This window comes from Pseudonaja textilis, chromosome Z (genome assembly GCF_049901715.1).
Source record: "Pseudonaja textilis isolate UNSWEBS1 chromosome Z, rPseTex1.2, whole genome shotgun sequence".
Taxonomy (NCBI): Eukaryota; Metazoa; Chordata; class Lepidosauria; order Squamata; family Elapidae; genus Pseudonaja; species Pseudonaja textilis.
In genome coordinates this window covers 108,897,751-108,969,839 of record NC_142008.1, presented here as the reverse complement: position 1 = coordinate 108,969,839, position 72,089 = coordinate 108,897,751, and the positions used below count along the sequence as shown (strand labels likewise).

Genomic DNA, 72,089 nt, shown 5'->3' with positions numbered 1-72,089 from the left:
AGTTCACAAAGAAAACCCTACAGAAAATGGAACAAGGTAACATCCACGATAAAGTCACTAGAATGCTGCTTCTTCAACACATCACACCTAACAGCATGACTAACAAGAGCCCAGCTGAACTCCTGATGGACAGGAAACTCAGATTGCCTCTAGACCACTTGCACCCTGCCTACACCCCGGAAAAGCCCCTGGGTTCCAGCAGCAAGCATCGCACCTTTAAGGTAGGAGACCTTGTATTTGCAAAAAATTTTTCTGGGGATCCCCTCTGGATTCCTGCTCAAATAACTCAAGTCACGGGTCCCCCCTCCTACCATCTACTGACCACTGATGGCAGAGCGTGGAAACACCATATTGACCAGCTACGCTCCAGACTGACCACAACTTCCATCCCTGACCCCAGCCTCAACACCGGGGGGGGGAGGGGAAGCTGTGAGCCCGGAAATAGAACCAACACCTGTTTATTCAGAACTAACCCCGAGATCACCACACCATAGCTTGCAATACTCACCAGCTATAGTTGAACCTGGGCAGATGAACACTTCACCAACAAGCAGCAGCCAAGCAGGTTCAGCGAGCCCGGGGAGCCATAGTGGTAGCAACGAAGCTGAGGACTCAATCACCTCGGGGGCATCAGAGGAGAGCCTCAACCATGGCACCGGTCACCATTCCTGCTAGATCCAGCAAACAGTCCATCTGAACCCGAATTTGAACATGGACAATTGGAATTGCGTAAGTCAGATAGACAGGTGCGAAGACCTGCCTACCTGCGAGACTATATAACTCCACCCCTTAAATGGAACCGAGAGGGGAGGGGTGTTCCGAACTAGCAGGCTCAAAAGCTCTGATTGGCCCAGGAATAGCAGATCCTGATTGGTCACCGCAGACTGATCCGATTGGCTAGTAAATGGGCTGCCGCGATTGGCCCTGCCAAGAGTGGCAAACTCAAATCACTTTCATTGGCTGCCTAGCCGCAGCCAGCCCTATATAAGGGGCTGCTGCGGCTGGGATTCTGTGCTCAGATCTGAAGTCACTAATAAAGAGCTGTTGTTGTTATCTGAGTCTTGCCTCCGTTTCTGAACCATCCTCCCAGATCTAACACACACCTTTGAAGTATGCTGTTAATAGCCTCTTTAAGTGGTCAATTGTGATCAATTAGCAGGACAATAGGAGAAGGGATAATGAAAGGTAAACAGTGCCGGAAGGACATTTGTCTTTTGCAGGAAAGATGTAAATCTAAGTTAGACAGTTTTACAATGCAGTTACTCTTCTTCTAAAGGATATTAAAGGTATAAGAAGACTTACTTTTATCTATATGCTTTGTAACCTTCCTCACATATCTATCTTGCATGTATGTGAGGATAGGTCTTACCCTAACCTTATTGATCAATTAGATTTTGTTCTTCAAAGCCTCTGCTTAAGTTTATTTTTGGCACATTGTGATCTTAAGTTTACTTTACATAACTTTCTTGATAATTGTACAATGTTGCATGCAGATACACTCACATGAATGGTCCTCAATTTATCCCAGACTTTCTTTGCAGTCTTTAAATCAGCTATATTGATAAATTGATCATCTTCTAAACTTAAGATGATATCAGCAAATGCTCTATCATGCAGCTTCTGATCTGCAGCATTCAATGGTGCCTGGGGTGGATTTTCAACAATATTCCAAAGCTCTTTACCTTTCAGTAATTCCATCTTTGCAGCACAAATAATATAGTTCTTCTGACCCAAACGGGGTAGAGAGCTTTCTTTATTTTTTCAGCCATCCTGCAAAGCCTCCTGCCTTGTTTCTTACTTTTAAAACAGGCAGCCTCTCAGATTTAATTACAATTCAGTCCTTTCTCTGGGCACATAATCTTTTCAAAGTTTTGCAGCATAAATTCAGCACCAGAAAAATAAACACAGATGGCTGATGCTTCATTTAATGTCTTTATAAACATATTAAATAAATTTTACAATACTAGTTGTAGATTTCTCCAACATGGAGCAAACTCAAACAGAAGGAAACATGTTACAAGTTCAGAGCAGAGCAGCAACTCAGGAGCTCAGAAACAGACATCAGTTTCATTTTAGTTCAGCAGGCAAGCAGAGGAGAGAAGCAGTTTCATTTTTAACAGAGAGACTCAGAGCTTAACATAACTTCAGAGCTGTAGAGCTTTATATAGAGCCACGCCTAGGCTACTTCTAGTTTCAGTTTCCAAACAGTCCTCATTATCTGACTTAGTTGCTAAATAAAAATTTAAAAAGTTTATTTAAAAGAAAAAGAAATTTAGCATGCAAAAAAACATTTAGGGAAGCTAAATAGACATTTTGGGTTCAATTCCTGGTATCTCTCCTCTCCTCTCTTCTCTCTCTGTCCCTCTTACCCCAATTTTTAAAATAAAGAATGTATAGATAACAATAAATATTTCTGTCAGAAATTTTAGACAATTATTTCCAATTAAGATAGACAACACTAGATGGCAAATAAGTTTATCTGGTTTAATTCCTATATGTAGACCATGAACACAAAATATTCTTCTTTCAGAACAGGCCTTTATTACAACCATGTCCTTATTTTCATCTGTGAATACTTGAAAAATAACTTCTGCCTTTTAATTTAAAAAATGCTTAAATACTTGGGAAATGGAAATCAGTAATAGAAGTTCAGGCCCTGGAAAAAGGCTAAAAACCAAGAGACCTGGATAGGTACCTATCCCTCCATCCCCCATCATCCAGGCACAGCTGATGAAACTTCTTGGATGAGAAGCAAAACATAATCTTCTTCTTCTTCCTCAAAAAAACAGTCCAGTTTCCTGACTTCCAGTTTCCAGGCTCGGCGGCGGCAGGGATTCGCAATTCTGCGCGGTTCCTGCTGCGCTCACTGCCTTGGTGCCTCCGATCCAGATGGATTTGGAGGATATAGCTGTCCCATAGAGGCAGCTGAAGACAGGGGGGATCTGGACAGGGGTTTGGGAGTGTCGCAGACCCCCTCTCCAGCTGGCAAAACCCCCTTTTCCCAAGGTGGTGGAGCGGCGGTCAGCAATGGCCGCCACAAAGAAGCCTACAGCTAGACAAGATCGTGCAGGAGGAAGAAAGGGAAAGCTTTTCTTTGACTGAACGGGGACAATGAGGAACCTTTAAAAACCTGGAAATTTGATTTTTTGATTGTTGCATTGTTTCCCAGAAAAGATTGCAAGCGGCGGAAGATGGTTTTGAAAGGGAAAGTTATTTTTTCTCACTCTCCTTCCCTACGGAAATAGCTGATGGAAGTCTGAAACCTGCTTGGGCATAGAAGGTACATAAACCTAAAAATTAAAACCAAGGGGATAAAAGATTTTGGAACATTGGAATTTAAAATTAAACTTTACTGCTATAAGTGGGAAGGAAGAGATAAAAAACTTATTCTAAGATTTCACTGAAGAAGACTGCTTGGAGTTTATAAGACTTAGAAATCTGTGCTAATAAGGCTTCCAAAAAATCATTCTGAAATTGTAACTTAACTTTACCCCAGGAAGAGAAATTAAACAAAAAAGAAGAAGAAGAAAGTGTTAAGGAGACAGTTTGTTCTGATTTGGATAGCTTTGTGACTTTGGGACTTTGGGACCTTTGGGCAACTATTTTTTGAAAGATTAAAAACATTTGGGTTGCTTTAAAAAAAGAAAAAGAAAATGACATTATCTGTGGAAGAATTACAAATGGATTTTCAAAAGTTAAAAGAAGTGGAGCAAGAAGGCAAGGGCTCTTCTGAATCTATTTTTCACTTTTTGGAAATGGCAATTTTTACTTACCAAGAAATAAAACAACAAAAGGACTGGGATGAAGAAGAAGCCATCTTTAATGGACAAAAAGTTATAGTTGAGGAAAAGAAAAAAGGGGGAGTGAAGATGGAGAATTCAGAACTTAAAAAAGCAACCAAGAAAGGGAAAAATAAGATGAAAAATCGATACAATGTCAGAAAGCAACAGAAAAGAGAAACACAACAGAGAGAGAAGATTAAGAGAGTGGAATTTGAGAGATGGTTGTGGGGGGGGGGCAAAAAGATTAGAATTGATAAGAAAGGAAGGGGAAAAGGAAAGAGAAGCCATAAAGGTTTAAAACAAGATGCTAAAAAACAGATTTTTTTGAAAAAGGGTAAGAGTTATTAAAAAAAAATGATTTTGCAAAAGTACATAAGATTGTATTGTAGATATTAGCATTTGAAATTGAGTTAGAAAATTGAATTATTGTATGAGCTGATAATGCATTAAAGGGAATGTATAAAATGTTTAAGAGTTAACAATAGAGTTTAATATTTTATTAAATATTGTTTCTATTATATTATAAACTCAATTTCTTTTTTATTTTTGTTTTATTATTTTAAAATGTATTACCTAGAATGTACTTAGCAAAATCAGTCTGGAAAGTATGTACTATTTCAAGTGTTCAATCTAGGGGAAAGATAGAAAGTTGTCACACTTCAACCAGTGATTACAGGAGAAATATTGTATTAGGAAGAAAAGATAAATAGATGATTGAAAGAGAACAGACAAAGGATACAAGTATAATTATTATTTAAATTGAGATAAAATAAACATAATAGAATTAAGAGAGTGAACAGAGGAGAGAAAATATATAGAAAATACAGAATGCTAAATAAGATATGAAATAGTATACTAAGTGAGCATGAACTTGATTTATGTCTGTACAAAAAGAGGTAACCTGGGGTAAGCCGCTTTCCAAAAAGGAGTTTTATGTATTTATGTTTTGTGTTTTGTTTGTCTACATCTGAATTAATCAAATTTTAGAAGAATGTAAGAAGAACATTGGAAGAGACTAATGAAATTGTAAATAAGACAGATGGATATAAAGATATATATAATCTAAGGCAAAAGAAATAGAATTGAATAGTAGAAGGAAAGGGAGAAATAAAGAGAAGTTGGGATAAGATATGAAGTTGAATAGATAAGATAAATATATATATTAAATTGTGTTTGTATAGAAATGTGATAATTTGGAATTATTCTGTCTTTAAATAAGATGTTTTATTGGTTTTTTCAGAAAAGATGCCTTATGTTATTACATTCTATGTTCAGTTTGTTTATGTGTTGTCTTTGTAAAAAATTAATAAAATTTGTTTTTCTTTTTAAAAAAACAGTCCAGTTTCCTTTTGAAGAAAAAAAATTAGCTTTGAGATAACTATGACCTGGATTACTTCATAGACAGTAGACTGGAAATTGTACTCCTGTCTTGGACGTGAAAGCTGACTGGATGACCTTGGGCCTATTACTCTTTCTTAGTCCAATCCACCTCACAGAATTGTTGTCATAGGAACATAGGAGAAACAGGAAGCATTATATATATTTGCCTCCTTGTGTTACTTACAAAGTAATAGAGATAGGATAATTAAAAAAAAAATCTGTTTTGTTATTCTGAGAGAAAATAACAACTGTGGAGGGGATGTTTGAATACCAAATGGAGAGGGGAATAAAAAAATTGAAGTATGGGAACAGTTGTCACTTACATAAACCCTCTGTTGATGGAGTTACTTCCAGAGGATATAGATATATGCAAATTCCTAACTAACTACCAAATACCGATGTGGAGGATACTTTGAAAGTGACCAATTCAGAATATTGGTATGAAAATGAACCTATGTGAAATGTTTCTTCCCTAAAACACACTAGCTCAGTGGTTCCCAAAGTGGGCGGTACCTCCCTCTGGGGGGCAGTGGGATGCCTTAGGGGGGTGCTGAGAGGTAAGGTGGCCAGCAGGGGGGTGCTAAGAGGTGGCAGGGGGGTGCTGGAAGTGAGCAGCAGGGCACAATTCAGGAGTGAGAAAAAAATCCCGCTGCCACCGCATTCAATGCAAGGCCCCGCAGGATCATCCCATTGACTTGCACACTCTGGTGCAAGGAGTTCCGCCCCTGAATGCAACGTTGGGAAAGGAGAGCAAAGCCAGAGTGGCTTTGCTCTCCTTTTCAAACATCTCACCACCATGTTTGGGGCGGCAGAGGCGTTGCCCCAAACTTAGCATTGGGAAAAGGCTCTCCTTGTCAAGCATCCCACCGTTGCCGTGTTTGGGGCAGTGGGGTGTTGCCCCGAACACAGCATTGAGAAAGGAGAGCAAAGCCAGAGTGGCTTTGATCTCTTTTTCAAACATCCCCCTGCCACCGCCGCCGCCACCATTGAGCCCCTTGCACCGGAGGCACCTGCCCAAGCAAGTCTGAATGGAGCTGTACACAAAGTCAATGGGGTAAGCCTGAGAGAGGGAAAGAGAGAAGGAAGAAGAGAAAGAAAAGGGAAAGAAAGAAAAAGGGACAAAGAAAGAGGGGGAATGGAAGCAAGGGACAGAAAGAAAAAGAAATAAAGGAGGGAAGGAGGGAGAAGAAAGATAATGAAGTATCTATGTCAGTCCGATCACCTGCTCCAGCAGTGTTAGAAGTGTGTGTGTGTGTGTGTGTGTGTGTGTGTGTGTGTGTGTTTGTGTTCTTGTAATTTACCAATAGATTTTGGTTTTGCCTTCTTCAAAATTGGCACTGTAATACTGTTGAAAGGCTATCAAAATGCCTTTCTTCTGAGGATTCAATTTTCCTGCTGGGAGAACTCCGGTGCAAGGATACAGACAACTGCTTGAAAGCTGGATCTTTTTATTTTTCAGGAAGGTGAGAGATAGCAAGAAGTCTGTGTTCCAGGGGCTAGCTAGCTTTGTACGATAAGCCCCTGATTTTTATACTTTTTTTTCTCCTTTTGTGTGTGAGTGCTTGTGTTTGTATTTCTTAATGTTTTAAATCCTGTCAGGGGTTGTCTTCATTTCCGCCAGAGGGTAAACTCCACGGGGTGGTTTGATTGGATTATCAGTTTTGTCCTAATGTTTTCTTATATTTGTTTTGTGGCAATCTCCTGTCTATCTCCTTTGCAATGTGTTTTGTGTCTTTTGTCTGTTTGTTTTGCTGATTTGATATGTTTTCTTTTCTTGTTTCCCTAGTTTTCTTAATTATTTGGACTTTTGTCTAAGGGGCTTCTTTAATACCTTTTATTAAATCTTTTCCTATGCAAGTTTGTTTTATGGCTGGCTTGATGTTCCCTTTGGGCTTTTCCTGCTTGGGTGACACCACTGTCCTTATGAAGTTTCCTTTCCACAATACATTGGAGAAAAGTAAATTTTTATGGGGGAGGTCTGGTCCAATGGAACCTGTTTAAAGCCTCAACAAAATGTGAGAGCTTTCTGATAGTTTTGGCCATGTTTTGTCTGCAAAACCTTTAATTAATAGAAGCCAAAGATGTTTCAATGTGCTGGCAAAGATGTTTCAATGTGGAAAAGAGCCTCTAAACTAGGCCTCATTTCAATCTGATGCTTCAGGTCTCTCTCTCCCTCTCTCCCTCTCCCCCTCCATGCCCCCCCCTTTTTTATCCCTTTTTCTTTCTTTCCCTTTTCCCTTTCTTTTCTTCCTTCTCTCTTTCTCTTTTCTCTCTCTCTCTTTCCCTTTCTCAGGCTCACCCCATTGATTTGGTGCACCCCTCTGCTCGGACTTGCTTGGGCAGGTCCCCTCAGTGCAGCGGGCTCAATGGGGTGGACCTGAGGGGCCGGCACCTAGAACTCGGCAGTGCTGGCACATTTGAAAAGTAGAGCAAAGCCAGAGGTCGATAATTTTTGCTGCAAAGAATCACAAATGCTTCTGGGTTGTGCACAAGAAGGAACACACATGTCAATGTAATTCAGCAACACAAAATAAAGAACTACAAATAAAACAAATCAATAAGAATTGGCAAAGCATCTCTGATTAGATTTTATTCACTACTAGAATCTAATCAGAGATCCTTTGCCGATTCTAGTCCAATGACCTGCTCCAGCAGGGTTGGAAGCAGTGGTGGGATTCAAAATTTTAACAACCAGTTATGTGGGCATGGCTTAGTTGGTGGGTGTGGCTTGGTGGTCATGTGACTGGTGGACATGGCTTGGTGGTCATGTTATTGGCTGTTGGCCAATCAGTATCACTCACATCAAGGCATGCATCTCCTTGCCTGGCCTCTCATGACTGTGGGGATCCTGCAAAAGTCGTAAGTGTCTAAAATGGTCATAAGTCACTTTTTTCAGTGCTATTGTAACTTTTAATGGTCATTCCAGACAAGCAAAGTACCAGCAAAGGAGGGAAAAATAACTCCAGAGACGTTCCTGAGACAGGAAGTTTAGTCCTGCCAAGAATGTAATAAGGGTTAATGGAGAGGCAGTTTCTGTAAGCAACACCAGAATATTTCCTTCCTGCCTTCCTTACAGGATTAGGCCAGTAATTTCTTCTAACAACCAGTTCTCCAAACTGTGTAGAATGTTAACAACCGCTTCTAGCGAATAGGTGCGAACTGGTAGAATCCTACCCCTGGCTGGAAGGGAGTATGTGTATATGTGTGTGTATGGCTGTCAAAACTCCCAAAACAGGTCAAGTAGTTCTGAGGAGGCCAGTCATAAATTAGAACACTTGCTAAGCAACCGGCCATTAAGTCAGGACCACATGTATTTGGTTTGCCAGTCACCAAACCATGCTCACCCAGTCATGTGACCAGCAAGCCACACCCACCCAATCATGTTACCAGCAAACCACACCCTCAAATTAGGCCATGCCCACAGAAATTTGAATTCCACCCCAGGTGGGGGGCATTGAGGATGAATTTGTAGCACCAAGGGGGCGGTGGACTGAAAAAGTTTTGGACCACTGCACTAGCTGGTTAATTCACTATGGATCCAGTCCTCACAATGTCTTTAGTTTTGCATATAAGTAGTCTTTGACTTATAACAGTTCATTTAATGAACATTCAAAGTTTAATGGCACTGAAAAAAGTGACTTATATACCATTTTTCACACTTGCGACCATTGCTGCACCCTCCCATAGTCATGTGATGAAAATTCAGATGCTTGGCAAGTGACTCATATTTATGACAGTTGTAGTGACATGGAATCATGTTATCACCTTTTGCAATCTTCTGACATGCAAAGCTAATGGGGAAGCCAGATTCACTTAACAGCTGTGTTACTAATGGAACAACTGCAGTGATTCACTTAATAATTGTGGCAAGAAAGGTTGTAAAATGGAGCAAAATTCACTTAAAAAAAGTATCATTCAACAACAAAATTTTGGGCTCAACTGAAGTCAAAGACTATATCAGAGGTGGTATTTAGCAGGTTCTGATCAGTTCTGGAGAACCGGTAGCATAAATTTTGAGAAGTTCAGAGAACTGGCAAATACTACATCTGACTGGAGATTTTACAGTATCCTTCCCCTACCATGCCCACAGAACCAGTAGTAAAATTTTTTGAATCCCATCATTGGACTGTATGCTACACTTTGGTATATTTTATTTGTTTATTTTATTTGGTTTGTCAATTGCTTACAAGATAATAAGCACTAAGTAAAAACATAGTTATGAATACATGGATACATATAAGAAAATACTAAAACACTATAAAAACACTAAGTAAAAACATAGTTATGAATACATGGATACATAAAAAAAATAAAAGAAACAATAGGACAGGAACGGTAGGCACGATTGGTGCACTTATGCACGCCCCCATAGACCTCTTCGGAAAGGGGTGAGGTCAATAGTAGACAGTCTAAGGTTAAAGTTTTTGGGGTTTCGGAAAGAAACCACAGAGTCAGGTAGAGTATTCCAGACATTGACCACTCTGTTGCTGAAGTCGTATTTCCTGCAATCAAGTTTGGTGCGATTAACCTTGAGTTTGTATCTATTGTTTGCTCTTGTGTTGTTATGGTTGAAGCTGAAGTATTCATTGATAGGTAGAACATTCCAATGTATGATTTTATATATTATACTTAGATCGGACCGAAGGCGGCGTAGTTCTAGGTTTTCTAGGTCTAGAATTTCGAGTCTGGTGGCATAAGGTATTCTGCAATGAGTAGAGGAGTGGAGAACTCTTCTTGTGAAATATTTCTGGACTTTCTCAACTGTGTTAATATCAGATATCTACAGGATAGTTTCAGGTGCTTTAGAGATGTGAGCAAAAGTATTTATGAGTTTCACTTTCAATTTCTAAGATGTTATCTCCTGATTCCTTTGTCCTAGCCTCTTTTCTATGGGCATTGGGAGTTCAGCGGATGGACAGGCTGCTGAGAGCAACATTTATTTATGGATTTGTTATTTATTTGCTGAAAATTCAACGCTGATCAATTTCTGGCAGCTTATCCCCCTTCCCAAAAATTGGGTAAAAAACAAACCAGCAAAAATGAAATCATATCCTAACTAAGATTTATTTATTTATTATTATTTTTTATTTGGTTTGTCAATTGCTTACAAGATAATAGGTATAAGTAAAAGCATAGTTATGAATACATGGATACATATAAGAAAAATAAAAGAAACAATAGGACAGGGACGGTAGACATGTTGGTGCACTTATGCACACTCCCTACAGACCTCTTCGGAAAGGGGTGAGGTCAATAGTAGAAACCTGAGCTTTCTAGCCTTTGGTTGTCTCTTTCTTATAATTGCTTTTGGAATATGCACCCACGCATTGCTTCCAAACACCCTTAAATGTGCTAGAGATGGTTTTCTCCCATATAGCACTGCACATAGAGTATCATTAATGGAAGAACTCTACAACCTGTTAACTAAATAGTTAGCAGTCAATAAGGCTTCACCCCAATATGACCTGCTTAGACCAGAATCCTCTAGCAGTGAGTCCTTCATGGTTTGCAGGACTCCATTCATCTCTCAGCAATACCATTCTCAGCTGCTGTGTAAGGATTTGTGCATCTGTGTTTTATTCCTAACTGTGCCAACCACTGTTGAAAACTTGTTGACATAAATTCTGAACCTCTGTCAGTTTGCAGCTGACATACCTGTTGTTTATATCTTCTTTCTACAAAGCTTACCCATTTAAATTTCTATAACATCTCTATTTTACTCTTTATTTGGGCAGAACCCAAATCTACTATAATCATCTAACATGACCAGCGCATACTTAGGTCCTCTCAAACTGGCTTGCATTGGGCCTACGAAATCTGCATGTACCAGCTCTAGAGCTCTTGTTGTCTGCCTTGCTTACTGGGAATGTCTTGGATTTTGATGTTTTGCATACTGCACAATCCAAATATGCCTTACATCTCTTTACATGCAATCCTTCTGCATACTGGTCCATCTTTTGAACAACTTTAAAGTTGGCATGACCAAGTTTTCTGTGCAAAAGATGAACACATGAATTATGTTTTGCAACATTGCCAAATGTTTGTGCACATTGAACTTTTTGTCTCTGTAACATATAAAAGTTATCATGCTTTATGCCCTTTGCACAGACAATCCAATTTTCCTTTATAAGAAAGTAAACAGGCAAGAATACTGATGCAAAGAATACTGAGCCCATTTACAAATGTGGTCTCAAATCCTTGCTTGTCTAAACTAGAGATACTCAGCAAATTATGTTCCATTTCTGGCACACATAAAACATTATTAAACCTTGCTTCCAAATATGGAATTTGCATATTTGCATTAATTGTGTTAATTCAGCACCAGAAAAATAAACTCAGGTGGCTGATGTTTCATTTAACATCTTTATAAACATAATAAGTAGATTTTATAAACCAGTTGTAGATTTCTCCAGACAGAAACATGTTGCAAGTAACTTCAGCACACAAGCAAGTTAATTTCATTATCAATAGACAGACTCGGAGCTCAATATAGCTTCAGAGCTGCAGAGCTTAATATAGAGTTATGCCTAGGCTACTTCTAGTTTCAGTTTACAAACTGTCCTCATTGGATGATTTTGTTGCTCTGCCTATTCATTGGCTGACCTTGTTGCCATGCTCTATTCCAATTCATGAATATATTCTGACATTGACAGACTCTATCTACCAAGGTAAATAGGTGAGTGTGGAATGTTTCAAGTACATCAGATAACTGAAGAACAAAAAAGGGCATTGGAAGAATATCTGAAGGACAATGAAGAAGATACAGTGAAGTTAATATGCCAGGAAGGCTTGCTGACTACCAAAGAGATCAAACTGGCCTACAAGAAAGATCAAATGAAGAACAGAATGGAGGCCTGTGAAGACAAAGCACATGGCCAGTACATTAAAAACAAATAGCAGGGAAAGCAGATAATAACAAGTCCTGACAATGACTAAGGGCAGGAAAGTTAAAGAAAGAGACCGAAGGATTAATTTTGGCTGCTCAAGACCAAGCCTTAAGGACAAATGTGTACAAAGCCAGAATTGAGAAGACTGGAACAGACAGTAAGTGCCGACTATGCAAAGAAGCTGAAGAAACAGTGGACTAACTGGTCAGTTGCTGCAAGAAGATTGCACAAACTGACTACAAGCAGCAACATGACAAAGTAGCAACAATGGTGCATGGAAGATCTGCAAGAAATATCATTTGCCTGTAAGCAAGAACTGGTGGGACCATAAAATAGAAAAAGTCATAGAAAATGAAAAAACTAAATTGCTCTGGGGCTTCAGAATCCAGACAGACAGGCACCTGCCACATAATACCCCAGACTTAACAGTTGTTGATATGAAAGACAAAAAAGTCTGGATAGTAGATGTGGCAGTGCCTGGAGACAGCAGAATAGAAGAGAAAGAACTGGAGAAGATAACAAAATACAAAGACCTACAAATAGGAATAGAACGACTATGGCAAAGGCAAGCAAGAGTAGTACCAATAGTAATAGGTGCCTTGGGTGCAGTCCCAAAACAACTGTAACACCACTTGAACACCATAGGCATTGACAAATTTGTCATTGATCAATTGCAGAAGGCAGCTTTACTTGGAACAGCTTTCACCCTGTGGTGATATCTGTAACTTCAGTACATGATTCAAATTTCATGCCAGGTTGAATATTGCCCAAATTAATAAGTGTCACATTGGATATGATGTCTTCTGGGCATTCAATGGAAAATGTGCTATAGGGCTCAGCTCCTTCTGTAAGCCAACCAGGACATGGAGTTGACATGGAGCATGGAGGCTACTGGAAGGCAATTGAAAGGATAAATTTGGTCAAAGGAAGAAAAATATTTAATTTTGGAATCCTTTCCACCAGTCAAACCACTGAAGTGAGGATTTTAAAATTAAACGTACCAGCTTTGGAAAGAAAGACATCTAGATTTAAAATTAATGGACAGAGAGTCCAAGGTTTGCAATTTTGAAATAAAGGTTCCATTGCTGAATTGAAGCAATTGGAAAACCAGATTAAGTTTATTTAGAATTGTCCTTAAAATTAGATTGCCACCATTTTCCTTGCTGAATCCAAGCAGCACATTTCTTACCTTCCTTCTCTGAAATCTTGCCCTCAGGGCAAGGGACACAATCATAGCAGCAAAAGGGTTCCCCTTCCTTCATCTTCTTGCTGGAACCAGGACGACAACTGTCACTGCATGCTGAAAGAGGCTGAGACTAATTTATAAATAAGAAAAAAGAATGGCAATCTTGAGTGTTTGGCTTTGATATAAATTTAAAACTGAAACAACTGTGGGGGCCTGACTCACAGACGGACACAATACAGAAGCCTGATGATGGCAGAGGTTGAGGACTTGGTAAATGAGGACAGGCTCAGACAGCAGCCAGACGCCTGAAGGAACTTCGCCAGGGGAAATGCCCCTTGCAGGAGTTCATTTCAGAGTTTCGACTGCTCTGTTTGGACCCTGTGTGGAATGATGCGGCTTTAATGGATGCTTTCCAAGATGTCCTGTTGGAGGACATACAGAACAAGTTGGTTCATGTGGAGCCGGCCCTGACCCTCAATGCTCTGTGGTGCAATGCTTACGCATTGACGCCTGACTTCAACGGTGTAAGACTTGACGTCCCATTCCAGAGCAGCCATCCACCCTAAGGCCACAGAATCCTGTACAACCAGCGCCCCAGATCTCCCACAGTGTTGTGGCCAGGGCCGAGGAGCTGATGGAGTTGGGTGCGATTCGACCTTATTTGACGGCCCAAGAATGCACACGGAGACTCCAGAGAGGCTTATGCCTATATTGTGGGGGGCCTGGACATTTTGCAAATTCCTGTTCTGTTAAACGATGGGGGGCACCCAAGCAAGTGCCCGAATCAAAACTTGATCAGTCAGGAAATAGGGTAGGCCCAGCCTTGGAAAAACCCTAGGTCAGGCACGTATGAACCAACTGCCCGAAGTAGCGGAGGTGGACTCTGGACCCCCTCGCCATTTACTTCTAGACACTCGGGTTTTCTTACCGTCCCGGTCGGAGGGGATTCCTGCAGTTGTGTTGGTGGACTCGGGGGCTACGACTAGTTTCATGGACCAGGCCTTTGCAACTCATTTTAACATCCCTTTGGTTGCAGTGGAGCCTCCAATCAAGGTGGAAACGATTGATGGATGGGAACTTCGTGGGAGGCCCATTCGTTTCGCTACCCAGCCATTGCGCCTGGTTATTGGGGACCATGAGGAGGCGATTAGTTTTTACATCACTGCGGACCTCCATCTCCCCTTGGTCCTCAGAATGGCCTGGTTACAGTTACATGATCCTCTGGTGGCATGGGCACAGAACACCATTTCATTCCCGAGTCTCCAGTGTGTGGATCATTTACGACACACCTGTGCTGGCCAGGACATTGTCACCCCCGCCGTCTCCGTACCTCCTGAACTCTCCGATTTCTCCGATGTATTTAGTGAGAAGGAGGCAGATCGGTTACCCCTGCACTGACCCTATGACTGTCCCATGGACCTTCTGCCCAATGCCCCACTACACAAGGGATGCCTGTATTCTATGTCTGAGCCCGAATTAGCTGACATTCATGATTTCTTGGAAAAGAATTTGGCCCGGGGGTTTATCCGGCCATCGTCGTCCCCTCTTTCTGCTCCCATTCTTTTTGTTAAAAAGAAGATGGGAGACTTGTGCTTGTGCTGTGATTACCACCGGTTGAATGCCATTATGGTGCGGAATAGATATCCCTGGCCGCTCATTCCAGAGTTGATGGAGTGGTTATGGGAGGCTACTATCTTTACCAAGCTCAATCTTCGAGGGGCCTACAACCTGGTGCGGATGCGAGAGGGGGACGAATGGAAGACGGCGTTTGGCACCTGATATGGCCATTTTGAATACACCGTGATGTGGTTTGGGTTGATCAACACCCCCATGGTCTTCCAGCACCTGATGAATGACGTGTTCCAGGACATGCTTGATCAGTTCATGGTGGTGTACCTGAATGACATTTTGATTTATTCCAGGTCCAGGAAAAACTATATTCAACAAGTTCATCAGGTATTGCAATGTATTTGGGAGCATCAACTCTATGCGAAGCTGGAGAAATGCCTCTTTTTCCAGACTTCCATAGAGTTCTTGGGGCACATCATCTCTCCCGAAGGCATTGCCATGGACCTGCATAAAGTAGAGGCTTTGTGGTGGAGACGGATGCGTCCAACGTGGCTATTGGGGCTGTGTTGTTGCAAGCCCCAGTGGATGGCGCCCCTCTTTTTCCCTGCACTTACTATTCTCAGAAACTCACTCCTTCCGAGCGCAACTATACTATCTGGGAAAAAGAGTTGCTGGCTGTCAAGGCTGTGTTTGAGACCTGGCGACATCACCTTGAGGGAGCCCGGCACAAGGTGGAGGTTTGGACAGATCATTGTAATTTGGAGCACTTGTCCACTATGAGGAAGTTGAACCAGCGACAGATTCGGTGGTCGCTGTACTTTGCCTGGTTCAACTTTTTTGTGACCTATATCCCCAGTGGTCAAAATCGGAGAGCAGATGCCCTGTCCTGTAAGCCTGAGTACCTTTGTCCCGTGGACCCTCTTCCTTCACATACGGTGCTGCCACTGGAATCTTTGGCCATTATCCAGGAACTGGTGGATTTGCAGACTCGAATACGAGAGGCGCAGCGCTTAGACGCTTGGTCCCAGCAGAGAATAGGGGAAATTGGACCTGACTCCCCATGGAGTTTGGAGGAGGGCTTATTACGACATCGGGGCCAGTTGTACATGCCCACGAGGACAGTTAGAGCCCTCATCATGACTCAATGTCATGACAACCCTGCTGCTGGCCATTTTGGATTTTTTAAGACCCTTCATCTGGTCACACAGACTTTTTGGTGGCCTTGAGTCTGGCATGATGTCTATGCCTATGTCGCATCCTGGGTACCATGCTGGCAAGCGAAAGCCATGATGGGTGCACCTCCTGGTCTCCTTCAACCACTGCCGACTCCGGACAGACCATGGGGGGCAATTTCAATGAACTTCTTAACACATTTGCCCTCTTCGTCGGGATATACGACGGTGCTCCTGGTGGTTGACATGTTAACCAAGATGGCCCACTTTATCCCCTGTCGGAAGTTACCATCGGCTTGTACTACTGCCCAGTTATTTTTGCAATATGTGTTCCGTCTACATGGTCTGCCGGACAGGATAGTTTCGGATCGTGGTGTCCAGTTTACTGCTCAATTCTGGAAGAGCCTAATGACCGCGTTACAGGTGCAGGTGTACTTGTCGTCGGCGCACCATCTGGAGACTGATGGTGGGATGGAGAAGGTGATTGGCATCCTTGCCCAATATTTACGATGTTTTGTTAACCACTGACAGAACGATTGGGTGACTTATCTCCCTCTGGCAGAGTTTGCCTTCAACAACTCCCAGCACACCTCCACTCACATGACACCTTTTTAGGCGAATGTGGGTTACCATCCGAGGTTTTTCCCATTGTCGATCTTGGATTCCCCGGTTCCCGAGATGCGGGACTTTTTGTTGGAACTGCATTCGGTTCACCAATTGATTTCACGGCAATTAGAATGGGCTAAGGAAGACTATAAAAGGTTTGCAGATCGTTCGTGCCGGGCGATGCCCCTGCTGGCCGTGGGAGACAGGGTGTCGTTATCCACAAAGCATCTATGGGTTGATCATCCAATTAAGAAGTTGGACCATTGTTTCATCGGTTCACTTCCCTATCGAGGTGGTCATCAATCCCGTTACTTATCGGCTCACCCTACAGTGCTCCATGAGCATTCATCCTGTCTTCCACCCATCCCTTCTGGCTCCTGATGCCCCATCAAGTGCTCTCTGTTCTCCCACTGCTACAGTTCCTCCATCTGTACCCGGCGATGATCCCGCTGCTGACGACACGGTGGTCAGCATTTGGGATTCTCGCTGGCTGAGAGGACAGTTTCAATACTTCGTCAAGAGGCTAGGAGATGGACTGGAGGTTCTTTCCTGGGTGGATGCTACCACGGTCCATGCCCCGGACCTTATCCGGAGATTTCATGAAGAGTTTCCATTGAAACCGCGTCCAGATCATCAGACTTGGGGGAAGGGCCCTGCTGTGAGGGATAGTGTTGTGGCTTGGAGGTTTGAGCCTGCTTTGTCAGAGGTCGAGGACTTGGTAAATGAGGAAGAGGAGGATTTGACTCTGAGGTTCGAGCCTGCTTTGCTAGAGGACCCAGACTTGGACGGTGAGGAAGGGGAGGATTTGGCTCTGGGGTTTGAGCCTGCTTTGCTGGAGGATTTGGAATTGCCTTCCTCCCCTGGACTGTCCTCCTCGGCAGGATCTTCCCCCCTGATTGTGCCTCAGATGTTGGCAGCTAATCAGGAGAACGTATCAGAGCCTCTGACTGAGGATCAAGCCGCGGAATGCTGGTTTGATGTGAGGCAAAGATGCAGGCAAAAGCGTGAAATGTATTGTAGAAAGAAAGGACAAATCAGAGACTGAGATGAGAGACTGACATGCCCCACAGGGAATAAAAGTGGGTGTGTTAGCTCTGAGTTCTTGTTCGGGACAATGTGTTAATTTGTGAGAGCAACTCCGTTGGATTCTGTGTGTGTGGCGATAGCCTGTGATTTATGTTTTTGCTTTATTATTGGACTTGGGAGACAGCTTGTGTGAGACTGCCAAGGACTTGCCTGGCCAAAGGAATTTAACCCTGTCATTACTGGTCTTGTCTGCTTGTGTATATTCCTTTGGAAACTTGGACATCTCACTTCGTTGGCACAGGTGAGACATAATCTCTCTGTGTGTGTGTGTGTGTGTGTGTGTGTGTGTGTGTGTGTGTGTGTGTGTATGGCATTCAGCTTTGTTCGGGTATTTTCCCACGTCATTTTAGTTGTGCTTTTAAAGTTGTATAGTGTTCATCTGTGAGTCAGGCTTTTATAGTGGTTTCAGATTTAAATTTGGGGCAGCCTATTGCTGTGCCAGAATGGTTTTTTTCTTCACCCTGATTGGTTGGGAGTCTTGGTCTGTGTTTATTGGTCTTGGAGTTTGCTGTGTTCTGCTTGATTGGTGTTTCTAATATCTTCTGTCTGTTTTTTGGCTCTTTTTGTATCTTGATTGGCTGGCAACATTGTGTTACTTTATTGGAGGCCTTTAGTGCAGCTTGGCTCTGGGAAAATGGATGGCTATCATTAGTTAGGAAGCCAGGTTTCATCTGGGTGCCTGGTTGGGGTGTGTTTGAACTGGAGGTATCATGGGGGATCTTTCTGTGCCCAGGTGTTTGCCTGGCTTGTGGTGTGGAGATTTTTTTTGTTTGTGAGTGCAGGCTTCCAAATGATTGACAGTCTGGTGGAATCATCTCTTCTATTCATGCTTTCTGGTCTTTTTTCAATCTCTATGGCTTCTCTGATGATTCTGTGGCTGGGGTTTGACGTGGGAAAATACCTGAACAAAGCTGAATGCCATACATGTAAGTACCCGTGAAAACTTAAGAAAACATACATACATACATACATACATACATACATACATAATATTTAACAGTCAAATTTATAGCAGACTTTGTCATCATCCAGAAAGAAAAATCATGAGGTAAATGAAATAGTACAGTGGAACCTCAGGTCACAAATGCTTCTGTTCATGACCAAATCAGGTGACAACCAAAAAATCCACTCAATTTTGGAATCTGGTCATGATTCAAAAACAGGGTGGTGAACAAAATCAGCACAGAAAGATTCCCTTTCTGTGCCTATTTCCCCTTCCGCGCCATATTTTGTGTGCCTGGGCATGTGCAATCAGTCGTGCTTCCAGTCACAACCAAATTGGGTTGTGACAGTAGTCCTTGAAGGGATTACAGTTGTGACCCAAGGTTCCACTGTATACAGAAAACATAGAAGAAAAAAAGGAGGGAAAAAAGGGAAACCCCCTCTTTATACTGACAGCAACCAATCATAGCATAGATTGCATCATGCATGAGTCAGCACTCTCTAACTCTGTGTTCTAGCCTATTCCACACTTTACTGTTCCAGCTACTAAATTCAATATCCTAGCAGACATATTTGCTACCTTGAACAGATATGTTTGTCACCTTTTCTAACAATTCATGTGGTGAACTGAGACTAGAACAATTCTGTAGCTGATGTATGAAAAAGTGTTGCTCTGGGCACAATAATTTTTAATTATGGTTTTAATTGTTTGGGGTTTTTGTTTGTTTGTTTGTTTTTAATATTTTGTGAAGCAGCCAGGGTTGTGGTTCATAATATTTTTTACAGCTGTCATGTATTATTAAGAACAGGGATTGAACTTAATTCTCCCATAAACCAGAAATGGGAGGAGCTTTAGGGCTGGTTTGGTTATACTTTCTCCCCAGTTGTTATGTCCTTTTGTTGAATCTCAACACAAACAACAGGGAACAACTAATGAAGAGAAAGAAATTATGTTAACAAATGACTTTCTTGTACATTGTGATGTGGCCATTGAGATCCTTCAGAAGGGTTCTTTTAACGTTTAGCATATATGAAAGTCATCTTTTCTATCATTAGGGTTATATAGTTGCTTTGGAAATCACCTGTACATTTTTTTCTGTTTGTGCATGATGAGGAGCTTCATTTTGCTTTGCAAAATACAGAGAAAAGTGAATGTTCTTGCACAAAGATAATGTGAAAGTCTTCAGAAGTTTCATAAACTCTCAGTAGTTTATGGATATAGATATTCTGAAACTGATAACAAGCTTTATCAAAACTACGTTAATGGGAATAATAATATTGTGTAAAAAACACTTACTATCTCTCTACCCAAATTTATTAGCAATGTTGAATTTGGTATTATCTGTTGATATCAAATTTTTATGGCTGGAATAATTACATATGTATCCATAGCCCAATATTAATCATATTTGCTTTGCGGCATTAAAGAAACTGAATTGTAGAAACCTGGATTCCAAAATTTGCCACAATTTAGTTAAGTGACAAGGTGAGCAAAAGTGAAATGCAAAAATGCAATCTGGAATTCCTTTCTCAATGGGATGTTATAATTAAAGTAAATGTTGAACAATAAGACTGAAATTCTATTTTTCCTAAATATACTATATGCTGTTAAAGTCTCAAAGGATGTTTCTGTCAATGAAAGTTGAGATATATTAATATACTTGAAGTAATTGTTAAAATATTGTTTTACTTCTTTCTTTGATTTGAGCTGAGCTTTTGGATCTTTTTGTATGTAATTTGTTTTATTTCTATTATATGTGTGTGTAAAAGTGTATATCTCAGCTCTCAGCAAAGCAGTCATAGCTATTTGTGTGATAAATTGGCCTATTTTTGTTTTCTAATTAACTAATTCTAATAATTTATATGGTATTGTCATCAGTCTACAATCCTGAAACAGCTGGCTCACGTGAGACAAAAAGTAGTTGAAAGTAGAGCCAAGATCACAAAACCCAATGATTCAAGAAAATATGCATCATCTCTTAAAATTACTTTAATGCCCATTCCAAGACTAACATGCTGGATTCTAAAAATGTTTTTTTAAAACTCTTCTGAGAGGATGATTGACAACTATCCAGAAGTGACTTTCTTGTCTCTTTCAGATGCTGTATCTTTAATTTTAATATTAAATAGTCCTACATTTTATCAATAATTTCATGTCTCACTTTTTAAATAAAACCCATATGTTTCTTATTGATATTACAATATGCCCAGAACTCTTAAGAATACATGACAGAAATCATTCATACTAATAAATATCAAACAATGCTCTGTGCAATTGCAAAGTTGGGCAGTATTAAAAGCAGCACAACATCGCATTTGAAGATTATTGTAGACCTGAATTTTGGGAAATAGGGACCTTAGGTCTATGTTTTAGAATCACATTCATGGTCATGCAGGACAGCAGTGTTACATAATATCATCCTAACACAATATGTTCAACAGAATAAAGAAATCCTGCATCCAACCTCTCTGGAGAGCACAAACTTGAGGGAGGAGTATTTTTTAAAAGTAATCTCATTCATTTTCTGTGTTTTCTTTTCAAACGAGATAGAAACATTTTTTTTATCAGTCAAAACATGTTTCCTTCAATTCTCTTTTTTGGGGGGGATAGTTTTAGTTGCTACCTCTTGCACAATGTTGTGAACTTCCAGACGCTCTGTCTATCAGATCTAATTCCTTAAATTTATTTGTCACCATGAATCAGGGATATGATTTAGTTCATACCTGACTGGCCTAGTGCTTTTCCCTACTCTCTTCAATTTAAGTCTAAATTTTGCAATGAGAAGCTCATAATTTGAGCCATAGTCAGCTCCTGATCTTGTTTTTATGACTGTATAGAGCTTCTTCTCCATTTTTGTCTGCAGAGCATATAGTCAATCTGATTTTTGTGTGGACTATTTGGTGATGTCCATATGTAGAGCCATCTCCTGGGTTATTGGAAAAGAGTGTTTGCTATGACCATTGTATTCTCTTGATAAAATTCTGTAAGCCTGTACCCTGCTTAATCCTACTTTACTATTCCAATCTCCCATGATGATAAAGACATCATTTTTTGGTGTTAATTCTGTAAGGTGCTGTAGGGTTTCATAGAACTGGTCAATTTAATCCTCTTCAGCACCAGTGGTTGGGGCATAGACTTGGACTGCTGTGATATTGAATGGTTTGTCTTGGATTTGAACTGAGATCATTTTGTCATTTTGGAGATTGTATCTCAGTATTGCTTTTCCTACTCTTTAGTTTTAGTTTACTTTATTGTCATTGCACCTTGTACAATGAAATCAAACACCATCTTCAGTGCACATCATGACCATGAAAATAAACACAAACACACATCCTTCACACTACCACAAGCTGAACCAAAAAACTCGACACTGCACCAACACTGCAGTATAAAGTAGAATTCAAAGGAGCTACTGCCCTGGGATAGAAGCTCTTTTTCAGCCTATTTGTGCTTGTTTTTTTATTATTCTGTACCATCTGTCAGATAGTAATAGTTCAAAAAAAGGGTGCCCAGGATGAGATGGATCTTTGAGAATGTTTTGAACTTTCTTAAGACAGTGGGAGCTATACAGTTCTTCCAAAGAGGGGAGAGGGCAACCGATGATCTTCTGGACAATGACATTAACTCTCTGGAGTGTTTTCCTATCTGCCACTGTGCAATTGGCAAACCATACAGAGGTGCAGTAAGTTAAGATACTCTCTATGGTGCAGCGGTAGAACACCAGCAATTTTTCATTCAGTTGTTGTTTCCTGTTTTCTTTTATTGACTATGAAGGCTACTCCATTTCTTCTTAGGGATTCTTGCCCACAGTAGTACACCTGATAGTCATCTGAATTAAGTTCACTCATTCCTGTCCATTTTAGTTTGCTGATTCCTAAGATGTTAATGTTCAGTCTTGTCATCTCTTGCTTGACCATGTCCAGCTTGACTTGATTCGTGGATCTTACATTCTAGATTCCTATGGAGTATAGATCTTTACCGCATCAGACTTTCCTTTCACCACCAGATGCATCTGCAGCTGAGCATCATTTCGGCTTTGGCCCAGTCACTTTACTCTTTCTGGCACTACTAGTATCCTCTGCTCTTCTCCAGTAGCATGTTGTACACCTTCTGACCTGAGGGACTCATCTTCCAGTGTAATATCTTTTTATCTTTTAGTACTGTTCATGGGGTTTTCATGGCAAAGATATTGGAGTGGGTTGCCATTTCCTTCTCCAGTGGATCACATTTTGTCAGAACTCTCTACTATGACCTGTCCCTCTTGGGTGGCTCTGCACAGCATAGCTCATAGCTTCATTAAGCTATGCGAGCCCCTTCGCCACGACAAGGCATTAACCCATGAAGGGGAAGATATCTATTAGCATTTAAATAAAAATTCAGGTGTTTTACATGTGAAAATTTAACATATATAAGAAGTACACCAGTACACTATACAGAAATCCTATGATGGCTGTCAAACATGGAAGCCACAAAACATCCAAATAGATTAGACCTATGGAAAATGTTAAGCTATGAAGAATTATTAGATAGTCAAGGGAAATTAAAATCAAACCAAGAACTGAAGGAAAATGGAATTATAATCGATTGGTGGCCATATTTGCAAATTCAAAATAAATATAAAAAAAGACTCAAAATTTTTTGGATTTGATAAAGGGCAGAACCAATTAGATAAAATATTAATGGGACCAGAACAAAAACTTATAACTAAAATATATAAATATTTATTAGATTTTAAAATGGAAGAAGAAATAGTCAAAAGTACAATGATTGCATGGGCACAGAACCTTGGATACACTATAGAATTAGAGGAATGGGAGAAAATATGGAACATAAATTATAAGTTAATGGTATCTGCAGCATAAAAAGAAAACATATATAAAATATTTCATAGATGGTATTTAGCTCCAACAAGATTGGCAAAAATCTACTCCAACATGAGTCTCAAATGTTGGAAGAGCAAAAAAGTTGATGGTACATTTTATCACATGTAGTGGATTTGCCCCGACGCCAGGACATACTGGATTCAAATTAAAAATTGGTTAAAAGAGATCACTGGCTATCTGACTGAGCTCAGACTGGAATCCTTCCTTTTAGGAATCATCAAAGAAAGATTACCAAAAGAAGTAAAATACTTAGTGTTACGTATTACAACAGCCACCAGAATAGCCTTTGTGCAGGTATGGAAAACACCAAATACCCACAATGAAAAACTAATAATACACAAAGTAACAGAAAGTGCTGAGATGAATATGCTAACAATGAAATTGAAAGAAAAAGATGACTCTGAATTCTTTACAATTTGGAACAATTGATATAAATGGCTAACAAACAGAACCAAGAAGTGAGACAAAAATGTTAATTGAAACAATCCTGAGGATGCTTTGCTGATTTCCAATTTAGCTGTTGTATTTGATACATAGTTGTATGTTTCTAAAGTTTTCCAGTGTTGCACAATTATTATTTTGGCTGCTAGAATTAAATAAATAATAATTTTGTTATTTTTAAGCTTGAAAAAGATAGTAAAAACTATAGTATTTGTAAGAATGTGCATACATAGCATTAATAAGCGTTATATGAATCCTGTAATGCACTTAAGCATCCACTGCTTTGAACAGAATCAAGACCATGCATAAAGAGTAAGGAAGGTCGCCAAGGATGAAACTGGCTTAATGAAGAGATTTGGCAGGAAAAAAAAAACACTGAAAGGAAGATAACGAAAGCAAAATAGAAAGAAGGTGATCTTGAAACCAGATTTCTCCAGCCTGGGTTCCCTGCAGAAATGGGTTCAATTCCTAGGGTCTCTCAGCTGGTTAGATATTTCAAAGAATTATGACAGTCAAAGGCTACACTTTGGAGAGAGTGGGTTCCTGAATTTGAGGAATACTTATTTAAAATTCTGAATATCTGCCATAATACATTCTTGCTCATGTGATCTTTCCTCAGCATTTTATTATCACCCAGGCAAACTATTGTATTGAGATGATATTGCTCATTTTGCTTAGACAGGTGACCAAAATGATTAAAAATTGAAGCAATTATCCAGTTTCTTACACAAACTCTCCTGGTAAAACTGGTGAAGGGGTTTCATTGAAAAGGACTTCTTTTGGTAGGATGCCAGTCTGAGAAGCAATGCCGCCAACAATGATATCTCCCAGTTGTTGGTATTTATGATATGAAGAGTATGGATGGGTGATGCTGCACCTACGAGACTTGCAGATTATGTGAGGAAAGAGCACTAGCAGAAAGACCAGTAAAATGATACCTATGCTCTGGGATAGCAAATAATTATTTTACTTCTATGGCCCATCTATTAGTATTTCTGTGATTAATAGTATCTGGTCTTGAATGGTGGTTGCTAAAATCTGAATCTTGGTCTTTGGAAATGATTTGGGAAAATAACACTCTCCATCAGTCTTTATTATAAGGTTTACTGAAATCCACAGGGATTTGGAAAATCAGCAGAATTAAAAACAGTCATTAAGATAGACGAACAGGAATCTAATTATTAAACTAAAGTTTGGTTCCTTAGGGAACTGGAAAAGCAGTGTTTTCTTGAATTGAAATTTTTTTTTTCTCTTACTCAGATAGAAAGTGACATTTGGGCTTAGATCTGTAATGATGAAACTTTTGATGAATGAAAGCCACATTCATAATTTGGGAGTAGCTTGATGGTGACAACTGATCATGCAAATGATGGTTGGGATTTTCATGGACTAGCCATTCTCAAAGCATTTAGGGGGTCAGATATGAACATAACATGAATAAAAGCTAAAACTCTCACTGATATGACATTAATTGATGAAAGATACCTCAAATGAGCTAACTTACAAAATGTGTCCAAATTCTGTGCCCATGACTTCCAAGGGAATGAAATTTGGGGATGCTGTGATTATTACATTGCTACTGATTGCTGTTGAGTTGTTGCTACTATTACATGATTTTTATTTTCTTTTTTTTTAAGAAAAAACTTTATTAATTTTACTTTAAAAAAAAACAACACAGCTACAAATTATGTACAACAAAAACAAACAGGTCTTGGCATAGGCCAAGAGGGAAAAAGAGGAAGGCTTGAGAGAGGAAAGAGGGAAAGGTAAGGGAAGGGCGGGGGGAAGAGTAGGGAAAACAATTATAATAAAACCATTTTTTTTGTGACTGTCTGTAAGGTCCTTTCTTCTTCAAAACTATCATCGGCGGTGCTTTCCTTTATCTCTGCTTCGGAGGCCCTCAGCCTTAATTTTCCTAGAGGTGATCTATCTTTGGTTTAGCCAATTATACAAAGGATTCCAATGGTTATAATAGGTTGAGGATTCTTTATTTTTTAATGCTTGGGTTAGTTTGTCCATTTCGGCGCATTGTAAAATTTTCTGAATAACCATAAGTTCAGTGGGGATAGAAGGTAGTTTCCAGCACTGGACAAATGCCAGTCTGGCTGTGGTTAAGATATGAATTGTAATATACTTCGATTTTTTTGATATTTGTTTATCAAAAATTCCTAGAAGGAAGGACTCTGGTTTGTACTCAATTTGTTCCTTGGTTATTTCCCCTAGCCAGCGCCTAATTTTTTGCCAGTACTTCTGGGTTTCCTTGCATGACCACCACATGTGGAAGAAGGTACCTTCTATGTTTTGACATTTCCAACATTTGGGGCTCGTGTTGGGGTGCATCTTCGCCAATCTCGAAGGGGGCAGGTGCCATCTATAAAACATTTTATATGAGTTTTCTTTATAAGCTGCTGATTTTGTGATCTTAATGTTCCTGTTCCAGATCCTTTCCCATTCTGCTAGGGTAATGCTCCGACCCATGTTTCTGCTCCATGCACTCATATTTCCTTTGACAATTTCTTGTTCTAGTTCTGTTTCTAATAAATGTTTGTAAAATTTAGATATATTTTTTTTTACTCGGTCCTAATAGAATTTTGTCTAAAGTCTGTAATTTATTGTAGATTCCAAATTCCTTAATGTCTTGTTTGTATCTACTATGAATTTGAAGGTACACCCACTGATCAATTATAAATACTCACTCTTGCAATTCTTGTCATGTTTTCAGCTTTCCTTGTGGGTCTAATAAATTTTCGTACTTAATCATTTTGGTTATGTCCAAATTATTAGGGTGTACTATCGCTTCCATTGGAGATAGCCAAATCGGTATTTTTAGATAGAGTTTTTTACATACTTTTTTCCAATTAGTTAATAGAGAGTCCCTGATAAGATGCCTATGGAAATATGATTGCCTGGGTTTCCCAGTTTCCCACAGAAAGGCATGCCATCCTTTCTGCATATCGTGGCCTTCTAATACTAGTGTTCTTTTGTTGGTTAGATTCACCCAATCCTTTATCCATAGTAGGGTGGCTGCTGTATGATATATTTCCCAGTTTGGCAGGGCTAACCCTCCTCTGCTTTTCGAATCTTGTAGGGCTTTTACGTTAATCCTAGCCTTTTCCCCCTGCCAAATAAATTTCAACGTTATCTTGTTTAATTCCATAAAAAAATTTTTAATTTAATTTGATTGGAATTGTCTGGAATAAATATAGAAATTTTGGCAGAATATTCATCTTAATCAAAGCAGTCCTGCCCAATAAGGAAAGTTGTAATTTACTCCAGGAATCTAAATCTTTCTTGGATTGTTGGAGAAGTTTGTCATAGTTGTTTTCTTTTAATGATTTGCTTTGTGGAGTTAGCCAAATTCCTAAGTATTTAATTTTTTTTGTCACCTGTATTCCCATAGTTGTCTCTAACTCTTTATTCTGGTCTCCTGTTAAATTTTTAGTCATTAATTTCGTTTTTCCCCTGTTAATTTTAAATCCTGCGACTTCTCTAAATCATTCTAGTTCTTCTAATAAGTTATGTCCTTTTTCTATGGGCTCCTCCAGAAAAAAAACCAAATCATTAGCGAAAGCTTGTACTTTATACTCTTCTGATTTGATCCTCAGTCCTCTAATTCTCGAATTTTGCCTAATGTACGTCAAAAGAGATTCTAGGGCGAATATGAAAAGCAGAGGGGAGAGAGGGCAACCCTGTCTTACCCCTTTTTCTATTTTTATCGGGCCAGTTTGTTCCCCATTTATTAGAATATTTGCCTGTTGGGTATGGTAAATTGTAGTGACGACGTTTTCAAATCTGGTGCCGAGGTTCATATTATATATTTTTTGAATTAAGAAATGCCAATTTAAATTGTTGAATGCTTTTTCAGCGTCCAAAAACATAAATGCAAATTGTTTTTCCGGATGGGCTTCATCGAATTCTGAAATGTCTATCACTGTTCTTAAATTATTCTTAATTTGTTGAAATGGGAGAAATCCATTTTAATCTTCATGGATATGTGTGTTTAAAACCTGTTTTAATCTATTGGCTATTATAGAAGAGAATAGTTTGTAATCTGCATTCAGGAGCGAAATTGGTCTATAATTATTAATAAGTCTGTAGTCTAGGTCCTCCTTTGGGATCAGTGAAATTAAGGCTCCCCTCCACGAGTCCGGCATCTTGGCTGCTAAGAGTACCTCATTAAATACTTCCAGCATCAGTGGTCCAATTTGTTCTATGATTGTTTTGTAAAGTTCTACCGGTATCCCGTCCGGTCCTGGCGCTTTATTGTTACTTTGCTTCTCTATTGCTGACTTCAGTTCGGACCATGTTATATTTTTGTTTAATAATTCTATCTCTTCCTCTCCAATTGCTTTATCATTCGCTTCCTCCAGGTATTTCATTATTTTATCCTCACAGACTTCTTCTTTTTTGTATAATTTCCCGAAGATTTAAAAGTGATCTCTTTTTTCTTCTCTATCTCCTCTTGCAAATTGCCCCCCTCGTCCATTAATTGGTGTATCAATCTTTTTTCTTTCATTTTCTTAAGTTTGTGCTAACCATCTCCCTGGCTTGTTTGCATGCTCAAAGTAGATTTGTTTAGTCATTTTCAGACTAATCTCCAATTTTTCTGGTTCCAGTAAATTTAGTTTGTGTTTAGTTGTTGTTAACTGGTTCTGTATTCTTTGGTTTTTGGGGTTCTTCTGTAGTTGGGTTTCTAAATCCTTAATTTCTTGTTGTAGGTTACTTTGTTGGGCATACTTTCTTTTATTTCTCATAGCATTGTAAGAGATTGTTATTCCTCTTATAAATGCCTTCAATGTGTCCCATATATTTTGTTTCGAAGTTAGATCATTATTATTTTCCTTTAAGAAGAAGTTCAGTTCTTCTTTCAGTTTGTTAGTATATTCTTCTTCTTTTATTAAATGAGTGTTAAGAGTCCATCTTTTCCTTGGTTTTCTTCTACCTCTCCAGGTTATTTGAATTGGGTTGTGGTCAGCCCAGTCATTTGGTAAGATTTCACTATCTTTGATTTCATTAATTAATTCACCGTTTATCCAAGCCATATCTATTCTTGTCCAAATTTTGTGTGGGTTAGAATAATAAGTAAACTGTTCTTTTTGGGGGTTTAATTTTCTCCAGATATCTACCAGATTCATTTCATTCATCATATCCTTACATGGCTTAGAGAATTCTCTTTTTCCTTTTTTGTTCTTACTCCTGTTACTATGATCCTTCCGGTAGTCAGCAATAGAGTTAAAATCACCAATCAGGAAAATATTGCCATTTTCAAAATCTATTATTTTTTGGTGGAGATGTTTGAAAAATTTACCTTGATCATCATTTGGGGCATAGATTACTACCAGTAAAAATGTAATGCCATTAATCGAGATTTTTACCACCAGAGTTCTTCCTTCAGGGTCCGCCCAGATTAACTCCGCTTTTAAGTCATCTCTCACATATATTGCAATACCTTTCTTTTTTGTGTTTATCTGCTGGTGCTGTGAATAATTTCCCCAGTTTTGGACAATCTAGGAATTTCTCCTCACTTTTCCTAATGTGCGTTTCTTGTATGCAAATTATATCAACGTTTTGTTTTATTAGTTTGGTTAGAATCCTTTTCCTTTTAGCTCTTGAATTTAGGCTGTTTATATTGATGGAAAGAATTTTCCTTCCTTCGTCCATTTACTTAAGTCTGCCTCGCTTTTTGTCTCGTAACTATACGGCTCTCTTCTTGTGGTTGATATGGGGTTGTTTCTTCTCTTTCTTGTTGTAAGTTGTCTTTCCCTTGAGTTTGGACAGATCTTTCTTCAATAAAGTGTTATCAGATACTATACAATACTATACAATAGATACTATACAATAGAATATTATCAGATATTATGTATTATGTATTATATATTATTCTCTATATTAAGTTCATATACCAGAGTTAATTGTATTTTATTCTAATAAATCATTACCATATCAAATCAAACTTGTTTAAAGCTAACAACCAACTCTAGAATTTCTCACTCTATATATACCTTTATCCTATAATGTTTATTAATATTTAAGGTTCCAATTAATCTGAGACAACCCTATTTAACAGACCTTAAAATTTTTGTATATCCAAGAGCCTCTAATCAGTAAATCCTAATAACTATAACAAGCAGTTTGCCTTTATACTTGTATTTATAACTATTATAGAAAGAAAGGAAAGACCGAGAGAAAGGGAGAGAGAGAAAGAGTGCAGGAGGAAAAGGGTCTTTTCAATTTCGGGGAATCACTAGACACGTATCTGTGGGATTAGTTCCATAGAAAAACAAGTCTGAGTTGGGGCTGGCGTTTTAGTCTTATAGTCTTTCCTCCTGGGTGCACCAAAGGAGCAGGGGGAGGAAGTGCTGACTAATTGCTGTCAGCGCTCAGTCTTTGCCAGGCTTCCGTCTGTCTCTTCCTTCTTCTTCCCTCTTCTTCCCTTCTGCCAGCAATTGTCAGTCCACAGTCACTTTGGGCGTCCGCCTCAGATCGATCACTTTAGAAATCAATTTTGTAGGCAATGATGCTAAAAGGTAAGGACCTTGCATATAAAAGTCAGTGCGTCGCTATCTCGCTCTCTACTGCTCGCTCTGCCCTCCTTTGCAGCTATAGTCCTCTCCTAGTCTTCTCAGGCGCTGATCCCAGATGGCAATCCACTCCCGAGCTTCTTAAATTTCCCACCGCCTTCTTCTCTCCTCGACAATCTTCTTCCAAATGCTCCAATCCACACTTTCACTTTAAGTGTCGAGCCATTCTATCCGCATTTATCCCCCTTTCACTTTTCAAACTGCTTTTCTAGCCGCTTGTCTCCAGCTTCCCCCACTGTTACTCACAATGCAACAGGGAGAGTCAGACCGATCTCTCTCATGGCTTTTGTAGTCCTTCTGCCCTTTTCTGCTCAGATCCTTCAGGCTGTCACTTTTTGCTTCATCAGTTCAGTGACAGACCGGACTTTGGAGCCGCCATTAGCTGGCAGCTGGCTCAATCGCGCTGGTCTCAGAGGCTCTTCCTTCGTTGCTGGGGAGTTGCCTTCCCCCAAACAGCAACCCGGGGGTCCTCTATTCTGACACGAAGCTCTACGGGTTTCGTGTATCCACTGGGGATCCCTCCAAACGCGAGAAGAGGTGTTCAAAAGCCACAACTGGGCTTCTCCACCTCTGGACATCCCTGTCCTGCCACCGGAAGTCCACATGATTTTTATTTTCAATGTTCCATGACAGTTTCTCAGCCACTCTTGCAATCTTTCACTCCCTCCTCTACCCAGCAACAGCCACTTACCTGTCTGCTGAGACAGAAGGAGGAAGGAAGGGTGGTGGAGGGGAGAAGGAAGGAAAGGAATAAAAGAAAAATCGGTGTGAAAGAAAGGAGGAGTGTGAAAGAAAGTGAAAAAGAATGAAGGAAAGAAAAAAGGAAAGAAAAAACAAAGGGGGGAAGGAAGGAAGGGAAAGTGAGAAGGAGGGAGGAAGATTTGTGATACTCCCTGACAGCTTCCCACAAGGAGGAAAGCTGGCAGGTAGTCCAAAGCCAACTGGTTAGGGTCATCCAATAGGCCTGGTTTGTCTGTTTATTTATAAAATTGAAGAATAAATCCAGGGACAGGATCCGACCAGTATAACTACTGGTTCTGTTGCTCTGTGTTGCGTGTGCATGCATGAGTCGCAGGAGTTGCGTGACTGCAATTTACGACCTGCTGAGCTGCCCGGACAGCTAAGCAGCACTGCGTGCAAGTGCGCAATGGTTTGGAAAAGCCTTTTTTCCTGCTTTTTCAACCGCAGCTGTGTCACACAAAGCAGCTGCAGTTGAAAAAGCATGAAATAAAGGTCAGGTAAGAGCCCGGGCTAGTGGAATGGGACAAAACAGCAGCAGACATAGAACTAGTTCTATGTATGCTCTATGTCTGCTGCTCTTCAGACCTACCGGTTCTACAGAGGTGGACAGAACTGATAGAATCCCATCCCTGAATAAATCTATCCGTGTTTTAGAATGGTAGATTTCCAGTGTGTGCTGTTTTTAACATGTGGATTGACCAGTAGAAAAAAGATGGGGATTTATGAATACTTTGGTCAAATGATTTGATGCTATTTTATTTATGATACAATTGTCTAAGTGCTTTAATATTTTAATATCATTGTTCACTTCATTCAATAATACATACTGTAGAAACATTTCTCTATGAACTAGTTTGATCTAAAAAAAAATCAAGATAAGAATTAAGGGAATGAAGTCGCACACAATTCAATTAGAATCACTGCTTAGAGCAAGGGTGTCAAACTCATGGCCCCTGGGCCAGATGCATCATGCATTGGCCACACCCACCCTGGGTTTAGCGAAAGGGAAAAAGTCACAATACAACATGTGATGCTGCCATGATGACATGAGTTTGACACCCCTGGCTTAGAGTTTGACTAAAAATGCACTCACACATGGATGCATCCATGTTCCACAAGACTCATTTTGTACTGAGCGTTCATTTTCACTCTCCATTAGAAATTAATTTTTTCCCCTACATTGGCACTGCTTTCTCTCTCTCTCTCTTTTTTTTAAAAGAAGTTTTTATTTTTTAATGATATAGACAAACACAAATATAAACACAAAACCATCTTTCCATTGTACAGTGTTTCAGTTGGTACATATTTCTTGTGCACAATATTAACAGTCTTTCCTTCCTAATCTTAACTTGAAATTCATATTATATAGATCAATATCACTATCACTATCATATTATATTATTATCACACCATTATTAGACTTTGATTATAAATTCATATCATTCTTTTCTAGCAAATTTCAGCTTTTACAATGTCTAGTTCACAATATCATTCATTTCACCATCATCAATATACAGCATATTATATAATATATTATTGCAATGTATCATCTTTACTATTATATCAATATTATAAGGTATTTTGTTTCTCTATTTTCTTATTTAGCCAAAGATAATATAAATCCCAATTTTTATAGTATTCTTTTTCTTCTTGCTCTCTAATAGCAAATGTCAATCTGCTCATTTCTATACTTTCCTTTTTTTATCACCTCTTCTTCTATTGGGGTTTTTTCATTTTTCCAATTTTGAGCAAATAGTTTCTCAAGTCCAGATTCTACAAACCCAAGCAAGAGGATTTGTAAATCATAACAAGGCCACTGTCTGCAGTAACCCAAGTGCACACAAACCAACTCCAGAAACAAAGCATGGAGAGAGGAAGAGGGCAGAGAATAGCTTATTCACCTGTCGATAGAGGAATGGAAAGGGTTTGTACCAGGGGTGGGCTGCTGCCAGTTTGTACCAGTTCAGGCAAACAAGTTGTTAATTTTATTGCCAGTTCAGCAAACCAGCAAATCCCACCCTGGGTAGACTCGCACAGCACTGCCCAACTTGGTCCTCCTCTGCCCCAATCCCGTCCCGTTCCACTCAACCCTGTCCCACCCTGCCTCATAGATCTACCCACTCCTTGCCTCATCTCCTTTGGCCACTGATGTCTCTCCCTCACTCACTTGCCAGGCTTTGCCAGCCCAGTCCTGCACAGCCCAGCTTCAGTTCCTTTGCTACTTTCCAGATTCCTTGCTCCCTAGTTTTAGGTAAGTTGTCATGGCCCGCAGAGTGGGGGAGGTGAAGAGGCTCCGACGGCTGCATTTCGGCCTTTACAGGCCAGGCCCAACTCTCAGGTTCTGTGTGTACCTGCTTCATGAGGCCCTAGGCCCAGGGAATCAGTTGCCTTTCGGCCTTTTGGGCTAAGCCCAACTCTTGGGTTCTGTGCATGTCTGCTGCACCAGGGCCAAGGCCTGGGGGATTGGCCATCTTTCAGCCTTAATGGACCAGGCATAACTCTTGGGTTCTGTGCTCGCCTGCCACCAAGGCCTGAGGCCTAGGGAAAGTTTCCACAACTTCTGTAGGCAAGCTATTCCATTGGTTGAATGTTCTCACTCAGAAACAATAATAAACATTTTGGTGTGTGTGTGTGTGTGTGTGTGTATGTGTGTGTATGTGTGTGTGTGTGTACACTGTTAGGAATCTGTCCACCAATTAGTTGGGTTGGCAATGTATAAACCAAAAATGTATGTTTGTAGCTTTAAGACAAAATCACTGTATTGATTTATACTATATTCCGATTGGTTGATTATATTGCAAATTACCATAAGAGGGAGCTAGAGATCCTAGATTGCTCTCTCTGACATTCTGTCTCTCTGACATTCTGTTGCTATCTAAGGTTCTCTGCTGTGCTTATACTTTGATACCTTTGTTTACTGTAAATGACAAAGGCAACCGGTAAGAAGATTTTGAAATTGGATATTCTTTGGACTGTTAAACGTATATGACCTGGACCATTTATTGGACTGTGCTATTTCTTAAAGTAAACTTTAACTCAATTTAGTGTATCTGTGTGTGGCTGGATAATTATTCATAACTATTCTCATAAACGTTTCCATGTGCATATCCTTGTTACACAAGGGTTATTCTGTACATATCATAACATTGGTTATGGGCCCAGAGAGATATTGAGAATCAGTGTGAATATACAGTTTCATAATCAGACAGCTGATTGCGGTTTATTGTTAAATTACCAATGGCACAAGAACAGTCAACCAGTATATCCCAGTTGGATGGAACAAACTATGTTTCCTGGTCTGTGAAGTGCAGCCTACTTCTGCATGAAGATGGATTATGGACTGTAGTTAATAGTCCACCAGATGTAACAGCTTGGGACCCACTGATGATTAAGATAAAAAGAAAATAGCTGACTTTAAGTGGGATAATGAAAAGGCTCTTAGTATAATTGGACTGACACTGAGTGATCAGCAGTTAGTCCATATTCTTGGTGAAGAATCTGCTGCTAGGTGTTGGAACATTTTGAAGAGGATTTATGTTCAAGATTGTGTGTGCACACATACACCTTACACGTAAACTGTTTAGAGCCTGTCTTATGAAAGGTGGTGATATGTTAGCTCATTTGGAGTTTAAGAAAAGGACTTTACAAGAGTTACAAGAAAAGGAGCTGATTTTCTCAGAGTTGCATCAAATTTACATCATTCTTTCTTCTTTGGATGAAACTTATGATGATTATGTGTCTTCACTGGAAGTTTTAAACAGAGATGAACTTACGTTGACTGACATAACTGGAGAAGACTCTCAGAATGCCTCCATGAATACCAACTAGCACTCAGAAGACATGATGAAAACTTTTTAATTTCACAACAAATAGACAGATCTAACTATAGTTTAAATTGAAAAAATGCGACCATTCTAGACCAAGCCAAGTCCAAAAATTCTAAGGAATTTTTAGAAGCCTGTTACTCTGACAAATTATCCAAAGACTCAACCACCTCTTCACCAACAATCAGCACACAGTTCAGCATAGATTAACCCCAAGATTAACATCAGACCAACAATCAAGTAAGCAGTATCCCAATAGAGAAACTTCCAAAGAAGCCAATAGTAAACAGCCCAACCAACAAATCTCTAAGACCATTCCCACAAACACTGACAGGGAAAGCCATTAAAATATAAACTGACAGCAAACTGTACACCTAACTTGCATTGATGAAGTTACCTTGTTTGAGTGATGAAAGGTTTGCAAGAAAACAAGCAGCTCAGAGAACACCAAGGACCCCTCACAAATACTTATCAGGGAGGTACTAATTCCTATACAAAAAGACAAGCTGTTCTGTAGGAGAGTAATACCATGAGAAGGCCTTACTAAAATAATAATCTGCAAAAACAATTATCTGCAAGTATTTAATCTAATTAATTTAATCTTTTAATTAATTTAATCTTTTAATCTAATAAAGATATTTTATTAGGGCATATTTAATGTTGATATAATATTAGACATTTCAATTTTTGTATACTGAAAGTATAGTATTTGCCATATTACTATACCATTTCCACAAATCTGGGTAAAGATTTTGATGGTTAAAAAAAGAGTAAGATATTGTCTGTGTATGGAAACAATCTATGTTCAATTTTGCAGCACAAACAACCTAAAGCAACCTAAAAAGCAAAGCAGATGATTACATACTTATTTTAAGAGAGACACAGGTAGTCCTTGACTTACAGTTGAGCCCAAAATATCTGTTGCTAAGTGAGACAGTGAAGTTAAGTGAAATTTGTCCCATTTTATGACCTTTCTTGCCATAGTTGATAAGTGAATTGCTGTAGTTGTTAAATTAGTAACATGGTTATTTAGTGAATTTGGCTTCCCCTTGACTTTGCTTGTCTGAAGGTTGCAAAGATGATCACATGACCCTGGGACACTGTAACTGTCTTAAATATGAGCCTAGAAGCTGTGGTGGAGCATGGTTAGAATGCAGTACACAGCATTACAGGCTAACTGTGCCCACTGCCAGGAGTTCAATCCTGATTGGCTTTAAGATTGACTCAGTCTTCCATCCTTGCAAGATCAGTAAAATGAAGATTCAGATTGTTGAGCACAATATGATGACTCTGTAAACCACCTAGAGAGTACTATAAAGCACTATAAAGCAATATATAAATCTAAGTGCCATTGCTATTGCTATGAGTCAGTTGCCAAGCATCTAAATTTGATCAAGAAACCATGAGGATGCTACAACAGTCATAAGTCACTTTTTCAGTGCTTGAACAATCACTAAATGAACTGTTGTAAGTCGAGAATTACCTGTAATATAATTGATAGTTCTGCGGGCAGAGGATTCATTTTTTTTAAAAAAAAATCAATTTTTCTTCATAACTTATTGTAAAAACTTAATCTATACCATATCAAAGGCTTGCATCTAATGAAATCACAATGATTGTTTCATTTTTAGAGTATCATGCTGTTATATCTACATATGCAATTATGAAGGCCTAACATCCTTTTATGAAACCAGATTGTTCTGGATTTATGGCAATAATACATGATAGAGTAGCCGTTCAACTCTTAACATCAAAATTTATTAAGAATATTGAGCAATTACACAACTTTTTTTTTATTTTCAAGATAATGATTACACAAGACTTATAGTGTTCTGCAGATAATAAAATGATAGTCAGATCCAATGGAATTACGACCATGTATGATATATGGTGGTTAATAAAAAAAAACTTACTCCTACTTTTTTAACTATCACAAAACGTCCACTAAAATAAATTCCTGCATATTTGAATGAAGAATACTCCAAGTCTAGGAATTTTTAAAAATACCTTATAATAATTTTAATTTAATTTCAATAACCAAATTAAAGTCCCTAGCTAAAATAATCCAGCTCTCCTATCAACCAAAAGGTTTGTAAAACAATTCTCTAAGATTTATTTTTATTTGGATGATAATATTTTATTTAAGTTATTTGACCTTCTTAATTGTAAGTGATCCAAATTTTATAATATGCTTTAGTATCCAAAATGTCATGTTCAGTTATGAAATTAGATTTCTTAATTTTGAATATCTGCTTTTGTAACCACCACATTCTGCCCAAAATATATCAACAAGTACAATATAAAGGCTGTTTCACAATGAAATAATTTTACAACTGAAAGCTACAGAATTCAACACCTCCAGCTTATTTTTTAAAATCCCCTAATTATACTTTTCATACCCAGATAAACATATTTTTATTAAAATGCATACTTTCCTGGAGTAGAGACTGAATTTAATTTAAAACACACATGTGTGCACACATACCCACAGCTGGGTCAGGTGCTTTTGATCAGTCCAATAATCAATTTAACAAATCCCCACCTCATTTTGTTTCATCCTGGAAACCACTTTGTGCTCAAAACTGAAAAGAATGAAACTTTGATTTTTGGTTGATTATGAGAATGTAATTGTTGTTATAGAAATGGCTTGAAACACTTAGAAATTTAAAGCAGAAGGTTGAGGCTTGCACTACTGCACTGAAAGAAGTCAAAATTCACCACTATTTTCTTTCTTGCACTTCTTTCTTTAATTTTTATTTCTGTTTGTTTTTTTATTTTATAGTTACTTTTAATTTAAAAACCTACCCCAAATAAAATGCATTAAAATAATATAATATTACTACTGCACTGAAAAAGTCAGAATTTACCACTTTTTCTTTCTTCTTGTACTTCGTTTTTGAATTTTGTTTGTTTTTATTTTAACTTATAATAAATTTTAATTAAAAAACCCATTCCATACTTCATAAATAAAATGCATTAAAAGAATATAAAATGTATATGAGAAAATAATCTCCCAAACTTGTATTAAAATGCACTATTTTGAGACCTGCAATACCTTGAAACTTTTTTATCTATGTGAAGTCAACAACCTCTTACTCAATTGTGCTGTTAAAGTTTGTTTCTATAATAGAATGTCCATGGATTTGATACTAGTTTGTCCTTGTTTCTGAGTCTTGATTTTTATGCCCATTCATTCTTTTGTGCAGAGTTTGGCCTGACCATCTTCATAGCATTTAGAGAGGCATATCTGGCAAATGATGGCATATATCACATTAGGGGAAACAATGTAAAGATGCATCTAATCTTTTATATGTACTTTTGGATTCTGTAATGATGCTGCTGGTGGAGACATAGGGCAAAGTAATCTGTGTGATTCTTACTTCCTTGATCTTGCCTGCCTGAACATTTGAGACCAAAGTAACCACATCACCTTTGCTTCATGTTGTTATTTTCTAGAGAAGTGTGTGCTCTTCTAAACATAGTATAAGACAGCAAACCTGTGTTGCTGCAAGCCCCTTTATTACATTGACTAGGGAACCAGAGAGTGGTGAGTTCTCACTCTTGGCACAAAGTTGAGCTATCTTGGATAAAATATTTCTCTCAGCTACAGAAAGAAGGAATTGGCAAGCCACTTTCTGAAAATGCTTCTAAGAATTTTTTATTTTATTTATTTATTTGTCAAGCATGTATTAGACAACAGATATAAGAATAAACATGATTATTAATACATGAAATGGACACAAATAAAAAGGAAACATTAGGACAGGGATGGTAGGCATGTTGGTGCACTTATGCACACTCCTTACAGACCTCTTAGGATATGGGTGAGGTCAATAGTAGACAATCTAAGGTTAAAGTTTTGGGGGTTTGGGGAAGAAATCACAGAGTCAGGTAGAGTATTCCAGACATTGACCACTCTGTTGCTGAAATTGTATTTGTATTGAGTTAGTTACATTGAGTTTGCATCTATTATGTGCTCTTGTATTGTTGTGGTTGAAGCTGAAGTAGTCATTGATGGGTAGGACATTGCAAAAGACAATTTTATGTACTACACTTAGGTTGGACCAAAGGTGGTGTAGTACAGAATACTGTAGGGGACTACCATCAAATGTCAAAATGGATTTAAAAGAGGTTTTTAAAGAGGTTTTTCTTCTGTTGTTGTGTTGCACCACTGACTACTAGTGAAGGGTTCACAGGCTGCTGTGATTTAACTCCACACCCATTGGTAGCCTTCTTATTTTTCCCATCCCCACCAGTTTGCACTCTAGTGTCTTTTTCTCTTATTTCAAAGATATGCCCTATGATCTACATCTGATGCTTGTTCACAATGATTGCTGAGAGTTTGTTTTTATTAGCTATAACTAGCAAGAAATAAATTTAAATAACAATGTGCTTTAAGAAAAGGGGGCTAGATAAAAATAAAATTGAACAAGCATAGTTTGCAAGATCATTATCTGTGACTTAAAATTTGATTCAGTTTTTTAAATAAAAAATGAAAGGTTTTGGAGAATAGAGGAAATTTATATAAATCAGAAGCTAAAAGAGACATTTTGTAAATAATTTACAGTGTCTACAAAGAAATCTAGAGACAAAGAAATGTTGAGAAAGGAGATAGATACTTATTTTTTATCAGTCTTTTCTTCTTATTAGTTGTTCCCTCTTATTCAGTTCAGCCCTGAACACAATGATATAACATTTTTGGGAAAAGATGCAGCCTAGAAGCCCAGCACCAGATGCTAAAATGGAGAAGATCTCCACAGATACTATGTATTTCCCCTTGGAACTCAGGTATGCTGGGATAAAGGACAACCAAACACTGCAAAAGACCAACATGCTGAAGGTGATGAACTTGGCTTCATTGAAACTGTCTGGTAACTTCCTAGCAAGGAATGCTGTTGTGAAGCTGATAAGAGCCAGGAAACCCATATAGCCAAGAACACAATAAAACATGGCCACAGAGCCTTCATTACATTGCAGTACAATTTCTTCAGTCACTGAGACCATATCAATATCAGGGAATGGGGGAGCAATTGCCAGCCACAAAATACAGATGGTTGCTTGGATGAGAGAGCAGGAAACAACAATGGAATTAGTTAACTTTTTTCCCACCCATTTTCTCATGCTAGATCCTGGCTTGGTAGCCATGAAAGCAAGAACCACTGTGATGGTTTTGGCTAAAATAGAAGAAACAGCCACTGAGAAAACCATTCCAAAAGTTGTTTGTCGGAGAAGACAAGTCACCTTTCCAGGCTGGCCAATGAATAGTAGCAATGAAAGGAAGCAAAGCAGGAGGGAGATGAGGAGAGTGTAGGTCAAGTCCCGGTTATTAGCTCTGACTATGGGAGTGTTGTGATTTTTTATAAATACACTTAGCACAAGAACTGTGGTCAAAGAAAAGGAAAGGGCAAAAGAGGCCAAACTGATCCCTAAAGGTTCTTCATAAGACAAGAAACTAATTATTTTGGGTATACAGAAGTCCCTTTTATTGTTGGGATAGGTTTTCTCATTGCATTTGGAACATTTAATTCTGTCTGAAAGAAAAAGATAGGAATGTTAATTTAATATGCAAATCATAAATTCATCAATATGCTATTATCTAATGGAATATGCTCATGATGGTGAACCTATGGCACATGTGCTGGAAGTGGCATGCAGAGCTATCTTTGCCAGCATATGAGCTGTCGCCCCAGCTCAGTTCCACTGCACATGTGCCTCCCACCAGCCAGCTGATCGTTGGGTATCTACTGTGCATGCACAGGGGGCAGGGAGACACATGTGCATGTGCAGGGGCACAGGGCATGTGTGGGGGCTCACGTATGCATGCGCAGGGTTGTGGGGGGTCACGTGTGCATTGCATGGGTGCAGGCATGTATGCGCATGCACATACAAGCACGCACATGCTTTTGGCATGCAACAATGAAAAGATTAGCCGTCACTGGAATATGCTATTATCTAATGGAAGCTTAGATTTTTAAGATTTTGAAATGGAAAACCTCAGAAATTACATGAGTCACCTTCATTTAGCTGATATCAAAATGTCCATTTTTAAAATATTTTATTAAGAATTAATAAATAGTAGATTTTATGTAAGTAAATAAACAAGAGATAGAGCATATGAAACCAAAGGCATTCTAAATCTATAATAATATTGTAATTATAATAGTAATTATTCCTATTATGTCCCTTTGCTTTATTAAAGTTGAAATATTTAGTTTTAACCTATATATTATTAACTTGTATATTCTAACTATTAAAATTGATAGTTCTTATTTTTTCTTTTTGGTTGCCTCAGTAAACAATGCTGTCTTATTCCTTGATGTTTCCAATATGAACCTCCTTTATTCCTCTTCATTTGGATGCATGTAATTGTGGAATGAGTTAGTTTAAGGTATATGGTGAATAAATCTATTTGTTTACCTCATAAAATTTGTAATTTCTCTATATCATATTTAGATAGCACTAGCAAAAGCACTTAGATTTCACAGTTCTGTAAAGCACTCTCTTAGCAATTTATAGAGTCAGCATACTACCCCCAACAATCTGGATCCTCATTTTACCTGACCTTGGAAGGGTGGAATGCTGAGTTAACCTTGAGTCAGTCAGGATCAAAGGAATTGAACTTCTGGCAATGTGAGCAGAATTAGTAGCCTGAAGTACTGCATTCTAACCACTGAGCCACCAAGGCTCATATGAACCATGGCTCAGATGAAAGTAGATTTATGTAAATTTAGGTTATAATAATGAAGAATTTAGATTACCAATCTCAGTTGAAATTCTCCCTTCTGGACAAGGGATGCAGTCATAGCAGCAAAATGGCTTCCCTTCCTTCCCTTTTTTGCTAAAACCAGGAAAACAACTCTGACTGCATGCAGAAATAGGTTGCACCTAAAAATAGAAAAAGGAAAAGAATGTTCTAGAGTAGGGATTTTGAAAGTGCTTGTCCAATGGACCCATTAGAAATTTTGAAAACAAATTGTAGGCATTTTCAGAGCAAGTATAGAATGTTTAAAATTATGTAGTCAATTAAACATCTGATGATAAAGTAGTAAACGCAGATCAGGATAGCTTACTTGACATGCTAAAAGCTTACAGATAGTCAAATTAATTTATTTCTCAATCATATTATTATAACATGTGTTGCATCATAAACTCATAGTGTCCTCTTTCAGTCCTTAAAAGAGCCCGGAGAATATTATTGCATTTCACATAATGGATTTGGTTGAGATTATTGAAATAGCAACAAATTTCAATGAGTTTTGTTGCAGTATTTCCTTTGTTATGTGGTAATAATGCTCAGTTTGGCATTTAATTTATTCCCCTTTAAGTCCTACTTTATGTAATGCATCAGATAGATAGATAGATAGATAGATAGATAGATAGATAGATAGATAGATAGATAGATAGATAGATAGAATTCTTTATTGGCCAAGTGTGATTGGCCACACAAGGAATTTGTCTTGGTAGGCCAATAAAAGTGAGCTCTTATATTTGGATACCGTAATCATTTTGCTGGTTTAAAAATATAGATCTGACTTCTCAAAAAGATGGAAAAGTTTAGTTAAGAGATTTCTATTTATCAATCCACATCCCATTCTTAGAACTTATTTACCTTTGCCTATTCCATTAAAACAATGAACTGACCATAGTAATGTAGTTACTTCTGCAATCAGCATTTACTTCTAGATGGAAAATTATCCAACTGTACAGAAATTTCTAAGAGAATACATTGTCTGTGATTGGTCTACAGGGAGAAAATAAATGAGGACTTCATTTCAAACACCTAAAGAAATAATGAATTAAAGGAAAGCATCTGGATAATGGAAAACTTATATTGGATAGGATTGATGAGATGCTCAGAAAGAGGGAGATGAGAAAACTGAAGAAGAAAAAACAGTATATGAATTGGTCTATGTATGTAGTAGAAACAGATGCAAAAAGCAAAAAGAAAGAAATAGAAAAATAAAGTGAATGGTATAGGTGAGAACCATATTTAGATACTCAGAATTTTGTTTCCTCTTAAGTTATGCTTTTAATTTCTTTTGTTTATTGATTGTTAACTCTTTTGATGTGCTATTACCTGAAAGAAATAATCTGGTAGAATCTATAGAATTGTTTGCAAATTAAGGCCTAGTGATGCAAAAGTGTAACCTTGTCTGGGTTTTCTATTGATTGAGATTTATGTAGCTACAAGATCCAATCTAGGACAATTCATTTTAATCTGGAATTATTAATTAAAAGGCAGCCAACTGAAAGTTACAAGAAAAGTTCACATACCCAGCTTGCTTAACTTTCCTAATATTTACCAAATACATAGTCAAATTTTTGAATAGTGAAAAATATAATTCATACTATGAATTCAAATAAGTAAATAAATATTGATAATATTTTTACTTGACATCAATGAAGTCATTAAATCATTCAACTAATAAATAAAATTCAGTTTTACCTGATTAAACCATCTGTGCCAGGTAATGTTTTCATTATTGATGGTTAACATTTCCTCTGGAGGACTTAAGTGATCTATATTTCCAATTTTTGCTCGAATAAATGACTGGTTTGGGAAAACAATCCAGTTGATAACATCAAATCCACCACTTACTACCCCATTCTGATCAAATGAAACAAGTTTTCCAGCACTGTTGTTAAAAGATACAGTTCTCAGAAAGCTATGGAGCTAAAACAAAAGAAAAATGCAAGAGTATTAGAAGGGTTAAATTATTCCTCTCCATGATGGTAATTTTCAGAAGAGAAAATTGGATATATAGTTGCATTCTATGTATATTACTTTTCTTTTTACTAGAAGTAAAAGAAGAAGAATTGAGAGTATAAGGATTATTGGAAGAAAATTAGAAAAATGTATGATAGGAGAGATAATGGATTTCACAAACCTCTTTGTTTTGCTAACCACTCTTTTAATCATTTGAATGCTACAATATAAAATCAACAAGATCCAATAAATTAAAATCTGTATGCTCTTCAGAGTCAAACAGTTATACATAAAAATACAGATACATGTGAGATTTGCGAGAGACAGAAATTAAGGAAATGGAGACCAGCCTTGCCATATACAAGCACTGTTGCTCCTCAACCAAATAAGGACATTGCTTCCATTACCTGCCAGAAGTCTTTTTTATGGATCTTCCCTCCTATTCTGTCTGTCAGACCTCTTCTTTTATGTTTTGAGGAGGACATGGCATGTAAAGCATGAGCTAAAGAATGAATAGCATTATAGATGCTGTAGCTGTGACCAGTCATTTTCATTTCAAAAAGAGGTCCAGCAAGAGTCTCTAGATTCTCTTCCCCATTACAAATTTTCTCAGGCACATCACTCGGAACTGCATCAGGCAAAATACAGGCAAAAACATCTTGCCAGAACAGATTGATGAATCCATCTTCCTTGGTGATGAAGGGATTTTTCTTCTTAAGAAATGATTTAAACTTTGGCAGATCAACAGATTGCATTGTGAAAGAAAGAGCACCATGGATTATTTCTGTATCCCAATCGCATTGAAATGCTGATGAAGCAAATTCAATCTGAGCATTCAGTATCCATGCAACTCCTTTAGGTTTACTTGTCACATCTGAGGACTTTGATAGATATGTGAACCATCTCAAAGTCCCCATGGTGGTAGATTCTCCAAAAACAACTATCACATTAGCTTTATTGTCCATGATAAGATCATATAATTTTATTCCCTGTTCATACATACCAGCCAATCCACCCATATCACTATATTTTGGGAGTTTTTCAATATAAGAAGAACATATTCCTTTTTTGGAAAAAAGTGGAACCACATTTCGAATAATTTCTTCTCCATGTTCACTATCTGTTGCCAGGAGCCCAACCCAGGTCCAGTTAAAATGCAGGAGCAGTGAGACCATCCCTGCATGTTGAAGAGCTTCTGGTGGAACCAATTGGTAAAAAGAAAGCCCTGGAGTTTTATCATTCATTAATGGAGTGGAGCCAAAAATGAGCTGATGAGACATGGAAGAAAAAACAGCATTTTCAGATTGTCATAACAAGCTACATAATGTAGATGATAATAACAGTTACATTAGTCATACAAAGCAATCTTCAACATTGCTAATACAAATACTGTTTGAAGATCCTCTACATTTCCATATTACTATTTCTATGTGAAATCAGGGGGAGTGCTTTAGATTTAATAATTGCTTAAAATTAAATACTGGGCATTCAGTCAAAATTGGGCATAGCTAGTCTAGTGAAGAGAAGGATCAGGTGTGACTTGATAGCAATATTCCAAAATTTGAGGGTCTGTCATGGAGCGAAAGGGAACAACCTATTTTCCAAAGCACCTGAAGGCCAGACAAGGAACAATAGATGGAAACTGATCGAGGAGAAATTCAATCTAGAAAATAAGGAGAAATTTTCTGACTGTGAGAACAATCAATTAATGGAACAACTTGCTTCAGAAGTTGTGGGTACTTCATCACTGGAGGCTTTCAAGAAGAGACTGGACAATCACTTGTCAGAAATTGTATAGAGTCTCCTGCCTGAGCAGAGGATTGGACTAGATGACCTTCAAGGTCCATTCCAACTCTGCTATTCTGTTATCTGAATATTTGGGTAATTCAAGATGATACATTGAATCAAGTGCCATGAAATGATTATGATTTGAACCTTCAGGGGTTTCCAGATTCCTACTGGCTCAAGCATTATTTCCAATGTCATTCCATACAGTATATTAAAATATAAGGGAAATACTTTGTGGTGCCACTTATTTTTATAGGATTTGTTTAAGAAAAATCAATTGAAGGAAAAGAAAAACATTTATCCTGCAACATACCCCCACTCCAAATAATATATGTGCTGTCAAAACAGGCACCTTTCTAAATAAATAATATTGATATTTTCTCAATCTATTGTTTGGTCTTTAGCTTGTCCTGTTGACTCTGTCCAATCTATAGACTCATTACATCTCACATTCACTTTCTGTGATCCCCTCTCAAAGGAAAAAAAAATGTTTTCTTTCTTTTTTTTGTCTATTTCTGTTTTGTCTTATTATGGCCCAAGTAACCCTTCATCATTCTGTGTGTAGATTTGAACTTATGGGCTTGCTATAATTGCATATAACCCAGGCTGTTTCTTTACATGGGGCACACCATTCCCAAATATGGTAAATAATAATAATAATTAAATAATAATAATAATAATAATAATAATAATAATAATAATAATAATAATAATAATAATAATAATAATAATTAGTTTCAGGACATTACAGGAGAAGAGCTTCTATTTCTTAATTGTATCAAAATACAGCATACATACACATATGTATGTGAAGGATGGAACTTATGTGGTGATGTTTGATCCCTATTTCATTACTTGCCAGCTTTATACCTTCAGCAGATGCCTATATGCAACAGTGATTGGGGTGAGCTTCCAAACTGTTTTTTAGTTGATACACAAGCAGCAGATAAAGAATTATTTCAGAACAGCCTTTCTATACTGATGCCAGGAAGTGATTAGAAGATTGTTCAATCTTTAATAAAATTTTACTTTTTCAAATGCTTATTTATTCACTTTCTGAAAATATTTTCTGCTATGCTGTCCTTTCCTAATTTATACTATTTCTGTCTTAAAAGGGTAAATAGTTCCAAAAATATTTTGCCATGTAATAATTGATGCTTGATTAAAAATTGCAGGTTTATTGTTTTATAAAAGATCTAGTATCTTTGTCATTTTTCCACATTCTGCTTGAAAATAAAACAAATGTAGCTGTGTCTACACCAATTTTTTTTTAACTGAATCTCAATTTGCACCTCTGCTTATCAATTTAGAGGTAAATATCATGAAAAAGTACATAAAACAACCTACTTTAATATCAATATTATATAAACAAGATATACTGTGTACATATGTTATTTATATATACAGTGTATGCCTATAGTATATTGTGTACGGGATTTTAAGGATTTTTCTTAAATTATAAACTTGATTCATAGAGGAAAAATATTTTCATTTGGGTCAGATGAATTTATTGATTGAGAATAACCTTGTAATCTGCATACTATTAGACTGGTCTAGATTCATTTCCAATTTATTCTACCACATCCAGACCACAATCCAATCCAAATAGGACCAAAACATAGAGTTTAATATTCCCGATGATCTGGTTAGAAGGACAGGGGGCAATATGAAAGCAATGTTCCAAAATCTAAGTGGCTACCACAAAGAAGAGGGGGGTCAACTCCAAAGCACTTGAAGGCAGGACAAGAAGCAATGGATGGAAACTAATCAAGGAGAGAACCAACTTAGAACTAAAGAGTAATTTCCTGACAGAACAATTAATGAGTGGAGTGGCTTGCCTCTCGAAATTGTGAGTGCTCCAACAGTGGAGGTTTTTCAGAAGAGATTGGACAAACTATTTGTCTGAAATGGTATAGAGTTTCCTGCTTCAGCAGAGGGTTGGACTAGAAGCCCTGCAAGGTCCCTTTCAATTTTGTTATCCTGGAACCTACATTAAGATACTTCCACCATAGCACCTGATGATCATACCTAGTGGCTTAATAAATAGTATAGAGAGCAAGATTGATTCTTACAGCCCTCTATATCTAATCATATGAAATAGAACAAAATCTCCCAATAATGTTTTCTGAAACACATCCTTGAGGTAGGATATCATAAAAGTATTATGCAGTCTATCTTGCATTCTCAAAGGCATTCCAAAAAGAAACTCTACTTGGTGGTACTAATCACCATTGAGATATCTACAAGCCTGAGTAGGACAAGTTGCCCATCTTTTGCTTCCTTCAAATGTTACTTTCAATGTACCAAGCTGTCTCTCTCTGCTATAGTCCAGAACAAATATAAGTTTAATATATTTAAACAACTACCTTCTGAAGCACTTGAAGTTATGTGTAAAAATAGCGCTATATGTAGGTTTATTTGGAAGTTTGTTTACTCTTGCCTCAATTTCTTATGGATCTTATTGAAAGTAAAAGACTGAGTTAACACAATTAAGCAATAGTTAGTTTGGTAAAATTGCTGTGCTCATGCAACATGCTTTATCCAAAGAAATAAACCATATTATTATTTAATGTAATAACTTGGCCAACACAGTATGCTTAGCTGACATTTGGCTTTCCCATTATACATTGAACTATGAAACTACCCATCTGGTTTTAGTTTAATCTGGCAAGTTCTGTGAAAATAGCTACCTAGTTTGTATCCAGTGCATAAAATATAGCCATTGAGCCTGAAATTCAGAAAGAGTAGGAATCAGAATCAGAATAATTCTTATTAAATAATTCTGTTCATTGACTTACAATAAACAGAGCAGGGTTGTTGTATAGAAATTAAATGCAACAAAAGCAATTAATGTCATGCAGTAATTAAAAGTCTAGTTCTAGTTCTCTTTACAGGTAGATATGCCATGTACTCAGTGTGCATAACTGCAAATAAATATATGAAAGATTTCAATTCAAATGGACTACTTATGATACTATGACTGATGGAAATACAGAAATACTCAACTATATTTTGGAGTGCAATACAACATTCAGAATAATCAAGGAACTGGAAACTTCGTTAAATTAGCATAGAGATAAAAGTATCTTACCTGTGGAATCTTATAGATATCCAAGATAGTGGCCACATGAAGGGAGATATGGGCATCTAGTCCCCCAACAACAGCTATTGCGCTGTTCTGAATGTTACATACGTAGTTGGGGATCAACTTTTCCATAGATGATAGAAGAAGCATGGTGGCATGATAGGTTCTCTGACCATTGTCATAGCTGTCATAGATGTGGAAGCCCAAGGTAAGATTGGGTAAGATCTGTGGGTTTTCATTGATCTCCTTCACAGCAAATTCTAAAGCCAGGATGTGCTGGTAGTTCTTAGGAATTAAGCTACAATGAGATTTGTGCTCCATATGAGAGTGCTATTCCATATTGAACTACTTCTGGTTTCTAGACAGGAATTATTGAGGTAAAAAAAATTGAGCAGGCTAGTTGTACTATTTGTCTGATATCATAAACTAGTAGCCACAGGCATATACTGTTAAGATGCAGTGAAGTGACTTTCATATCAGTGTAAACTTTGTAGCATTTTGACTCTGAAGTCCAAATATGTACAGTATGAAATGACAGAGCCTCTCTAAATTAGTAAAGGACAAATATTAATTTGGGGTTTTCTGAGATTTTCATGTGTAAGGTTTGGTCACCCATTATCGTATTACTAAGTTGTTTTATTTATTTTTTTTAAAAAACGCATACACACATTCTTTGAATGTTTGTAAAAATGCACATTTAAAATATATTTGTCAAAAGTTGTCATTTTGCAATGTGTTTGTAATGTTGGCCAGTGCACATAATTTTGTAGAGAATTTGTAATTCACTTTTGCATTTATATTCACATTTCAGTTATACAGATATCCATTATTTAAATGTCTATACTATATAGATTCTTTTTTTAAAATCTAACATGTCACTAACATTGATAGATATGGAGTTATGCCTAATAAATGTACTTACTTTAAAAAGTTGAGTATTGCTAAACAAAATAATTATTCACATTCATGATACAGAATTCCCCATTTCTGGTAATAGGTCTTTTTGAAATATGGCAACTCAAAATTAACACCCTGATCCAGCATAGTTCAACATATGTGAACACACATAGATGTGCACTCAAGCATGTAACACTGAGAACCTTCATGAAACTTGGTTACCAAATATTTATATTTCAGTATTGTAATATTAAAAAAGGCACAGTTAGGAGAACAAACATCAACTTTTTTAAAAAAAATATCAAAAATATAAGCAATGAATGTGGTCATATAGAAAGTATTTTTTCAAAATATTTTAAATCAGAAGAAACTGGACAACACTGAGAGTACTGTAAGAAGTTTCTGAAGGAAAAAATGAGACAGAGAGAGACAGAGAAGTCCGAAAAGAATTCAAAATTCAACAATAGTGGCATTTTCAGGGATAGATACTCATATGTGAGTGATTTTATTATGAAAGAGGATTAAATTCTAAATTATCACCTAATATTTTCCAAAAGGAAAACTGTGAAGAAGAACAATATTTAGAAAATAATTCTAATTAATAATAAAAATTCTAGTTCAACCTTTCCCAGACAGGCACTAAAGTGATGAATTTCAGCTCTGGGTTTTGACTCACCAAATAACAGAGAGTTGCAGGAAAGAAATGGTAGAAGTTAACGTATACATAAGAGTGTATTCCATTAGAAAAGGGCTACTATAAATTCAGTTCCTGGAAATACCCATGTCATTATAATAAAAACTTACAATGATCTAAGTGGGGGGTGTCCTCTGATTGATAAAGGAATGTCCCTATCTGGCTGGATCTTAGGAACATTTGTGTCAATTTTACACACCAAGGCAAGTTTAAAGAGTGTTACATCAAAGTAATAACATTTACAATCTTTTATTAAGAGTTATGCAGGATCTGATAAATGGATTTATTTATCCTATAAGTGAAATTTCAATTTCATTTTTTTTTAAATTAGAAATGAGGAAAATTATATGGATAATTGTAACTAGAAGACATAGGTGAGTAGACAAAGTCCAAAGCATGAAGATGAGAGAAACTGTCATGATGAGAGAATTGGTAGGAGAAAGCATTGAAAGAGGAACATAGAAGAGTAAAAGAACTTTAAACTAGTCCTCAATCTGGGAATTTTCAAGCTGCATAAACTGTATTTCCTAGCATTCCCAATCAGAATGGGCTTTGTTGATAATTCTGGAAATGACACTTTGGGTGGCCTTTAGTTTGGGGAATGCTGCTTTCAATATTGGAATATATATTATCCTATTGTTTTTCTTTTTTCTTTGTATTCAGAAAGACAGCTTTCCTAAGCCTCTCCATAACGATGCTCAAGTTAGACAGGGATTATTCTATATAATCAGTGCTATATTTGATTATTCTAGAGATCAAAAGCAAGCAATATTAGCAAGCAGTGATTTAATTCCTTACACAAAGTTGCCAGACCATGCTGGTGGGGGCAATTCAGTGAAAGTGATTGGCTCGGTGTAGATGCTAGCTTGAAAAACAATGCCACCAATCATAAGGTCTCCTAGCTGATGGTACTTGTGATTTGGCAAGTGTGGATTACTGATGCTGCATCTGTCAGTCTTGCACACCATATGAGGAAGCAATGCTAGTAGTAGGACCAATAAAATTGCCATTCTCAGGATAATGCATTAGTCAAGAATCCTGTGTTTTTTCCTCTCTCCTAAGGCATAGCTTTTAACATTCTTGTGATTTACACTGCTTCACTTGAAAGACTCTCATCTGCTAGACACATCTGAACCTTAGACTATCTTTATAGATATAGTTGAACTTACCTGACTGTACTCCCACCCTCTCCCTCCTCTAAATGATATTGTTATTTATATATATACATATATATCTCGATATATTTCAAAGGTGAAGAAGCAATTATCTCACAATTAGTTTTGTAATTGGGCAGTGAAATCCACAGGGATTTGAAAAAAGTTAATTAAATGTAGTCATTTAGACTCCCGAATAGGAAGGTAAGTATATTATAACTTGGCTTGATTCCCTAAAGAATTGCTAGAGGAGCTGTATTTCTTATAGTTTAGCAAGTATTATCTTTTCTAGTCAGATAGGAAAGGCTATTTTGGCCTAATTCAAAATGGCATTTTTATGCCAGTTGAAGGACCACAAATAAGCATATTTGAGAAGGTTGAGGGCCACATCATGAAAGTTGGTAGATAGATGGTTGGGATTTGGAGTTTGTCTTGATGTGTTTCCCTTCATTTGGAGAAGGTGTTTAGGTATGGTTACATCAAAGTGCCAGCAGATCTTGTTTTGGGTTGTTTTAAAATTGTTTTGTTTTCTTATGATTGGCTTTGTCTTTGCTGTCTTGTGAAGATATGTATAACAAGAGGAGAATCATTTAAATGTAAAAACCAAACAAATAAATCTGAAATATATTGTTCTTGGCCATAATAGGAACATAGAGCATAGAATTATAGAGTTGGAAGGGACCTTGGAGGTCAGTCCAATCTAAGGAGAGTGGGTTATCATTTTCTTCCACAACTATTTCTTTAAAATCCCAATGTTCTATCAGCTGTGATCTTCCTTAGAGTTCCTCTTTTAAATATGAACAAAATTTGAACATGCATAATTAAAAGACATAGGCAAATATGAGAAAGTGCTGCTACTACACAGACTTTCTTATATGAGCATTTTTGATAAAGGATAAATATTTATTTACATGAATCTATTCTTCTTTATTCATGTTATATCATAATGCATAATTTAGGTAGAAGAGCAGCCAACTATCCCTGACCTTGACGTTGAGATGGACAAAATATCAATCATGTATTTTCCACTTGCTCTTCTAATAGGTTAGAACAAAGCATAAGTTAGCTTTGCAAAGTATCCAAATATTGCCTTCATTGAAAGTGTCAGATAGTTTTCTGACAGAAAAAGGTAGAGTATTGCACTGACATTTGGGATCGAAAGAAAAATGGACAAACATGCAGTAGAATTACTTGAGGAAACAGGAAAGAACAATATAAATTGTCAATTTTTTCCATTATCTACTGCCTCACTATAGATCCTGGTTTGATGGCTATGAATGCTAGGATCACCACGATAATTTTTGCCACAAAATAAATAGGAAAAGAAGATGATGCAAAGGAAATCTTTCAGATGACATAATTTTCAGAAGAAACAGAGAGGAAGAAAAACAAGAATTCAAGGAGGGTTTTGGTTATTAAATAAAATGCTAAGAGTATTGTATTGTACCCAGAACTAAAGCAGCGATCAAACAATAGGAACAAGAAAAGAAAGTCAAACCATTCACTAAAAGTGGAAACAAAATCTTATCACTTTGGCAATATAGAAATCGTACTTGGATTTCTACTTGGTTAGTTTCTACTAGAACATTTATGAGAGTTATTTTATGTGTCATTTATTGGATTTTTTTGAAATTCAGAATTTGGTAGTGATTATTATACTAAGGTACTACATTTTTCAATTGAAGATTGCAGTGTGCTGTTGTCCTTAACTGTTGGCTCCTGAAGGGCTTTTTCTAACCTACCATTAGCCATTATATCTTCTGCAGTTAAGTTGGTAGAAAAGTAGAACAAAAGTGTGGAGATCTTAAAGTTGATAAGTTTAAGTACAACTTAGGGTCTATGGGGACACTTTACTGATATATTTCATTAGCCAAACATACAATAGTTTTTTCATGCACAAGGAAAAATGCATTTGTGTTATTACAAATAAGTTGTAATTCTGTTGCACATCTTGCTTGCCATTACTTCCTACCAGTAATTCTCGTTTCTTTTGGACTTTGTATTCATCATTTCTGGTGTTGCCAATACAGTAGATGGTGAGTTAACCATCCCAATACCAACCAGGAGTGACTGCCTCTTTTGTTTTTCTTTCTGTTAGACAGTGTTAGAACTACAAAATACATTTAAGACCAATACTTTTTTTTAATTATCTAAGTTTATTGCATATTAATTGGGGGTTTTCAGAACAATACATAAGACCAAAAAGGAGGAGACCATGTTAATACTACAATAGGGACCAGGAAATGCATTACAATTTAACAGATATTAGAACACCTATCAGAATTTTCTCTCTAATCTTGGTCCATTCCTAGATCATTTTAGAGAACTGGTCCACAACTTAAGTTTAATAATTTAGACACAGAAATCAAAATTTCAGTGAATGAATAGGGATAGAGTTGGCAAAATATATAGAGAGAAGTAGTTAAAAGTACTCATTTTCCAAAATCTTCTACTATGAATACAGAAACAGAATTCTATTCCTAGAAGATTGATCAAAAATATAACAAATGATTTTTATCATTCTTTTCTTCTAATTAATTGTTCCCTGTTATTCAATTCTGGTCGCAACACAATGACATAGCATTTTGGCAAAAAGATGCAACTGAGAAGCCCAGCACCGGAGGCTAAGATGGAAAAGATCTCAACAGCCACCGTGTATTTTCCCTTGGAGCTTAAATATGCTGGGACAAAGGACAACCAAACACTGCAGAAGACCAACATGCTGAATGTGATGAACTTAGCTTCATTGAAACTGTCCGGTAATTTCCTAGCAAGGAAAGCTGTAGTGAAGCTGATAAGAGCCAGGAAACCCATATAGCCAAGGACACAATAAAACATGACCACAGAGCCTTCATTACATTGTAGTACAATTTTTTCAGGCACTGAGACCATATCAACATCTGGGAAAGGGGGAGCCATTGATAACCACAAAATACAGATGCTTGCTTGGATCAGGGAGCAGGAAACAACAATGGAATTGGTTAATTTCTTCCCCACCCATTTCCTCATCCTGGAACCTGGTTTGGTAGCCATAAATGCTATAATCACTGTGATGGTTTTTGCCAAGATAGAAGAAATGGCCACTGAGAAAACCATTCCAAAAGTTGTTTGTCGGAGAAGACAGGTCACCTTTCCAGGCTGGCCAATGAATAGTAGCAATGAAAGGAAGCAGAGCAGGAGGGAGATGAGGAGAATATAGCTCAGATCCCGGTTGTTGGCTATGACAATGGGAGTGTTATGGTTCTTTACAAATATTCCTAGCACCAGAACTGTGACTAGGGTAAAAGAATGTGCAAGACAGGCTAAACTCAACCCTAAAGGTTCTTTGTAAGTCAAGAAACTGACAATTTTTGGAACACAGAAGTCTTTTCTTGTGTTGGGATAATAGTCATCTTTGCATTTAAAGCATTCATTTTTGTCTAAAAAAGGAAGAAAAGATTTTATGTTTATTTTGCAAGCATGTCATGAATATGAATACTATCATAGTGATAAACCAACTTTTAAAACAAAAATAAGGTTTCTAGAAAGTCTTCAAACTCACTGATTTTTGATAAAATTTGAACAATTTAACTATCTTTTTTTAAATTTTTTTATTGATTTTTAAAAACAAACATAAACAAATAAAACATAGAACATAAAAACATAAAACATCTTTTTTGAAAGCAGCCTGATCCTGGGTTACATCTCTTCGTGCAGACACAAATTCAAATTCATGCTAATTTTTATATTCCATTCCATATCTTATTACCATTCTACATTTTCTATATAACTTCTCCCCACTTTCAACTTTTTAAATTTTATTTTATTTATTTCATCTCAATTCAAATCATCATACTTATATTCTTTGTCTGTCCTGTTTCAGCTGTCTATTATCTTTTCTCATTAAGCAAAATTTCTCCTGTGATCACTGATTAGAGTATGACGCCTTTATATCTTTCCTCTAAAATTATAACACTTAATATAATACACAACTTCCATTCAGATTCTGCTTGGTACATTCTAAAACTACACAATGTATTTTAAAAAAAGAAAAAAATTATAAATATATAACATAATTAAAACAACAATCCATACCAATTCAATTCTATCATTAATATTAATATTCATTTAAATCTTGAACATTTTACACATTACTTTTCAAATAAGTATCATACTTCTATGGAAACACTTATAAACTTTCCGTAATTACTTCCCTCCACTTCACTTATATTTTATAAGACGTTGAGTAGTTAAAATGTTCCCATTCCTTCCTAGTTCAATTCTCTCATTTAATTCATTTCATTTATTTTATTCACAAAAGTTTCACTAAATTACACTATTTTATTCCACTTTTTAATCATATGTTGTTTCCAGTTTTCTAACATTATTTCTATTACAAATATAACAATACAATTTTATGTACCTTTACAGAATCCCTTTTTCAGTTAAATTTTCACCCATTATCTCTGAATAAATCCTGTTTCTTTACATCTTGCTCCAGACCTTTGTAACTTCTCTTCCCTTCCTTCCTTCCTTCCTTTCTTCTCTCTCCCCTTTTTACCCCACTGTCTCTCCACCTCCATTTCCCTCTTCTGTATTCCTCTTTTCTGTTGCTTTCCAACATTATATCCCTTTTCACATTTTTCTTCCCTTTTTTTGGCTGTTTTTTTAGGTCTTAGATTCTCTATTCTCTTTCCCCCCTTTCCTTTTTCTTTCCCAGATAGAATTACTTGTTCATTAAAAATGACTTCTTCTTTGTCCCAATCTTCTTGTTGCGCAGTCTTTTCTTGTTGTTTCTTGTAGACACCAATCACCATTTCTAAGATTTGAAAAATGGAACCAAAGGAGCCCTTCCCTTCTTGTTCCTCTTCTTTATATTTTTTAAATTCGATTTTCAGTTCATCCAGTTCATTCGGTTCATCCAGAGGTGATGCCATTGTAGAGTTTTTTTAAAAAAAACAAGCACCCAATTGTTTTTAGTCATTCAAATATGGTTTCCAAAAGTCCCAAAGTCACCAAACAATCCAATTACACACAAGCTGTTTCTTTTAACACTTTCTTCTTTTTTCACTTTCTCTTCTTGGGGTTACTATTTAGTTGCAAAGTTTCAGTTAAAATGTATCCTTTAGAAGCCTTGTTAATATTTAACTTTAAATTCTTTTGAATTCCAAGCAGTCTCCTCCTTCCAAGTCCTGCCCTTATTCTTTTCCTGTCCCTTCCCATTTTTTAGTGTTCAGAAATCTTTATTGTCCCTTTGGCATTTAATTATATTTCTAGTTTAATTACCTGTTGGTGCCAAAGCAGATTTTTCCGATTTCTTTATTCAGATCTTCTCGTTGTCAGCGTGAGGAAGTAGAGTGAAGGAAAAAAAACTTTCCCTTTTCACTTTCGTTTGCTGCTTCCGACTCTTCTTTGGGAGCGATGTATCTTTTGTAAAATTTAAATTCCAGGGTACTTTAGATGTTACTTTTTGTCCCGGTCAGCCAAAAACTTTCACTTCTTAACTTCCTCCTGCACTTTCTTTTCTGGCTGAGTGCTTCTTTGAGGTGGCCATTTCTGACCACTTACTGCTCTTACCGCCTTCGGGAAAGGGAGTTTAGCCAGCTGAGGAGGAGAGGTGCAGCTTCCCTCAACCCTGCTGGGTCTCCCCCGTCTTCACCACCTCTATGGGGTGGCTTAGTCCTGAAGCCAGCTGGCTTGGGGTGCTCCAGCAGCAAGCCCAGGCACAAACCGTGCATGATCGCAGATTCTTGCCTGCCTCTTAAGCCCTGCAAACCGGAAGAACTATCTTTTTATCTTTTGAATTTTATTTAAAATGAAGAATCTGTCTACATTAAGAGTAGAAGCACAGGCACATTACAACACCAGAAAAGTGAAACAGTGTTCAAATTCAATGAAAGAGAAATCATCAAGGCAATTAACACCTCAGCAATTTCAGATATTAAATACACAGCTGGATATATAGACTAAATTAAATATGAACTAGAAGCCCTGGATAGCGAGTCCAGAAAAATAATGACCCTGTCAGAAAAGAATATTTGTAGCTCAGGGTTGAACCATGGGGTTCTTGGTATTCTCTAAATTTGGTTGTTTTATTGTAGGCATTTTATTATCAAACTAGGTAACAGCAACAATATTACAATGCTATTGATTACTGTTTGATTGTCAGAGTTGGTAGTTCCTGGCTTGGGATATTGCTTCCTGATTAATTGTTTGTATAATATTAATATTGGGTTAATCTCTTCTGGATGTTGATTGATAGCACAGAGATGGTATGGTCTTTTAGCTTTTTGATTATTCCTTTTGAAATGGAATTTGAATGGAAATACACAACAGATGTTGCGTATCTCTATGTGCCTGTTAATGGCTGATTTATTTGAATGTCAGTTTTCAGGTATGTCCAGGAATTCTCTATCATTTTTGGACTTGGCTTGTTCTAGGATGTTCATGGTTTCCTAGTTAAAACTACAGTGAAGTCTGTACATGTCTCATGCAATTAAGAAGTTTTCATCATGTCTTCTGATTTCTAGTTGGTCTCCATGGATATGCTCTGCTAGTCTTCTGCCTGTTTGTCCTATATAGGATTGTCTTACAAACCTTATACTGTATGGAGATACGATGTCAGGATTGTATGTATATACCTCCTGTATTCTTTTCTTAGTCTATTGGTTCTTTTGGTTTACTAAAAATGTTTTGGAGGGCTTTAGTTTGTTTGTGTACTACTATGATGCCATGTGGTTGTAATCATCTATCGGTTGTTTCTGAAATGTTTTCATGTATGGTAGTCTTACCTTTTTCACAGATTGTATTCATTGTGCTGTAGTGTGTTAAATGGTCAGGCAGCTTTTGATAAAGTTGCATGAGTCTACATCTTATTGAAAGATGTAGAAATGATCTGTTTTTTTATGATGTTTAGGGTTGCTACAATGTATTTGGGTTCATCTAAATAGTTCTTACACAGGTTGTCTTGTGGTAGTTTTGGGTTGTGATTTTAGTTGTGGAGCATTTGATTAGTGTAGCAGGTTTTATGATAGACTTGTGTTTCTGATTGCATTTCAAATTCCCAGAGATTGTGGAAGAAGTTGCTGGCTGCTTGTGAAGGAAGCAGAGGGTGAGTAAAAAGGAGAGAGGCAGTTGGAATTGCTTCCATTGCATTTCAAATTCCCAGAGATTGTGGAAGGAGCTGCTGGCTGCTTGTGAAGGAAGCAGAGGGTGAGTAGAAAGGAGAAAGATAGCGGTCACGAATAATATAACTACTGTATAAACCAAGAATACCAATAAGACATTTAGGGTAAGCACACTTGAGATTGTGATTTTATTTTATTTCAAAATGACCGGCTTAGTTTAGAGCAATACTTGTTTTACAGTGTCTTTCGCAGGACTCTTTTCAAACTTGGATACTGACCTCTTTGTAAAAAAGTTACCAGTCTACATGGACAGATTACCTATCTAGAATCTCTAATCTATGCTCTCCAAGCAGAAATTTGGTGCCCAATCCAGCCATCTATTCAGCTGCCGTGCTACCAGCCCCCACTACCACAAAGATCCTACAGGAAAAGGGCAGGACAACCGTGGGATCTGGCAGGGTGAAAGCTGTGGACCATATACACAAAACTTTTGCTGTGTCCCAGCATAACAGATACAGTGCCCTTGCTGACCTTAATAGGGACACTAAAGTGACAGGTCAAGGTAGTTGTGATAATGATAACTCAAGTAAACCAGAGATCATGGTCCTAGAAGAAGAACTTACTTTGGAAAGGAGAAAGTGTGAATCAGGTATTACGCACCAGTCACACAAGAAGAGCAAGGCATCCAAAAAGAGAAGCCACCTTCTGGTTGGGGACTCAATTGTAAGGGATGTAAATTTAGGAAAGGATACTGAGGTTTTGAAAGAGGTCGGGTGTCTACCAGGTGCGACTTCCAGCAGAGACAAGAAGCGTATTCTTAAGATAGTCATAATGCCAGCGAGGACTGTGATGTTGATGCTATTATCCATCTTGGTACAAATGATCTGTCCCAGAAGGATATACTTTCTGTTCAGAAAGACTTCCAGAGCTTGGGGTATGAACTTAGTAATCTGGAGCTGTAGGCTTATCTTTTCAGAGGTTCTACCAGTATACAAGGAACAGAAAGGGAAAGGCCAGCATGTAGCAGAGTTTAATGTGTGGCTAAAGGAGTGGTGTAAAGGGGAAGACTTTGGTTTTTTTAGTCATGATGTCTGCAGCTGGTCCAATGAAAAACTGTACAAAAGAGATAGTTGGCATCCATCAAAGAAAGGAACTGAGTTACTTGGCATTAAATTCACAGCTTTCCTGGATAAACATTTAAACTGAACAGTGGGGACAGAGAATTAATGGATTCAGAACATTTCTGTTCCCAGCAACCTAAAACTAATAAGGATACCAGTGCATGCAAAATAGATGTTTGTGCAGGTAAGATTATCAACCTTGATGCCAACCAAAACCAAGCATTTAATAGTGAGTGCCATACCATGTGCACTAATCAAACAGGTGGCAAGAAAGTAGGGGCAGGCAGGCACAACACAGGTTATGTAGACAGTAAACACAGTGTCAGACATAAAGATCTCAAGTGCCTATATACAATTGTGCAAAGACTGGGGAACAAACAGGGTGAACTCGAACTATGAATACATGAAGGTAAATATGATATATTTGGAATAACACAAACTTGGTGGGATGAAACCCATGATTGGAACATACTGGTAGGATACAAACTATTCAAAAAACCCAGATAAGTGGAGGTGGAGTTGCACTGTATGTAAGGGACCACTATATTGCTACAGAAATGCATGAAACTAAAGATGAAAACCTCCTAGAATGCATATGGGTCAATATAAAAGAAAAAAAGAATGACATGGCCATAGGTGTATATTATAGGCCACCCAATCAAGCAGAAAATATAGATGTCCTTTTTGCCAGCCAACTAACAAACATATGCAGGAAACACACAACAATAATAACGGGAGACTTCAATTATCCTGATATCAATTGGAAAACTAATTCTACACCAAGTGAGCAATCAAATAAGTTCCTAACCAACCTAGCTGACAACTTTGTTGTCCAAAAGGTAGAGGGTGAAACTAGAGGGACAGCCATACTGGACTTAATTCTTACAAACAGAGAAGAAGTGATAGAGGGAGTTGAAACTGCAGGAACCTTGGGTGAGAGTGACCATGTCATACTAGAATTCAACATAACACAAACACAAGCAATAGAACATAATGACACCAGAGTCTTGGATTTTAAAAGAGCTGATTTCAATAAACTCAGAGAACTTGGGAAAGATTCCATGGATGAAAATCCTAAAGGAGAAAACAACTCAAGAACCTTGGGAAACTCTAAAAAGTATGATCATAGAAGCCCAGACCAGCACAATACCACTGAGAAAGAAAAACAAGAAATCCAAGAAGAAACCAGCTTGGCTGCACAAAGATCTCTCTGGCAAATTGAAAGAAAAAAAGGACAAGTACCAAAAATGGAAAGAAGGACATACAACTAAGGCAGAATATCAGCAGATAGCCAGAATCTGCAAAGACGAAGTCAGGATAGCAAAGGCTCAACATGAACAAAGACTTGCAACAAAAGCCAAAGATAATTAAAAAAGTTTCTTCCAACAAATAAATAACAAGAAAAAAATCAAGGAAACAGTTGGTCCACTAAAGAGAGAAGATGGCAAGGAAGTAACAGGCAACAGAGAGAAAGCAGAACTGCTTAACTCATTCTTTGCATCTGTCTTCACGCAAAAAGAAACTATAGCTCAACCCACCAAAAAGGTAACTGTAAAAGACAGACCAGAAATAAAAGTTAAAATAAGCAAAAAAATAGTAAGAGAACACCTGTCTGATCTTGATGAACACAAATCACCGGGGCCTGATGGATTACATCCCAGAGTTTTAAAGGAGCTGGCAGAGGTCATATCAGAACCACTGCACCATATCTTTCAAAAATCGTGGAGTACCGAGAGGACTGGAAAAGAGCTGATGTGGTTCCCATCTTCAAAAAAAAAAAAAACCCCACACTCAGGAAACTATAGAGTCTAGACCAATCAGCCTAACACCAATACCTGGAAAAGTTAATAAAAAAACAGATCTGCCAACATCTAAAAACAAGTAAAGTAATAACTAGCAGTCAGCACCGGTTTCTTAAGAACAGATCATGCCAAACCAATCTTATTTCATTCTTCAACACAGTGACTAAATTAGTAGACCAGCAAAATACTGTCGATATAATATATTTAGATTTCAGCAAGGCATTCAACAAAGTAGACCACAACCTACTTCTTAGTAAGCTAGAAAAAAGTGGAATAGATAGCACCACCACTAGATGAACTCGCAACTGGCTGGCAAACCGTACTCAACAAGTAGTCCTTAATGGGTCTACATGGGTCTTATGGGTCTACATGGAGGGAAGTTAGCAGTGGGGTGCCACAAGGTTCCGTTTTAGGCCCAGTACTCTTCAATATCTTCATGAACAACTTAGATGAGGGAATAGAAGGGGAACTTACCAAATTTGCAGATGATACTAAGCTGGCAGGAATAGCTAACACCCCAGAAGATAGGCTCAAGATCCAGATGGATCTTGACAGACTAGAACACTGGGCCATATCTAACAAAATGAAATTCAATGTAGAGAAAAGTAAAGTCCTACACTTAGGCAAGAAAAATCAAAAGTACACATATAAACTGGGTGAAACCAGGCTCAATAGCAGTAACTGTGAGAGGGATCTTGGAGTCTTAGTGGACAACCAGTTAAATATGAGCCAGCAGTGTGCAGCAGCTGCCAAAAAAGCTAATGCAATCCTAAGTTATATTAACAGAGGGATACAATTAAGATCAAGGGAAGTACTAATACCACTCTAAAAAACCTTAGTAAGACCACACTTAGAGTACTGCATCCAGTTTTGGTCACCACATTATAAAAAAGATGTTGAGACTCTAGAAAAAGTACAGAGAAGAGCAACCAGGATGATTAGGACTGGAGGCTAAAACATACAATGAAGAGTTGCAGGAACTGGGCTTGGCTAGTCTAGTAAAGAGAAGGACCATGATAGCAGTCTTCCAATATTTGAGGATCTGCCACAGGGAGGAAGGAGTCAAGCTATTTTCTAAAGCACCCAAAGACCAGACAAGGAATAATGGATGGAAACTGAATAAGGAGAGATTGAACCTGGAAATAAGGAGAAACTTTCTGACAGTGAGAACAATCAACCAATGGAACAGCTTGCCCTCGGAAGTTGTGGGAGCGCCATCACTTGAGACTTTCAAGAAGAGATTGGACTGCCATTTGTCAGAAATGGTGTAGGGTCTCCCGCTTGGGCGGGTGGTTGGACTAGATGACCTACAAGGTTCCTTCCAACTCTGATTATCTGTTATCTGATTTGATACTCCCTCTGCTGATGACAATATCCTTTGAAGATGTTGATAGTTTCATGTGTCCAAATATACCAAATGCACTAAGATGTAAATCCCCTGTATCATGGATTTTATCAACCTTTGCCTCACCACCTGCTTTCAGTTGGATGGAAATATATACCAACAAATTGTAGGATCACACACGAGATCACCATTCTCAAGACTCCTAGCAGAGATCATAATGCAATGCCTAGAAATTCCCATGCAAACAACCCAAAATATGGATCCAGTGTGTAGATAATATTTCTATCATGATAAAAAATAATGATTTGAAAAAACACATGAAAATATCAACAACACCTTCAAAGGAATATTTTCAAGAAATATCTTTTGCTTGCAAACAAGAACTGGTGGGAACAACAATATAGACGAAGTATTAGAAAATAAAGACACCAAACTCTGGGACTTTAGAATGCAAACAGTTAACTGTCAAGAAGAAAGACAACAAAAAATGATCTAAATAGTGTTTACAGAGAGGAGCATATATGCAAGAATATTTCATAAATTCCTCAATGACAGATGTTAATTTTAAAAAAGACAGATTGATTCTCTAAAGCAGGAAATAGCTACTGATAATTCATGAGCAAATTATGTTTGAACTTCTATTGAACACTTTGAGAAATGCCTTATCAATGTATCACAGCTTCTTACTATCTGGAGTAACTCAAAACATAATATACAGGTAGTCCTTGACTTACAAATATTTGTTTAGTGACCATTCAAAATTACAACTGCATTGAAAAAACTGATTTATGACCATTTTTCACATTCACAATTATTGCGGCATACCTGTGGTTACATGATCAAAATTCAAATGCTCAGCAACTGACATGCATTCATGACAGTTACAATATTCTGAGATCATGTGATCAGCTTTTCTAAGCTTCTGACAAGTAAAGCCAGATTCACTTAACAATCTTGTTACTGACTTAACTGCAGCGATTTGTTTAACAATTGTGGCAAGAAATGTCATAAAATTGGGCAAAGTTCATTTAACAACTGTCTTGCTTAGCAATGGAAATTTCGGGCTCATAAATTGAGCACTTTTAAGTTGTGATCATAAGTTGAAGACTACATGTACTTCAATTTTAGGCAAATTTGTTTCAGGTAATCTAGATCAAATGATTATTTTTTTACCATTCTCAGTTGAAATGCTCCCATCTGGGCATGGAATGCAATCATAGCAGCAAAATGGCTTCCCTTCCTTGACTTTCTTATTGAAACCTGGATAACAGCTCTCAGTACAGATAGAAATAGGCTGCACCTAGAAATGAAAGAAGATAACACTAGAAGGCATTCATTTTTGTCAATTTAATGCACACATTAATCTCTTTCTGGTCCATAACACTTTTGCTTATATTTGTACATTAATAAACTTTGAAACCCACTCCCCCCATTAATTTGTTTGAAGCAGAAAAGGCAATAAAATATAGTAAAATAGCTCTTTAACAAAATTATTGTCTTGCAACAAAAGAGTTAACTTCCATTTCTTAAACAGTAACTTGCAGAACGTTTAGGAGGCCATAAAATATTGTACTCCAAAAGGTAGAAACAAAAATATTGCTATTGTAAATAAAGTAGAAGAGGCTACCATCTTGCAGGTGCTTACTTTAAGAAAGTTGGATAAAATAAATAAGAGAATTACCTGCCTCAATTTAGCTAAGAGCATCCAAACACTTTATCATATACTGCCAGACATCTTAAATGTTGTAAGTGATACTAATGGATGTCCTCTTATTTTAATATTCCCCCAATGGTCTCTCCTGAAGTCAACTGTGCTATTATGAAGATTTGGGTATTAATGCTGAAATATAGTAACTGTTATATCTCACTAGAGTATTTAGGGTTCATGTAATAATATGCTAATATGGTGTCTTTTACAGCGAGTTCATTTAATTCAAGCCACATGCATCTAGTATTATTTATTATGTCCTAACCTCTTCAATCTTTTTAATCTGGTAATTTCATTTAAAATTGGACTATGACTAAGAGTGGCCACTTGCTGCTAATTCTTTATTGAGGTTCTAATCCACACTCAACTTCCTTGGCCAGTATGATGTGGGTTAGGAATAATGACATAGGTATTAAAATTCTTAGATTTCTATGATCAGTAAAGGCCACAAAAGTGACACAATTATTTCTTATTTAGACAGAATTATTTCTTATATAGGCAATCACTTGATCTATATGATCTCCTTTAGAATCCACATCCTGGAAAGAATTTAGATATATAAATTTCACTATATAAATTTTACTAGTTCTCTATCAGTTTATCAGCATGTCATAACTAACTCTACTTGTATCAAGCAAAAACTCTGGTTTGACCAATGTTGCATACAGGCTCAACCTTTACTTACAATTACAGCTGAGAACAAAATTTCTATTTCTGAATAAGGCAGAAATAACTGTTGCTACAGTTGTTAAGTGAATCACTTCAGTTGATTCCAGAATAAAAGTCAGAATTGAGAACCAGGTGTTATAACTGGAGCTTACCTGGTTGAACAAATTGTGCCATGTAATGAGGTCATCATTGATAGTTAAACCTTGATCTGGAGGAGCTAGGTGATCCATCTTCCCAACTTTTACACGATGAAATGATTTGTTTGGGAAAGCAATCCAGTTGATAATATCAAACCCAGCTCTTATTATGCCATTTTGGTCAAAGGAGATCTGGTCCCCAGCACTATTGTTAAAAGAGACTCTTCTTAGAAAGTAATGAAGCTGAGCAAATAAATAAATAATTAAACCATATAAATAAAAATGCAAGAGTTTTTGGCAGATTAAATTACTCATTCCCATGATGGTAATTTTCATAGCAGAAAAAAAAGATATACAACTTCATTCTTTGTTCATATCTTTTACTGTAATTTATTGTAATTGAATCTTGCATACACATAGAGGCAATAGAGTTGGAAGGGACCTTGCCAGTCTTCTATGCAAGCCAAAGATCCTATACTATTTCAGATAAATGATTTTCCAGGCTCTTTTTTAAAGCCTCCAGTGATGGAGCACCTACAACTTCTGAAGGCAAGTTGTTCCACTGGTTGGTTGTTCTCCTTTATTTCTCTTCAGTTCTAGATTGCTTCTCTCCTTGGTTAGCTTCCATCCATTGATTCTCAACTTGCCTATTGGTGCTTTTGAAACTAGTTTGACCCCCTCATCTTTTTAGGAGACCTTCAAATATTGGAGCACTGCTATCATATTTCTCTGTTTCTTTCTCTCACACACACAGAGTCAGAGAGACAAACAGACAGATACAAAACAGGCATAACAGACAAACACAGTTCCATGAGAGATTCAGAAGGAAAACAAGAGGATTTTCCATTATTATGCTCACAAATATATAACTTTATATATAACTTTAAGTGCCCAAACTTCATACCGAGGAACTTAATAGAATTTAAAGTAAAACATTCAGATGGAGAGGAAATATTCTGATAAAGCTATGAGCTTTTATTTCATATTCAGGAGATGGGAAAGCAGATGAAATGCAGATGCAGGCTTACCAACATACTTAGATGCATGGTGCTCTGGCAAATGAGGATATTGATTACCTGTAATACCTGTATTACCTGTAGGATATCTTGTTTATGATTTTTTCCTCCTCTTCTGACCCCCATTGCTCTGTGTTTATATCTAGATGTGGATATGGCATGGAAAGCATGAGCTATTGCATAAATACTGTTGTAGATACTATAGCTATGGCCAGTCATGTCTATTTCAAAAATAGGGGCAGGAAGGCTCTTCAGATCCTCTGTCCCAGTACAAATGTCTTCAGGCACATCACTCACAACCTCATATGAGAATACACAGTTGAAGGCATCTTGCCAAAATTGACTGATAAATCCATTTTTATTTCTACTTAAGATAGGGTTTTGCTTTGCAACAAATGACCGAAACTCTGATAGATAAGCAGAGGGCATTGAGAAAGAAAGGGCACCATGGATTATTTCTGTACTCCAGGAACGTTGAAATGCTGAGGCAGTCAGCTCTACCTGGGCTGTCATTATCCACACAATACCTTTTGCTTTAATTCTTATATTTTCTATACTTGGTATATATTGCAACCATCTCAAAAATATCATGGTGAAGGATTCCCCATAGATCACAAATGCATTGGTGTTACTACCCATGACTTGATTATAGATTTTTACTCCTTTCTGAAGCATACCATAAAGTCCATCTATATCACTAAATTTGGCAATTTTTTCAATGAAAGAGTAGCAAATCTCTCTTTTGTAAAAAACAGGAATCATAGTTTGTACAAATTTTTCACTTTGGTCATCATCCATGGTCAGGATCCCAATCCATGTCCACCTAAAATGTAGGAGCAGTGAGACAATTCCTGTATATTGAAGTGGATCTGGGGGAACCATCTGGTAAAAAGTGAATTCTGCAGATTGTTCATTCATCAATGGAGCTGAGCCATAAATAAGCTAGAGAGAAGTGAGGAAAAAACAACAACAGCATGCATAGAACCCTTACAATGTAGATAAAATATTTTAAGAACCCTACCAGTGCTTACATAAAGCAACCTTCAACCTTAGTTGAAATCCTATTTCAGTTCCTGCTGTATTTAATGTATGAATTATTTTATCATAAATCCTATGGTGGTGCTTCAATTTAGATTTCATTGGAACATCCTTTCAAACATCACAATGATGTTAAATTGCATTAGGAAATTCTGAAATGTTTTTGGAATTAAAAATGATTTAGAGAGATTCAGTATATTTTTGAGCTCATGATCCATGAAAGAACATGGATCCTTCTTCCTTATTTTGGTAAAATTTGTAGATATTCCCTGACAGGCAAGGAATGATGCATTCTGCTTTCATTTTCTATTTGGCTTTTACCCAAATTAAAACCAGCAATATTTTGTTGCTACCTCATTTTAAGTTTTACCTGCTTTGTCTGACTTGTTGAATGTTCCTTTCAGCCTTCCTGTTCTGAGTATTACAGATCTGTTCCCGTTGATTCCCAATTTCCTGCATTTTGTTCCCCCCAAAACCACTATTTCCTTTCTGTCACTTTCTCCTTTCTGCTTACCTTGCGCTCCAGAAATATAAAGTGTAGTGTGGAACCAATATGTCATGTAAGGATGTAATTTAGACTATTTATTAACATAATATGTCCAAAGCACATGGTCATCTATTTTTTATAATGTTGTAGAAATAGAATGTAAGTGTTCATTTTAAGAAGGATCAAATCTTAACAATAAAGCATGCAAAAGGTGAGCTATGTGTGAATGAGACATTAGAGGTGACACTGTCTTGAAAGCGATGTTAAGAAATTATTCAACAATATTTTGTTCTGTAGCAATTAAAACTACCTAACAGGATTTATGTATGTTAAAATTCATGTACATAATAAAAAATACCTGTGGAACTTTATAGATATCCAAGATGGTAGAGACATGAAGAGAAATTTCAGCATCCAATCCTCCAACAACAGATAGTAAATTATTATGGATGTTGCATCTGTAATTGGGAATCAGTCTCTCCACTGATGAGAGAAACAGCATTGTAGCCTGATATGTCCTTTGAGCATTGTCATAGCTGTCATAAATATAGAAGCCCAAGGTGAGATTGGGTAAGATTTGTGGGTTTTCATTTATCTCCATTATAGCAAATGCCATAGCTAGGATATGTTGGTAATTCTTAGCAACAGGGCTGCAATGAGAGAGTATAAATAGAGATAAAAAATACCAATGTTTAGCTTCAGAACACTTCATTCTCTGCACAATTGACAGCAGTGTATAACTTTTTCCCAGATACACACTCAGGTATATATAAATACTACATATAAATGGACATCATCCATGCAAATTTAGGCAAAGTTAGGCACCAACAGACAAAAGAACTGGGATAAAAACATTCATATATGTGAAAGTTTTTATAATTATTTAGTCTGATTATATAAATGAATTTAATTATATTTAAAATAAGGAACTAAAGGAATCTGGAAAGTACTTAGAACTCAGGATAAATGGCTTTTAAAGGTATAGCTATTTAAAGTTCTGCAAATAGCTAGGCGTACACACTTTAGCATTTCTGTAAAAGTTTCTTATTTGAAAGAAGATTGCATTTCTAGATGATTTTTCAAATTATGATTAAATATTTCCCAGTCAAAAAACTGTACTGAAATTGGAAGGGCAAAATCTTGAAGAAATGTTTTTTGAAGAAAAAAGGGAGCATTATAAGAGACTGATCAGGATAAAGCAATGAAGACAATTGAAATATTATAGGAAGAAAAAGAAGATATTTAAATTAAACTTCTAGTAGATACTATCTTGCTTCAATTCCCACCCATCTTCAGAAAACTGGTAAAGAAACAAATATGAAGTAGCCCAAGATTTGGGAATGTTGATTAAATGTATGACTATTTTCCAAACAAAATTTCTCAGTATCTTCTTAGTATTACCAGATGTAATTAGCTTATGTTGTAAGATATCAGGGTCACATATTACTATTTCAGTGACTGATATCTCTAAAAGGTAATTAAAAGTAAAATTCCTCACAGAAAATCTCCAGACTTTGCTGATGGGGGAGGTTCATTTAATCTGAGTTGTTTGAAGACAATTGCAGCCTGTGAAACAATGCCACCAACCATAAGGTCTCCCAGATAATGGTATTTGTGATATGGAGTGTGTGGATTATAGGTGCTGCACCTGTCACTTTTGCACACCATGTGAGGAAGTAGTACTAGCAGGAAAACTAATAAAAATGCCATCCGCTGTACAAAGGCAAATGATAAGATTCTTCTTCTTCTAGGGCCCAGACATTACTGTATCTATGGTTAATATTGCCTGACTTGAATGGTGTCTCAATCTCCTGGTATAGTCTAAATCTTGGACTGCCTAGCATTAGTATCATGGGTTCTTACTTGTCCATAATCTTGTCTCTTCTCTATGGTTCCAAATGGCATAAGTGCTTATGCATATATATATCTCAAGAGAGGAAAAGAAGAAAGCAACAATCTTAGTTGTGAATTTTGTTAGTGAGCAGTGAACTGCATGGTGAAGGAGCAAAATAAATGCAAATCTTTAGATTCAAAACAGAAAGGCTATTATTAAGTCAATTCCCAAAGGATTTGCAGTTGAAATAGCATTCCCCATAGGTTAGCAAAGAGGAAATAGTATACGAGTTCAGAGCTATAGTTAAAGATTTAGATAATTGGGTCAAATTGCAGTTATCGTTATTGGGACGTATTTCGATAGTAAAAATGAATATTTTGCCAGAATTGTTGTTCTTGTTTCAGACAGTGCCAGTCAAGTTGAAAAGAACTTTTTTGTAGAATTACACAAATGTATATCAAAATTTATATGGCAGAGGAAAAAACCCAGAGTGAAATATAAATTATTACAGGATGCCAAGAAAAAAGGAGGATTTGACCTTTCAAATTTTGAATTATATTATGATGCTGTTATAGTAAACTGGTTTAAGGATTGGGTTAAATTAGAAAATAGAAGGTTATTAGTATTAGAAGATTTTGATCTCCAACTTGGCTGGCACGTTTTCATGTGGGATGGAAAATCTAAACAACATTCATATTTCCAAAGGCACCATGTAAGAAATGTGTTGTTTAATATCTGGGGGAAAAATTAAAAAAAACCACTACCCAAAGGTTCCATTGTGGCTATCTACATTGGAAGCAGTTACACATCCAAATGTATTGTATTATGAAAATATTGTCAGGTATAAAGATTTATTATATGACACTGGAAGTTATGGAGGTGATTCCCCCACCCGAGAAGCAGCTAAAATGGTTCCATGGTTCCCGCCGCTGCTGCCGCTGTTATTGGAGACAGCGCTGGTGAGAGAGGGACAGCTGCAGCTCGGGCAGGGCACTTGGAATGCAGGAACGGGCTGTGTACTGGGACTTTTGCAAACTTGCAGAGCCCGAGGCTGGAGCACCAAGGGTAGCAGCAGCAGAGATGCTCGCTCGGCTCTTCTCATGCCCACCCATCCACTCAGGATTAAACCAAAACGCAGCGCACGGCGCTCCCAAGTACTTCAAAATGTTTTTTTGTTGTTGTTATGGGGATGGGGGAAAAGCAGGAGCAACTCAGATGCCGTTGTTGGAGACAGCGCTAGCGAGAGAGGCGCCAGCACCGGTGGGAACCGTGGAAGCTATGGAGGCCTGAGAAGCAGCTGAAATGCTGCTGGATATCCACGCTGATGCCACCCACCTGCTGAACCGGGTAAGGGAGGGATAAGGAAGCCCTTCGTGCTCCACCCTTCGTGTTAGGAGTAGTGGTGGTGAGGTGTAGCTGCCCGTGGGGCACTCCTAATGGCAAGTTCCCCCCACCTCCCCCCCCAATTTCGCATGTTTTAAACTAGGCCTAAATTTGGGGGTAGGGGCTTAATTTCATTTCATGCCTAGAAAACATGCTGGGTCTTCATATGGGGGGAGCGTATTGTTGGAGAAACAATATATATATATAGACTTGAGCATGCCAAGACCTGCATACCTGTACCCGTGAAAATATGTGTGTATATATTTGATTTTCACGGGTACAGGTATGCAGGTCTTGGCATGTTCGAGTCTTTTCCTGTGTAAGATTGAGAGTATCTTGGCAATGTTTCCATGAGGTCCCACTCGCCATCTTCAGGCTGATAAAAGAAACTCTTGAAATCATCAAAAATAAATACCAACAGTTAAACACCTCATGGAATGATCAGGATACTGCTTAACCAACACATATTTCATATACAAAGGACAAAGATACAAACAAATTGAAGGAGCCCCTATGGGATCACCACTGTCACCAGTCATTGTAAACCTGTTCATGGAAGAATTCAAATCCAGAGCCCTAGCTAATGCCACCCACAAACCCAAACTATGGTTAAGATACATCGAGGACACATTTGTGGTTTGGCCCCATGAAAAAGAAAACATAAACAATTTGCTAACACACCTAAACATCACACACCCCAAAATCAAGTTCACCATGGAAACGGAAACAAGAAAACAACTGCCATTCCTAGATGTACTAATCTACAAAAAAACAGATGGTACACTAGGACACACCATACCAGAAGAAAACAAACACCAACCACTACCTCAACGCCCAATCCCACCACCACCCAGCACAGATAAACTCCGTGGCCAAAACACCAATTGCTAGAACCAAACACCTGGCAAACAAGACACACATAAAGACTGAACTATACACCCTGACTAAAGTACTGACAGCTAATGGCTTCCACAAAAGCAAAATCACCGGCTTGATCCACAAAAACACACTGAGACATAATGGAGACCTAGAAGATG

General features: G+C 37.4%; 3 protein-coding genes across 3 annotated transcripts in view; all 3 read right to left on the bottom strand.

The window, feature by feature from the left end:
• LOC113443716 (vomeronasal type-2 receptor 26-like) overlaps positions 1–15,939 on the bottom strand; it is a 37,217-nt gene extending 21,278 nt beyond the window's left edge. Inside the window, exons 1-3 of the mRNA XM_087917237.1 lie at positions 15,739–15,939; positions 13,736–13,981; positions 13,239–13,365 (exon numbers count right to left, since the gene is read on the bottom strand). Coding sequence (XP_087773363.1) covers positions 13,239–13,365; positions 13,736–13,981; positions 15,739–15,939 — 574 coding nt within the window. The remainder of the gene's footprint in view (positions 1–13,238; positions 13,366–13,735; positions 13,982–15,738) is intronic.
• A 23,724-nt stretch (positions 15,940–39,663) lies between these two features.
• LOC113443715 (vomeronasal type-2 receptor 26-like) lies at positions 39,664–48,989 on the bottom strand. The gene is made up of 5 exons (XM_087917236.1): positions 48,668–48,989; positions 44,196–45,056; positions 43,528–43,755; positions 41,840–41,966; positions 39,664–40,612 (listed from the first exon to the last, which is right to left on the bottom strand). Exons 1-5 carry the CDS (start codon positions 48,980–48,982, stop codon positions 39,711–39,713), a joined length of 2,433 nt encoding a protein of 810 aa, XP_087773362.1. The 5' UTR covers positions 48,983–48,989; the 3' UTR covers positions 39,664–39,710.
• Positions 48,990–53,923: 4,934 nt separating this feature from the next.
• Positions 53,924–66,508, bottom strand: LOC113452186 (vomeronasal type-2 receptor 26-like). Its single transcript, XM_087915364.1, has 5 exons — positions 66,431–66,508; positions 66,023–66,033; positions 65,310–65,568; positions 63,954–64,080; positions 53,924–54,825 (listed from the first exon to the last, which is right to left on the bottom strand). Exons 1-5 carry the CDS (start codon positions 66,434–66,436, stop codon positions 53,924–53,926), a joined length of 1,305 nt encoding a protein of 434 aa, XP_087771490.1. The 5' UTR covers positions 66,437–66,508.
• Between the last annotated feature and the right edge of the window lie 5,581 nt (positions 66,509–72,089).

Excerpts from the sequence above, each read along its gene's own strand:
- LOC113443715 (XM_087917236.1), bottom strand. The coding sequence starts at position 48,982 with ATGGAGCACAAATCTCATTGTAGCTTAATTCCTAAGAACTACCAGCAC. Across the intron at positions 43,756-44,195 it reads ATAAAAAAGACTTCTGGCAG|CTCCATAGCTTTCTGAGAAC; the intron begins GTAATGGAAGCA and ends CTTTTGTTTTAG. Across the intron at positions 40,613-41,839 it reads GAGAATTTCAACTGAGATTG|ACAGAATTAAATGTTCCAAA; the intron begins GTAATCTAAATT and ends TTTTTCTTTCAG.
- LOC113452186 (XM_087915364.1), bottom strand. Across the intron at positions 64,081-65,309 it reads GGCACAATTTGTTCAACCAG|GTGCAGCCTATTTCTATCTG; the intron begins GTAAGCTCCAGT and ends TTTCATTTCTAG. Across the intron at positions 54,826-63,953 it reads GAGCATTTCAACTGAGAATG|ACAAAAATGAATGCTTTAAA; the intron begins GTAAAAAAATAA and ends TTCCTTTTTTAG.